This window comes from Populus alba, chromosome 8 (assembly GCF_005239225.2).
Source record: "Populus alba chromosome 8, ASM523922v2, whole genome shotgun sequence".
In the NCBI taxonomy this organism is placed as follows: Eukaryota; Viridiplantae; Streptophyta; class Magnoliopsida; order Malpighiales; family Salicaceae; genus Populus; species Populus alba.
Window position 1 is genome coordinate 15,261,192 of NC_133291.1, and position 60,649 is coordinate 15,321,840.

Below are 60,649 nucleotides of genomic sequence, written 5' to 3' on the forward strand. Positions count from 1 at the left end.
GCGGGGGTGACAGACATGCACAATGAGATTTGAACCCTGGTACAAAAAAAAAAAAAAAAAGCTCCTTTCACCACTAGACCAAGAAATCAACTGCATGAAACTTTATTTTTAGAAATGAAGGAGGATGTGAATCCCATGCCGCGCAGCGTGAATGTTGGACTGGAAAGACGGCAGCTTCAAAAGACGGCAGCCCGTACTTTTGAAGTTTCACATGCACCTCCATATTATATTAACAGCCGAATTAGCAGTTGTCATCTCCACTGGAAATACGTAAGAGCATCTTCGAGGGAAGGGGGGAGATGCTACTTTGAAAAGCTAAATTGAAGATATGGTATTTTAATCCATATAAATATGGTTTTTTTTTTTTTTTTTATATATTGTAATGTAAAAAACTTGTTTGAAAAGTTAATTGTATTAAAGTGGGAGAAATAATTTTTTTTATATATAAATTTGATGTTATTTTTTTTTTTTTTTATCATATGGCTATATTTATTTAGTTTATTTTTTTGTTGGTTTTATTTTGTTAATTTTAGCTTTTTCGAGAGAAATATATAAGTATAACATTTATAAAAGAGAAAAACATTTTGATATTTAATTTAACATTTTTTTTTAAATATATAAAACAAGCATGAAAGAGCTAAATTTTTTTTTTTTTGTTTTTAACTTTTCATTTAGCACACCCCTTAAAAATACTCCAAGAGTTAAATGTGGGGCTAAAACTAGGCCGGCAAGAGGCTCTTTACCTGCAAATATACATCTCCAAATATATATATATATATAAAATAATCTAAATATAACTTTTTTGTTTGATTCTTGAAGTGTTTGTTATGATTTTTTTTTATTGTATTATCTCACATTTGAATTAAGGAAATATTTGTGAAAAGTTGAAATATTTTTTTTTTAATTAATGTACCACTTCAAATGTAAATGAATTTGAAAATAATATAATTTTTATATGTCACTAAGAAAATTAAAGAAGAGGATAATTATCTAATTAGCTGTGAATTGCACATTTGGATTTAATTTGATAGATTTTATATGTCCAAGCTTGTGATTGTTTAATACACAACAACACAAGTATATGCTTGAATTGATAAAGATCTTGAATAGCAGTGCGATCAAATTCAACATCGAAATTAACACTTTGAAATTTTCGGAATATTACAAACATTTGTGCAATCCATATATACCAAAAATCTATGAATATAAATGAAATCACGAGCGGAAAACTTTCATTGATATTTTAAAGTGATATTTACTGACCAATTTTATTTCATTGTTAATTCTATTGGTATTTACTAACAGAAATAGTCTATCGGTAAATACTGAGAAAATCACAATAAGAATAAAATGAATTTAAAAAAACCAAAAAATACGATGATATGTATTTTTGTGTGGATGCTTTTACTGACGAAATTATAGTTGGATTCAAACAGAGAAAGCTGTAGAGTGACGTGTCACAAGTATTGATAGAATTGCTGACAGATTGACAGACAAAAACATTCTGTCGGTAAATCCATTGGTAATAGTTAATATATGAACTGGTTATTAATTTCCGCTCCCCTATTTCTCCTTCACCTTTGCAATTAAACAAAACCGCCCCCCACCCACATCACACCCCCATCCTTTCTTGACTTTTCCAGTAACATTAATAATTTTATTGCGGATTTTTCATTTTAAGTAAATCTATTATTTTTTTAATTTGAAAACAATTTTGAAATTTTAATTTTTTTATTGCATATTTTTTGTAGTAAATGTATTTTGGTTGGGTGTTTAATTGTTTTTTTCTCAAACAAACCTGTTGTATGGATACATGGTTTTATACATATTATGGCCTGTTTTAAATTTTATAAAATTATATTTGTTTGTAAATTGTTGAAACTTATATCGAATTACTGACTTAGGTGTGTTGTGATGATATAAATAATGGCTTATTTAACGGGTCCGTTTTATATTTTGTCAATTTTATTGCCGAGTTGTAATTTTTATAAATTAATGTGTACAAATTTATATGTACGTAGATAATTGATAATAAATTAAGAGAAATATGAAAATAGGTTGATTATTTACTTAACATGGTTAATTGATACATTTTGTTATCATCATTATTTGATATATATATATATATATATATATATATATATATATATATATGGTTCTATTGAAGTCATGGATGATCGTTCATGGATATATAAGGATTCACCTCAAGAATTGTGGATGATGAATTATTGTAATGGGGTTCAGGGTTTTATTAAATACGCAACATCTATTCTGAAAAATATTAGTGCAAATGGTATTACGTGTCTGTGCAGGAGGTGTCAAAATAAAACATTTATTCATCCAGATGTTGTAACGATGCATTTTTTTCATAAAGGGTTCATGAAAGAATACCTGTGTTGGTATGTACATGGAGAACTATTTGTTCCTCATGAGACCATGGTAGAAAGGATGGATGAGTCAACTTCTAGTACTAGCAACGTGCATGGAGTTAAAACTGACAACATTAATCCTTATAGGACTATGGTATATATGGTGAATATTTTGACATATATTTTTTTTTCTTCTTTTCTTCGGTTTATTAACAATGTACTTTTAATTTTTTTTTTGGTATTAAATATAGATAAACTCTGAAATTAAGCACGCCATTAAGGTGAGCATTTTCCATTCTAAAAACCTATATTTGTTTTTCTATTTTATTGTCTACATTGCAATAATGTTTTATTATGTTTGTTGAATTTTAATTGTGTTTTAGTATAAATGTTAATTGAATATATAGGATTAAATTTTATTTTTTTTTCTATTTTATTGTCTACATTGCAATAATATTTTATTGTTTTGTTTTGTTGAATTTTAATTTTTATTTTCAAATTTGTAGTATAAATATTAGTTGAATATATAGGATTAAGTTTAGTTACAAAAAATTCTTGTCAATTTAGCATTAAAAATATTATCATGTTGAAAATAAAATGAAATTGAATAATCCAAAATTGTTGGTAGAAATAAATTTAAATCAACTGGTTTGTGGCATATATTTTGTATATTTACATGATTGAAAATTTTGGGTAGTCTTTAGTATAGAGAAGGTGCTGCCGAATGTTTTTTTTTTTTTTAAATCAAAATTGTTTATGCAAATGCATGGGGGGAAATCAACTGCACATTGTGAGCACATGATCGCAACTAGTTCTTCTAGTAGTGATAATGACAACATGTCATTGGATGCCAATCAAGAAGAGGTACCTGTGTCAACTCACGACGATGCCTCTTCTAGTGTTATTGCACAACGTAGAGGTGGTGTCCTTTCATTGGGGGGTTCATTCACCCGCAAGTACTAGGTGTATTGGAATGATGACCTTTTAATGTAAGTTTGTTTTGTTTTGAGTTTGTTTGTGTTTAATAATTTATAAAGAACTAATATTTCATTAATTTTATCAATTTTCAGGTTCATGAAAATTCAGTCCCCCCAGGTAATAGCATCAGCGTTTAAATTGTCAATTGAGATTCCATTATTTCAATGGAGTCAGGTTTTCAAAGATCCTGATTGGAAACCTCTTGTCAATGCATGGTTTTCAAGATTTCAGGTTAGTGTTATTTATCATATTTTTTTATGTAAATTCCTTTACTTATTTAAATTATTGATTTATTTTTCATAAATTGTTGAATGGGATAAAGAAAATGACAATGTTGCAATGAGGGTTTGAGAGAATCACGTTGCAACTAGGTAACAACAAAAATAATACGATAATTATTTTTTATTTTAAATATTAAAATTTCTTTTGTCATTAACTTATATAGAATACAATTGTATCAAGTAGGTTGCGTGAATTTTTGGTATGAGGCGAAAAAAAAGCTAAAAAATATGTCAGAGAAAACGCTTTACCAGGCTGGAATGACGTGACGGTTTAGAAAGATTTTAGGCCGCCATACATCTTAGAGGATACATGGGCAGAATATATTCTGCATGTGACTTCTGAGCGTTTCACACGACACTCGTAGTCCAGTGGGGGGAACTAGAGCCGATAAATTCACGACTTGATTAGCACGCACACTTGCAGCTCCATTCTTTTCATTTTGCATGCAAATCGGATGATAAAATTGATTTTAATCACATCTATCTTTAACTAATTTGTTGTTATTTACAAATATATTTAACTTGCAACATTTGTTTTCTTAGAGGCTACGACTCTTGGACGTGAGTCGAGCCCAATAGAGCTTTTTGTGGAGATGCATGTGCAAAGTGAAGACTACCATAAAGGGGTGCAACAGTTCATTGACAACCGCGCTCAACACTTTGTGGTATGTTCGTTTAATCATTTTCTTTCATAAGTTATTATTTTCTTGAATTGAATTTAATGATTTTGGTTTATATTTCCATGAGACATATAACAACCGGTTGAGGGAAAGATACGAGGATGATCCTTCTATCCACTAGGATTTCGATTTGGATTTATGGATGGAGGCAATATCGTTCGATGGACCTGATAAAAATCATGTGTACAAACTCTTCAACACTACGATCAAGAACTTGTGGACGATCCGTAGCGTTTTAACCGCTGGGAGCTCATAATCTGTATCGAGTACCTAGCCTCAGAAGTTTGCGGCCTTGTAACAACATACAACCTATCTCACTAAAAAATATGAGCGACTCTCGGTGGATTATGAACAACTCTGATAAATGGTCATGGATATAAGATCATAGATGAGTGATACATGTGCGCTCCTTTTTTGGCCGTGTGGTCCTGGGAACAACCAACCTCCTCCTCCTCCTCCTCCTCCTCCTCCAATGCCATAATTATTCTTGTTTAATTTTTATTTGAACATATAAATTTGTAATGAATATTTGGATTTTATATTATTCAAGTTTAGTTTTACATATTTCAATTTTATACAATTTTATTTTTTTGTTCAAAAGATTGATTTAAAAAAAAAATTTATTTTTTAATTATTCCAGATGGATATACCAACAGACACAATCCGTCAATATATTTCAAAGGTGAGGGGAACAATTTACTCCATATGCCACTACAACATTGTTATCACTGATGAAATTATTTTCTCGGTATTTTACAAACGGTTTTAATAAATTAACAATAAATACCACTACCAATCATTGACAGAATTACCACTGGTGTATTAAAGCGAGTAATTTGTTTGATGCATATTTTCCGTCTATAAAACCATTGATGTTTTTTTTTATTGACAAAAATGACATTACTGATGAACGGTTTTCATTTGTAAATCTTTCGGTAAATTTTTTACCGATGGATTGATAGTGTAAATATCGACAAAAAATTATGTCGATAAAACTGTTAATTTTGGTAGCGTGCATTGGGACCATAGTTATTAAACTCGGACTGACCCGATGGGTTGACCCAGTGGCTAGATTGATCTGAGTAAGGTGAAAGACCGGCAAGAGTAAAAAAATGGTCAAACTCGATCGACCTGTGACCTGAGCAACCCGGTAAAACCCAATAGAGACTTTTTTTAAAAAAAAATTTCCTAGCTAGAGACCCTTTTTTTTCCATATTTTTTAGTTGGTTATTAATCATTTTCAAAGTTCATTATATAAATACTAGAATAATATTTTATTTTTTCAATGTGTGATTTGAAACCTTGTTGTATATATACTTTATATTCACAACAAAATAATTATTTGTTTAATATGGGATTTTGAAGGTCTTTAATATATATACTCTATTCACAAGAAAACAAAAATTATGTTTTTTCAATGTGGGATACAAAATCATTTTGGTTTAAATACATCAACTTAAAAGGATAACATGTATAGCCTATAGTCATATGGATTATTTTTTAATTTTTTATATAAAATATTAAAATTTCAAATATTTTTTCAGGATAAAAAACTTTTTAAAATAATCTTTTAAACTTTATTATTTACAACATGTATAGCCTATAGTCACTTAGGCCTTGTTTGCTTGGTGGAAAGTGGTTTCCTGAAAATCACTTTCCAAAATTTTCTATGTTTGTTTACCATTATAAAAATTAGTCAATGAAAAACGCTTTTTAGTCAAAGAAATATTTGGCTTGATTTCCAGAAAAATTATGAATGAGACTTATATTTATAATTAATATATTTTTTTCATAGAAAAATACAATTTCTTTAATATTGAAGATAATACATTACTATTACAATTTTTACAATACTCGAATAAAGAGAAAAAAAAAAGGTGAGAATTGAATCTAATTAAATGAAAATAAACAAGATAACTAAAATAATAATTATTAAAACTTCGGGTAGCATGTCTTCTCTATTTAGAACTTTGCAATGAGTTCATGGAGCCTCTCTCTTTTAAGTTGTTCATAAAGACTTTTTTCTATACATGTCTGTGTATCTTTGTCAAGTGAAGCCACAATCATTTCGCTAAATTTTGATTTTATTTTTTTGTAAATTAATTTTTTATATATTTTTTTATTGTTAAGATTTATTAATATCAAAAATAAATTTTAAAATATAAATACATACATACATACATATATATTATTTTAAAATATATTATATATTTTAAAAAATAATATCTATCTATACTTGAAATCTCTTGCAACCACTTAATAATGAGAGAAAATGTTGCCCAGCTAGGCCACGTGGATAGAAGAATCCAACAACCTCATCACTTGAGGCCTCTTCACAATTGCAGGTCTATTTTTTAATCTACGACAGGTCCTTGAATAAACACGCAGCCGACGTGAATAAATAAATAAATAGGAAGGGAGGGAGTAAGAGGGGTAATTTCTGTTATTTTAAAAAAGTATTATTTTAATATATTTTTGAAGTAAAAAATATTTTAAAAATTAACTGTAATTTTTTATTGTAATTTCAATAACCAGTAACTGGAAAATCGTGTGGTTTTGAAGGATTAGTTGATCAGATGAGAGCAACTAAGGTTTTAATAAAGAAGATTTCGTGACATTATATGAATCGTTCAATTAATAGAATTAGGTTATCGTTTCCGGCTAGAGGGTCACACACCTTCTCATCTCTGGCAAAAATAATAATGGGAGGATTTCTCAACGAGTGTGAAAATGGCACATATCACAAATCTTCAGAGACGTGTCAGCGGAAGACCAGCTTGTGCATCTCTGTCTATGTATCTTCTAGACACCATTAATTCACATTAAATCGCCTCCTTTCTTTGCCCTACTACTGCCTTCTAGACTTGGGCTCAATCCATCTACCCCATGCCTTCCGCTTCCTTCTTAATTCTCGCCAGCGACGCCAAGCTTTCTTGTCTCTCTCACGCTTCCCTACCTGACCATGGTTCACACTCTATTTAATGCCCCTCCTCCTCTCCTCGTGCTCGACCCTCTCTCGTTCTCTCTCTCTCTCTCTCTCTCTCTCTCAAGGCCAGGCTAGGTTGTACGGGCGTCGTCATTGTTAGCATGGAGAGCCAGAACAAGGCCAGTCTTCCAGTAATGGATGGGCTTGAGAGGAGAGTGGCGAGCCGAAGTGAAGGAGCAAGGACATGTGACTTGCTTCTACGAGTTCTAGCCTTGGTACTGACTCTGGCCGCTGCTATAGTTCTTGGGGTAGACAAGCAGACCAAGGTTGTTCCGATTAAGATTCTGGATACCCTGCCGCCGATTAGCCTTCCTGTCTCTGCAAAGTGGCATTACTTGCCTGCCTTTACGTGAGTTCTCTCTTCCAAGTTAATTATGATATATATATATATATATAGTTCATGTGTTTGTAATTACCATTACCTTGATTTATTATCTATTTTTTCTAACATGAAAGAAAAAAAATCCTCATCTTGCAGAATCTTAGGGCCGGGTATGTTGAGATGCCATATAAAGTCTAAAAAAATTCACGTAAGAATAGATAAGAGATATTAATTTTATCAACTAGATATAAAGTATAAAAATATCAATGTACCGTGGGTTGGATTTTGAACAGGTAAAACTCATGTCATTAGATTAATCGAGTTTTTGATCTAATTAATTAAATATTTTTTTATTATTATTTTTAACCTTATCTAGCTCAGATCTTGGATGAACTTACTAAATTAACTTTCTATATTAATGTGTGTGTTTGGCTTGAAGATGATGTGTTTTTTTTTTTTTTTTTTAAATATATAATTTTTTTTAAACATAAATCATTCCTTTAAAAGCTAAAAATACTTCTAAAAAAATCAATGTATCGAGGGTTGAATTGAGTTTTTTATTTTAACCAATTAAATATATCTTTTTTATTATTTTTTAAATCTTATCCAACTTAGATAGTGGATATTGGACCTACTAAATTAATGTAAATTTAACATGCTTATCAGCACCAATAACTCAAATATTGTATTAATATGTGTGTTTGGCTCGAAGGTAATATGATATGTTTTAATATATAATTTTTTAAAATATTAATCATACCTTTAGAAGTTAAAAATACTTGCTTTTTATATGTGAAAAAAAACCAAAACCAACCACTCTTGATTAATACAAGATATGAGTCATTAATGTAAATCGGAGCGGTGACGGTGACTGACGGCTAGTATGGCCTGGACTTCTAAAACAAACTCATTAATATTATGCCTTTATAAAAAGAATTTATTTGGCGCAGTGACGCCACCCATCATTTCACTAAAATTATTAAGATTTAATTTCTCGTCTCTCTAGAATAATTTCTCTAGCTTCGTCCAGCTGCTTGTAGAGCCTCAATTGTAGGGGTGTGTAAAAAAACTGGAAAACCGAATAAATCGAGAAAACAAAAAAAAAATTAACTGAAAAAACCGAACTGAAAAAAAAAACCGATTAGAATAGTTAGGAAAAATCCCGGTTCGATTCGGTTTTGTAATGCAGGAACCGGTTAACCCGGACTGAACCGAACCTGTTCAAAAAAAGCACTATAAATAGAAAAATTACCCCCCTCTCACTCTTACTCTCCAACCCTAGCCGCAACTTCCTCTCTCTTTTTTCTCTCCATCTCCTCTCCCAGCCCCCTCTTTCTCTCCCTCTCCCTCCCAGCAGCCCCCTCTCCCTCTTTCTCTCCCTCTTTGCGCGTGTGATTGTGTGTTCTCTCCAACTCTCAGCATCTCCCAACAATCAGAGAGCCCTGACATTATACAGTGTGTTGGCGAAGCAATATTGGACGATTCTAATGGCTTTGGAATAACAAAATTCCTCTCCATGGTTTATTATCTATCACCTTGATATTTATTTAGATGGCACCTCCCACAAAGGAACTCAGCTTTCCTTTTTTTGCCGTGATTTGTCGTTGGGAGGACCCAGCAGCCCCCTCCGTGATTTTTGGCATTTGGGTATTTGAAAAATATAGGAAAAACCATGTTTATTTTGCAAGAAATTTTGGATTTGATTTATAGCAGAGTTTTGGATTTGGAATGAAATCAATGCTGTTGATTTTGGCTTTTAATTCGTTTGCATATAGGTTGTCTCAGTTTTTTGAAATAAAAAACCGAACCGGACCGGACCGAAACCGGTCGGTTTGACTCGGTTTCGGTTCGGTTTTGGTTTTTTTTCAAAAAAAAGAAAAAACTGGTTTGGTTTTTTTTTTCAGTTTCAAAACGAACCGAACCAAAAATGCTCACCCCTACTCAATTGCATGATGATCGTTTGTCGAGTGAGATTTGCATAAAACAGCCAGCATCTTGAGCAATTCAAGTTGAGTTTCTTTATATATATATATAAAAGAGGCCTTTTTACTGTTTTGGAGAGTTATGCGGGGCTAGGCCTTGCCACTTGCGATCCCGGTGGTCTGCCTCTCATAAATGTTACGAGCTCGTGACCAGAAAATTTATTCTTATGTTGCGTGATGATGATGGAAACATCACAGTTTTCAAGCTCTTAATTATTTGTTTTTTTTTTTTTTTTTTTTAAACTATTTTTTTTTTCATAGAAAGAGTTCCATTTCTTGTTATGATATGAAGATATTAGATCAATTTACGTGTATTTTTGGATGTGGAGCTACATATATCATACGGGGGGGTTTTATATGAAATTTACTCTTTTTTTCTTTTCATTTCTGTTTTTTAGAATTAGGGATAGATTTTAGTCAAACTCTAATCAAGGATCGTCGTCTGCATGCATGGAGCCATTTTCTGTCTTAATTGCAAGATGTTTTACCTGACCACTTTGAGTTTGATAGGTATTCTGTTGCATCAAATGCGATAGCATGTTCATACGCTGCTCTCTCTCTAGCCCTCTCCGTGAGTGGAAAGAAGGGGATGATGTCCATCGTCGTCGTTCTTGACCTGCTGATGGTGGCACTGCTGTTTTCCAGTAACGGAGCTGCCTTGGCCATTGGTCTCATGGGTTACCAAGGGAATTCGCATGTGAGGTGGACCAAAGTGTGCAATGTTTTTGGGAGATTTTGCAATCAGGTTGCAGTTTCTATTTCCCTTTCTCTGCTCGGTTCCATCGTCTTCCTCTTCCTCGTCGGCACCACCTCTTTGCGGCTTCTCAAGAAATCCAAGTGAAGATCCTCCGGCCTTGTTTGTAATCTTATATTATAAAACCCCTTTTTAATTCATGGCCTTAATTTCTCTATGTAATGCCTCAACTCTCAATGCTTAATTTATAAAAGAATTTCCCCTCTGAGGTGAAAAGGCTCTGGATCTGTGCTTGTGTCAAGATCTGTAGCAGTCAATTAGTGAATCAACGATCATATAGGGATCTTTTTATTGAGTGTTCAAAAACAATTTTATCACAACTGCGTCTAGGAGGCTTAGAAAATTGTTGATCTAGTCCTCCCCATCCATATTGATTTGTTAACAAATCCCATCCAAATTGAGCTTCTAAGCGTGTTAGGAAATTTGTGTTAGAGAATAATATAAATTATATCTTGAAATCTTATCTAAAAGTTTAAGTTTTTAGGTTGAGATATTTCTTTAACATGGTATCAGAGCTTTAATAACCTAGCGATCACGAGTTCGAATTTCACCACCCTTATTTATTTGATAAAAATCAAGTACAAGGTAATGTGGGTCTGTATAAATTTCAAACCTAAAAGGCTTTCATTTAAAGGGAATGTGTTAGAGAATAAAATAAATCATATCTTGAAACCTTATCTAAAAATTTAAACTTTAGGGTTAAGATCGTTTTTTGATAATTTCATCACACTTTTCATTATAAAATTGTGAGATTCTCGAAAATTCTTTAGGAAGTCAATAGAGATTTTTTGTGAAAGTTTGGAATTAATTTGAGGTTTTTCCTGTTTTATATTACAAGTTCGTTTTCATTCCATGAAGCAAGATGTTCTGTTTAAGGATTTTATGTTCATCAGCACAGATTGAAGCCAAGAAGAAAAGGAACAGCACCTGTGAAAGATGATTTAAATCCATTAGTAAACTTCTTTTAATAATTTGATTCCAATCCGTGTCACTTCTTCTTCTTTTTTCTTTTTATTATTAATATGAATAGTATTATTTATATCTTGATTAATTTTATAAATTTTAAAATTAATATTAATATACATTTTTTAATTATCCTAAAAATATATAAAAATCAAACTAATAATGTTCAGAAAATAAATTCAACAGCCAACCAATTAAATTAATTAATATCACAAGATTTAGATTGGTCTAGGGGGTACGATTTTCAACTAATCAAATGGAATGGTTGGACTGTCACCTTCATTTGACAATTTTTCATACAAATCAATGTTCAAAAGTTTGAAAATTCAACTCCATTATCCAACTTGTTGCTATTTGAAAGGCTAGTTTATATCATTGTTGATATTGGTAGCAAGATTTTATTTTTTTCATGATTATAATGTAATATATATATATATATATATATATATATAGTTTTGTAATTGTATAGTTTGTTACACTAATATTGTCTTACTTGTGATATTAATATTGTCTTTGTCAATGATTGTAATGTCCCCTTACCCGCGACTTCCGATCCGAATTTCTGGGTACAACCTCAAAAATAATATGATTAGAGATTCCTTGGCAATTCCTACCCCAAGAGATTCTTTTTATTTCAATATTATACTTATTTTTTTCTATTTATTAATTGTACTGTTTTTAAATGATAATGTGACAATTAAATCCCCATTAAATAATTATTTAAAAATATATTTTCAGTTGTTTTTTGAAATATTTTTACTTATAAATATATTAAAATAATTTTTTTTTATTTTTTAAAATTTATTTTTATATCATAACATCAAACAATAACATGACAATTAAGTTTATTTTAATATTTTCTATTTTTTTAAGAGATAATTACATATAAAATACTTTGTATTTTATTGATATTTTTATCTAAAACCTGCATTCATTTTAATACTTATACTATTTTGATCAATTAAGTTAATTGTCACGTTAAGTTAGTATTTTCTATTTAAATACATTGTATTTTATTAATATTAATTTTTTAAAACCTCAAATTAATACTTACTAAAATTGTTGTATAGCAGGAACATTCTCAGCAAATGTTAAATGTTTTTTAATTAAAAATATATTAAAATGGTCATTTATTAATTTAATCGAAACCATTAAAAAAGATATTTATTTAATATTTCTAAAAACAGAAGGAATAATTTTGTAAAATACATTGAGAAAACTAGGAGAGAAGATGAACCATGTGTGGGCGCACTCTACACATGGCCTCAGCTGGCTCTACTCTGCACATGAGTGTGTGCATCTTGTCAGTCATGTCGATGTCCTTTCCATCAACCTTCTCCCACTCGAAGCATTGAATCAACGAGCCCAGTGTTGCGGCCATTATTCTCTGCGCCAGCCCCTCCCCGGGACAGGCTCTCCTCCCCATCCCGAAAGGCATGTGCGTGTATGCTTCCGATTTCCAGTTTTCAAATCTCTCAGGCTTGAAACTCGTCGGGTCATTCCACAGAGCAGGATCTCTGTGAATAGCCCACGCATTTGCAAACAGAATTGTACCGGCGGGGACATCGTATCCTCCGATGGTACAGTCTGCCGATGACATGTGCGGTGCTAGGAGCGGAACAACCGGATGCAATCGTAAGCTCTCAAGGATGACACTTTGAAGGTAGGGTAGTTTCGAGATATCTGCTTCATCTACCATGTGCTCCTGACCAATCTGAGCATCCAATTCTTCTCTTGCTTTCTTTTCCACATCAGGATGGTTCAGCAGATTGCAAACTGCCCATTCTAAAGATGTACTGAGGGTCCTTGTCCCTGCAAGCAACATTATCTGCAGAAGAAAAACAGAGTCTTAGATGCAGAGTTCATCATCCATGATCAGCTAGAGCTAGAAAATGAGATCTGAGGCTAATCAATTACCAGAATAAGCCCTTTAATTATGTCCTCTGTGTAGTATTCCGGTTGAGAATCCTGCAGAGTAAGCAAGTGGTTTATCATGGTGTTTCTATCCCTGTCACGTCGATGCTCATCAACCAGTCCTTGCAAGATCAAATCCATCCTCTTATTGAGCCCCACGCACTTCTTCACGAATCCATTATAATCAACACTCTGGAAGATTGGGAACACATCTGCTAGATTTGTCAGCCCACCGAGGTCAGCATACTCTCGCATGGTCTCCTTGAACTTGTTTGCCTCCTCAATTAAATCCACACCTTCACCGTAATACCGCTTCCCTGCGATCATTCTCATTACGATATTAAACGTCAGGTCTGTAAACACGGACCTTAAATCTACCTTAGCAAAACCGCTGTTGGAAACCTGCTGAAGTCTGCGTGCTAAGTGCTTGATTTCGTCTCTTCGGATGCCCGAAGAGGAGCTGAGGCGGGAGGACGAGAAGATCTCAATTGCGCATATGCGGCGAAGGTTGCGCCAGTGATCACCATAGTTGGCTGAAGCAACCGTGGTGAAGTTGTAATGTAAGTGCTTGCCGTTTAGAAAGGGAGGGCGGTTAGCGAAGTTGATGTCGTTCTTGGTGAAGCATTCTTCTGCCAGAGATGGGGAGGATACAAGAATCACGGAGCGGGAACCAAATCGAAGAAAGACGATTGGGCCATATTTTCTTGAGAGAATCTCAAGAGTTCGATGGATGGGTTGTTTGAGAAGATGAAGATGGCCGATGATCGGAATAGCTGGCGGGCTTGGTGGGAGATTTTTGCGCTTTTTTCCTGTTGCTAGCAAGAACTTAACGGCAAGGACAAGAAGGAAAAAACCAAAGAGCGAGTATAGATAAGTGTTAGGCATGGCTAGTTCCTGGCTGGTCGCTATGCCTCCAACCTGATGAGTTCTCCCGGTATTTAAGCTGGTTTGTCGAGCTGTATATATTGGACATTGAATTCCTTCCTCGATACTGTGTTGTTTTGTGAGTTTCTTATGCGCCTTTTTTGACCATAACTCCCCAGAGGTACCTCAAGTCAGGGGATGGCTGCTTCCTAAGCTTTTAAAAATCAATGTGTTGTTCATATCTATCATTTCGTTTGAAATTATTAAAATATTTTGTATTAATTTAAAAAATAGAATAAAACAAAATAATTTTTATTTTATTTTAAGTCTTGTCCTATTTTAGATTTTTTAGATAAATTTTGACTGGAATGTTCCAGTTTTATTTCATATGTTTCGATTTGATTTTGAAAAAACCATTTAATTAAATCTAAACTTCAACTTATTTTAACCAAAACAAATCATAAAAATACCATATAAATATTAATAACTCCATTTTCAACTATAAAACAATCTTTAATCAATCTAAAAATAAAAAATTAAATCAAATCAAATCAAATAATAATAATAATAATAAATTTATGAATCCTAATTTAATTTTTTAGCATAGTCAAAGGGCAAATTCATCTTCATTGAACTCTCCTCTCCTAACAAACCTTCATTGACACCAATATTTATACATTCCTTCCATTTCTTTGGTTGAATAAAACATGAGTGTGGCATATCTTTTTTATAAAATATTAACAGAAAAAAGAAATAACTATAGTCAATCTAATTTGATCTAGTTGATTCAATTAAAACCATTTTTTTAATTTTAAAATAATATTACTTTAATTTTTTCATAAAAAAATTAATTAATATAAATTTACTTGTTTAATTCACCACCCGAGTCTTGGTAAAGCTATGAAGAATTGTTTGAGTAAATGTGTTTTATATATCTAAATCAAAAGGTTAGTTTTAATTTACAAAAACATCAATCAAATTAATAATTTTTAAAAAATAAATTTAAAAACCGACCAATTAATTTAATTACTATCACAAGATTTAGCTCGGTCTAGGGGGTACGACTTTCAGCTAATCAAATGGAATGCTTGGACCGTCACCTCCATTTGACAATTTTTCATAGAAATAAATGTTCAAAAGTTTGAAAATTCAACTCCATTTTCCAATCAGATACAAGAACTTGTTGCTATTTGAAAGGCTAGTTTACATCATTGTTGATATTGATCGCAAGATTTTATTTTTTTCATGATTATAATGTAAGAAAAAAAATAGTTTTGTAATTGTATACTTTGTCACACTAATATTGTCTTACTTTTGATAATAATATGATAAGAGATTCCTTGGCAATTCCTACGCCAAGAGGTTTAACTCACGATTAATACTTACTAAAATTGCTATATAGCAGGAACATCCTCAGCAAATGTTAAATGTTTTTTTAATTAAAAATATATTAAAATGATTATTTATTAATTTAATCGAAATCATTAAAAAAATTATTTATTTATTATTTCTAAAAACAGAAGGAATAATTTGTAAAATACATTAAGAAATCAATGTGTTTTTCATATCTATATTGTGAATTCCATTCCATTTCATCTGAAATAATTAAAATATTTTGTATTAATGTAAAAAACATAATAAAATAAAGTAATTTTTATTTTATTTTAAGTCTCGTTCTATTCTAGATTTTCTAAAATAACTTTCAACCGGAATGTTTCGGTTTCATTTCACATGTTCGGTTTCGATTTTGAAAAACTATTAAATTAAATTCAAACTTCAACTTATTTTAACCAAAACAAATCCTAAAAATACCATATAAATATTAATAACTCCATTATCAACTACAAAACAATCTTTAATCAATCTAAAAGTAAAAAACCAAACAAAACAATAACAATAACAATAATAATAATAATAATAATAATAAATTTATATACCCTAAATTTATTTACCCTAATTTAGCATGGTCAAAGGGCAAATTCATCTTCATTGAACTCCCCTCTCCTAACAAACCTTCATTGACACCAATATTTGTTACATTCCTTTCATTTCTTTGGTTGAATAAAACATGAGTTGCACATCTTTTTTATAAAATGTTAAGAGATCAAAAAATCATTCTCTATTAATATCACAATAAAAATATATTTTGCAACACGATTATAATATAAAAGCACAAGATTATTTCTTATTATCTTCAATAAAAGCATGACTTCCATGTGATATTGAATAAGTAAACTAAAGGGAATTTAAAGGGGTGACAAACAAAACTTATAATTTAATTAATGGTTAAAAAATTACTAATTAGTTGGCGTTCGTGTGATAATTTAAATGTGACACTCAGATTCCAACTCTCTCTATCTTCGTTCAAGAATTAATTGTCATAGCGTTTTGATGTGAATGGCTTGTATGGCTTCCCTTTATCTTTTAGAAGTGAAAAGTCCGTGTTTGATTTATGTTTTTTTTTTTATGTTAAAACATTTTACTTTCATATAATATTATCATATATTGTTTAAGTTGAATTATTTTAAGTTAAAGTTCTATTTAATCTTGATTATTTAGGAATATTTTAAAATTTAAAATTATATTTGTTTTGATATTATGTTTATATTAAATAATTTATAATTAATTTATCTTGAATTTGAATTTTATATATATATATATATATATATATTCATGAACAGTAAAATCTTAAAATATCACATAAAAATAATCTAAAACTAAAAATATTTCATTTTAATTAAAAAATTAAAATATTTATCAAAACAGAATTTACAACCTTCATGTATGTTTGTAGTTTGAAGATGATAAAGGCATTAGGAATTTTAATCACTTGAGCCAAAAAGCCAACCTAAAGCATATTATCCTTAGTGAACCCCTTTTGAGCTTGTTTATCTTTTCTTTGCTTTATCCATGGATAAGCCTTAACTTTTTATATGTTTTCCTTTTCCCCTGGCCAAGAATTAGTAGAGCATATACTTGTGATATCTCATGGAATTATGGTTGGAAATTATGTGAAAAGAAAGAAGAAGTGATGTTTGATGAAAATATCGGCAAACTTTCCAAAGGTGGAAAAAAAAAAGTTAAGAAGAAGTGTTTCTTCATGTTCTTAAGATTTTATGTTGAAAGAGCTTAAAATCAAAAGAAGTTAAGCATTGGTGATTAAAGATGGAAAATTTATGTGCTTTGATGAAATATCTTGTTTGAAATATTATTTTTTAGAATGCTCTACTTTCTTTGGTTTGAACCTTCTCTTTTACCTCACATTAACATTAGCCCCATTACAGCCGGAAATAAGACCTTTTGATTCATGCATTGCTTGTAATATGTTAGTAATGGAGATGAGATTGAAGAGCAAGCTTATGGTAGAATATATTCATTGATTGAATTTGAGAGATTTAAACACATAAGCCCTAAACACGTAAGTGTTGGAGTGTATATAAATGAGAGGACCTATCACTTTGGCATGGCATAGATTTTATTTAAATCCCGACAATTACTTGAGTTTTGAAGTTTCCATGTAAATAAATTCATGAAAATTTATACTATTTATCCTTCTTGATTTTATTCTTGTTTATAATGCATATATTCTTGGATATTAATGGGAGATTAGGAGATTAGTCATAGTGATTTGATTTAATTTAACTTCAATTTGATTTTACCTATCCTTTCTCGAGGACGAGCAAGAGCTAAGTGTGGGGGTATTTGATGCAACCATATTATTCGATAGTTTCATCCACATTTAACTAGTGTTTTTCCTATGTTTTATATATATAATGCCTTGATATTCTTTTTTTTTTTATGTTTTGAAGGCACTTTTGGATGAAAGATGCAAAAAGGAGTAAATTGAAGGTAATTGGCAGATTTAATGTTCAGTTGATGTTTTATGCAGAGCATGAGCTCTAAAGCTCAAAATGAAGTGATTCCATGGCATTAAAAAGCTAACATCTATACTTTTCTGGACATCTAAAGCAAGACAATAAAATAAGGAAGAGCATGGAAATTGCAGCTTTCAAAGTCAAATCTCGCAATCTGCCAATGTTGACCTTCGGTCATTCCTACTTGAATATCTAGAGCTAAAAAGGTCCAATTGATTCAAACTCAATTTTTTTGGATTCTTGACTCAAAGGATTATAAACACTCCAAATTTCAGCCAAAAACGATGTCATATGAGGGAGATATGATTTTTCAAAGATGATAACTGAATTATGCCAGCAAACAGGTTTCGTGAAGAAACGAGTCCAAATTACGTTCCAAAGCATCTAAACCAACATCCAAGTTTTTATTTCAGCAATGTAGCTCCTCTAAGTCAAAGCTTGAAGATTTAATGCAAAGCTATTTTTCTTTTTTTTAGGAAAATAGTTATTGAACTACTTAAATATAAATTGTCTACTTAAGGGAGGACTATTTTGTAAAATAGAGATTAGGGTTTCCTAACATATAAAAAGAATGAGAGAAAAGAAGGGGGCCAGCCACCCAAGAAGAGAATTAAGGTTTATGAAGGTTTATAAAGAATTATCGGTGTTGGTATGGACATGAAGAAGTATTTGTTCATAATAAGAGCATGGAAGAAATGGTGGTTGGGTCAACTTCTAGTGCTAGAAACATGCATAAAGTTGCAAATGACAACACTAATCCTTACATGAATATGGTTATGGATGCAATGAGAATGAATCAAGGTAATGCCAGTCAATGTCCAATCATAGAAGAAGAACCTAATATAGATGCAACTAGGTTTTCTGATTTGTTGAAAGATTCTGACGAACCATTATGGGATGGCTGCACGAACCACAGTAAATTATCGGTCGTAGCACATGTGTTCACCATCAAGTAAGATCACGGGTTGAGTGAGGTTGGGTATGAAAAAATTGTTGAATGGGCGAGAAGCATTTTACCTGAAGGCAATAAGTTGAAAGAGTTTTATGCTATGAAGTCCACGATGAAACCCCTCGATTTAAGATACTAGAAAATTGACATGTGCCCTAGCTTCTGCATGTTATACTACCTTAAAAATATTGAGTTGACTAAGTGCATGACATGTAGGTATTCTTGTTACAAACTCAGAATTGGCAGGGTAAAGACTCTAGTTGCATTCCCTTTTTTGGCTTGTAATATTTAGCTCAATCTTCAACAAATTAAAAGGTATGTTCTTCGTCTTCTTCATTTGTTTTAAGATTTTATTTTTTTTATTTGTTCTTTTTTCTTTATCTATTGTTAATTTTGTTATGTATTTCCATTACTTTTAATTGTTATTGTTGAATTTAGCTTGTAATTAGTAATTGAATATATATGAATAAATATTTTGGCAATGAAATTAGAACTTTATTTGGTATGTATGTTTATATTAAAAACCTTATAACTTTTAGCAATTTTATTTGTTCTTTGTTGAATTTACAATTGTGGTGGTCAAATAAACATATAATTACTTCTTCAATGCTCCATGAAGTGGAGATATTAAAGGTTAAAGTTTTAGATATTGTCCATAGATTTGCCATCAAATATTAATTTGAATACTGTTTATGCAGTACTAAAGGACTTGGATATCCTGATAAACTCGTGACCTATATTATGAGATAAGAATAACCTAATAGAGAAAAATTAGAACTTTTAGCAAGAACCTTGTTTTCAATTGGTTGTGGCTATTGTCAATATTTACAGGTTTGAAAAGGTTGAGTAGTCTCCAGTATAGAGGAGGTGTTGCCGAATTTTTTTTTAACAATCAAATTTAATTGTATAATTATTCGTATAAAATTGTGTAGATGAGTAGAACGAAATCAACAGCTCGCCACTCACATATGGTCGTAGCTAGTTCTTCTAGCAATGAGGATGACATGTCCTTAGGTGGCAATCAAAAAGAGGCTCCTGCGCCGTCACCTGATGCTTCTTCTTCCAGCGCGGTTTCATAGTGCAGAGGCGGCATGCTTTCGCAGCGGAATGAATTCACCCGCAAATACGAGGCATAGTGGAAGGACAACCTTTCAATATAAGTTTGTTTCCGTTTTAGTTTTTTTATTTTTTTAAAAGAACATAATTTATGAACAACTAATGAACATTGAGGCCACCCGAGTAATATCATCAGCGTTTAAATCGTTGATGGAGATTCTATTATTTCAATGGAGTCAAGTATCTAGACATCTTGAATGGATACCTTAAATCGATGCATGGTTTGATATATTTGAGGTTGGTGTTAATTTCTAATTTCCAGCTTATTTCTAATAAATTATTATTATAATTGTAAATAAATTATTATTTTTATTTAAAATTAATTATTTATACACGAGACAAATTCAGCTGGGACAGTGCGCATGACATTGTTGTGAGGAGGGTGTAGGAAAACCACGCGGCAACTAGGTAACATCGAAAACAATTCAATATTTTTTTTGAAAAAAATGTATGTTTCAAAATCTAATTTCTCGCTATGGAAGTAGGTTGCGTGATTTTTGGTACGAAACAAAAAAAAAACACGAGAGATAACGGTCTCCGAGGTTGGAACGACATAGTGGTTTGAAGGGATTTCAAACCGCTATACATCCTGGAAGATATATGGCCTCAATATCTTGTGCACGTGATGTTTAAGTGGTTCACATGACGCTCACAGTCCGGTGCTAGCAACCGAAACAGACCAATTCATGGCTTGGTGACAGCGCACATCGGCAACTTTGTTCTGTTTGCTGCACATGCGAAACATATGGTAAGATTATTTTAAATGAAACATATCATTAAATAATTTGTTGTTACTTAATTAATTTTTTTCCTTGCAGCCTACGTCTATTGGACGTGAGCCGAGCCCAATGAAGTTGTTTGTTGAGACGCACGTACAGAGTCAAGACTGTCAAAAAGGGGCGCAACAATTCGTTGACAACCGCGCTCAACACTTTGTGGTATGTTTGTTCAACCATTTTATTTTGTAAGTTATTATTTTATTGAATTGAATATGATGATTTCTTTTTTCATTTTCAGGAGACCTATAATAGCCAGTTGATGGAAAGATAAGGGGACGATCCTTTGACCCGTCCGAATTTGTAAATGGAGGTAGGATCGTCCCATGGACCCAATAAAAATCTAGTGTACGGGCTCTCCAATACTACGGTCGAGAACTTGTGGGTGGCCCGTAGTGTCTCAACTGTTGGGAGCTCCCAATCAGTTTCGAGTACCCAATCTAAGGAGTTCGTGGCCTTACAACAACACACGGCTCACCTCACTGAAAAATATGAGCAACTATCGGCGACTTATGAACAACACACGGCTCATCTCACCGAGAAATATGAGCAACTCTCAGCGAATTATGAATAGCTTCGCCAAATAGTCATGAACATGGCATCACAAAGTGGTGATACATGTGCGCCCCTCTTTTGGTTGTATAACAACCAGCCTCCTCCTCCTCCTCCAGCTCCATCATTATGTTAATTTAAAAAAAAAAATTGAAACACATTCAATTTGTAATGATTATTATTTAACTTTATTTTTTTTTGTTTTTGATGTTTAATAAAATTTTATTTACATAATTGGTTTTTTTTACTATTAATTTATATTATTTTTTCTACATAAGTTTTTTTTTAAAAAATAAAAATAATCATCGAGGGATTTACAGACGGAATGTATTCGTTGACATTTGACAAAGAGTGAAAAATGCCAATATCACCAATAAATTTACAAACAGAATATGTCCGTCGGCATTTCACAGTAGCTTGGTGCAAATGCCACAATCATCGACGAATTTACAAACGGATAAATTATGTTGGCATTTCATAGAGTGGTGGAAATGCCATACTCACTAACAAATTTATAGAGGCATACCATCTATCGGCATTTAATCGAGAGCTGAAAAATATTTATTGGATAGCCACTATCACCAACGGAATAAATCCATCGGTATATTTCAAGCGGGAATTTTTTTTTTTGCATGTAATTTCCATCTGTAAAATCATTGGCAATATTTTTTTGTTACCGACAGACTTAGCGATGGAATTTGATATTACCGATGAACGGTAAGCCATTACTTATTTTAAGGATCATGTAACATGTAGACTCGTTATGCCTTCACATTACCCAGGAATTTGCACTCCTTTTTACATAAGTTTGGACTTCTACAAAACCTGATACAAAATCAAGCTTGGTCCATTCTTCATGTCCCGGACTTCATCTCTTCTTAATTAATTTTTATGTATACCATGTCAACTTCTTTGATTTCCTGGGCCAAAATAGACCTCCTCAAAGACAGAAAGGCCGCAAGAGAGATGATTGTTGGTGGAACAACTGCATCCATTAAGTCACTTGAAAAGAAAAAAAAGATTCTAGAGTTCATCGAGTTTGAGTTTTATAAATTTTAAAATTATTGAAAGTTTATATAATTATTAACTTCAGGTATGTGGGATCCCCCCTCCACACACACAGACAAAGGAGATAAGAACATTGGAGAGGCTGAAGAGGCAAAAGGATTCATCAAACAGTTGGAATTCGTCAATAAATATAATGGTCTGTAGCGAGGTCTCCATTTTCAGGATTCAGGCAATGGCTAGACAAGGTCGACTTGTGACAAGAATTCTCAGGATCTTGCAAAAGCACAGGTCTGAAATTTTGGATGCAAATGGAGTCAGCAAGCACTGAAACTGTCACAGCAACTACTTACTCATGGCAATGCAGACAGAATTATATAAGGACTGGATCATAAGAGACATATTGTATTTATAGGATGGAATTCATATTTATCTTTTAATTTAGTCCTTGTGAACAAAGGCTATTTGGAAAATTAGTTTTTTTCATTAGATGTATCAGTGGTGAGGAAAGGGTACTGAACAAAAAGAAGAGAGGATTTTCATGTTTCCAAGAATTTATGTACTTTTTGAACGTATGAGTTTCTATGCCTTGTTTCTTTTATGCATGTATGTATGTGCGAGCACGTGTTCATGAAGACTAAGTAATATAGTTTTTTTAAGATTGTTTCAGCCATGGCTAAGAGAGAAATGAGCTCAATTGTGCATAACATCATCTGTTAATAGGCCATTGCATTCACTCCGCTGGGAATCCGACTATTCTTTTTTAAAATTTTAAAAAAAATTATTAAAAATATAAAGATTTTTTTTAATAGTATCATTAAATCGATCCTTGAAATTTTATCATCTCGGTTCTTTTACTTAGCTCGAATTCTGAATTAAACCGCCTGAGAGCTAACCTAAAATAAATTATTCGATTTAATAGGTCTAAAAATAACTTGGATGGGGTAAAAACATGACATATATTTAAAAAAAAAAAACTTTAAGATAATATTTTTTTTTAATATTAAGACGATGTCAGATTGGATCGACCTCAGTCATCCTCTGACTTAGGTCATGGACTTTAATGGGTTTAAAAACTTTGTTGTTTTGTAAATTAATTTTATTTAATTTTTTATGGACCATGGACTTTCTAAAATTTAATATAATGTATTTTTTCCAAAACTATTTTTTTTAATTATATGATAAAAAAAATACACGATCACATAATCAAGTTCAATTAAAAAAAAAACCTCTCTAAACCTGTGAATCGGGGTAACTAAGGTTACCTTGTCAAACTCACAAAACCGAGTCGTTAACTCCAAAAAGTTTAATAACATAGTTTTTTTTAAAAAATTATTTTTTATTTAACTAAACTTTTTAAAAAATAGATCATATCGTGATGCTAAGATATTTTTCTAATACTGAGATATATTTTTGATGCCGTGATAACCATATAAAAAATAAATTAAAATAAATTATCAACTTTAAATCTTCGTAAACACATAGGACTAAATTTAAAACAAAAAATAACAACCAAAGAAAACAAAGGGGTCAAAATAAATAAAACAACAGTGGATTATCATTGGAATCCATAGTGATAATGGGTGCGGAAAAGAAAGTGTTTTGCTTATACCTTCTAGCTAGCTTTATACTTGATAAAAGCAATGTGAGTTTGGTTGATTTCTGAAGCCTTATAAATCAGTTATGATATTTCTTTTATCAGGATGTGGTTAGGTAAGTATAGTAGATGAGAATGAATATCTGTTGATTGTACTGCAAGAAACATTTGGAGGTCAAAGGTTTTTGTCAAATATGGGAGAATTGGCTTGATCCTCTCAATCATGCAATTGTCCTAATGCTACATGTTCTTCCTCTTGTTTATGTTCTTTTCTTCCCGACCTAAATCAAATTGGATCATCAATTTGATAAATCATTCAGTTCTTTGAAAGCCTAATTGGATCGAACAGGCAATGTATTATCCAATTTAACTGAAAACTAATTAGGCTCCAAATTCTGGGTTATCTAAATCTAAACTACTAGCCATCTGATATGCTCGTAATTCCACTGCCTTGCACTGTGCTTATTGTAAAAAAAAAAAAAATTAAGTCTAACCAGTCTCTTGAGCTTCAGTGCCTTCTTTCATCTTTTTTTCCCTTTTCGAAGAAATGAAATCCCTATTTTTCCACCTCACCTGCCGTCGAAAAACATTAAAAATAAATAAACAAACAATCACCTAAGCAGCCACAAATGCGGTTCTCCCAATAGACTGGCACAAAAAGGCCTCCAGGCTTTACTGCAACTCTTTATAACATTCTTCACTTCTGAAGAACAAGCAAATTGCTTGAATACCATGTACAAGACACCCAAGCTCATGTCATTCTCGGCAATATTGATCATACAGCATTGGCATTCAGGCAGAGGATATTGTTTACAATAGATGCAGAAAATCTAACTGGCAAGACAAGGAGGAAAAGAAGCAAAATTAGAATAGAATCTGCGACGAGGGACATCCATAAATGCTGTACCACCAGGTTCATCTGAGATATAAACTAGAAGCTACAAAATTGTCTCTTGAACATGTTGAACATGGAGATCGAATGAATATCCTACAAAACAATCTAGTCTGAAACTTTCTTTGGTTCCTCCAATCGATTCTGAATTTAGAAAATTACTGTATGAACATTGATTCTTAAGGTACTGTTATGAAAAGATAACAATTTTTTTGTTACGAGTCCGGAGATGCTAACAATTGAGCTCCAGCTTGGTCCTGCATAAAGAGGTGATTATTGAATTGCTGCTCCCAGAGTTCTGACACAGTTGTTTCTCTCTTAAGGTTCATATTTCCATGCTCAATTGTCCATGTCCTAGACATTTTAGCATGGGATTTCTTCCTTAATTGCTAGGTCTTCCAAATTTACTTTCGCCTCCACGCCCATGTTTGGTAGACCATTAACCATTGCAGGAATGCCAGATTTTAATACAGCAGCTAGCGCCTGATTGATCAGATAATAACAAGGACAAGCTGTGTAAACTAAGATCCCAATCCTCATACTACAAGAAAAATATGTGTGTGTGTGTGCACAGAGTAACTTGACCCTTTAAAATAAATGCACAAAATATCAGAAAATACTGTACCTTCCTATTTTCCTCTTTCTGGTGTTTGACAACAGCCATAGGCCATTCATTTACCAACTTCTGAAGTTCAACCACCATACCTAACTTCTTGGTGTCAGGTAATGTCTGCATCCAAGGAAACTGACTTGGATCAACAGTGGTGCCATACAAAAACAAGTTGGAAATCTATTTTTCCTTGTATTCTAGCTAAGAAAGTACAGAAAACCTCTCTTACTGCGTTAACACTTTCCAATATTATTTTCCCTGATGCAAAAGAATGCATCTAACCTTATGATGTTCAGTTGAACCAAAATTTAAACTGCTTAAATTGCTGTTAAGGTTTTTAATTGATCCATGTCAATTTAGGAATCCATGACAGCTACCAGACTTGCCAACCAAGCAGTTTTAGCTTCAACTATTGATAAACAGCCCTTCCTTTTGGTAGAAGAAAAATAAAAAATACTCCCAGCAAGGAGAAACTGAGTGGACATGGGTGTACAGATACTGATACAAACTATGAACAATGATAGGCACCTGATCAAGGACTTGAATAACAGCAGCAGCATCCAGAGGCTTGCCTTCTAGTATTAAACCCTGAAAAAAACAGCAACATTCAAGAACGTCAGAGAAAGTTCTCTCCAGAAATATCCATACATCAGTGTAATTTTGCCAAGAATGATGAATTCACATAGTGATCACATTGCACTTGACCTATCAAATAAATCTTGATACTGGACTATGCATGCGAAAAAGATACAGAAGTTTGATTACCTTAGCACATGAAAACGCACTCACAAGAGTGTGCTGCTTCATCGACTCAGATCTAACCTTCTCAGTTTTCCATAATGATTCAGTATCTCCTGTAAAATATGAACTTCAGATTCTATATAAAAATGATATTTAATTCTGGCCTTCAGAGAATGTATTATTCTCAAATCTCAACCAAAGGAAAACAGAGGTTTGAATGCATTGAGATTGTTCTTTGACAAAAACCTCTTTGTAAGAGATGATATTCAGACTCCAGACACAAACAAGAGAATGTTTCTGTAAAGAAATTCTCTCATGCTAAGAGCTGACAAAACCATACTATAGCATGAGAAAATTAAGACATGAGCATCTGTACTCTGAACATGCACCTACACATATGCACCCACCCTAGATTGATTTGTATTTTGTCCTGGCCCTTAGTAAAATAGAGGAAGAGAGACCCTAGCTTAATGTATGAGCAAATAAAACCAGAGCCTAGAGTTCATGGCTAGGGAAATATCTCAACTTTGACCTCCCATCCTCAAAGACATCCCAATAACGGCAAGGAACAAACATAAATCACAGAACAAACAAACAGAGGCAGGCCTCACAAACAGCAAGCAATATTTATTACAAAACTGGAAGACAGAACAATTAATCTATACTAGTAATAAAGGGAAGTGCATGATAAAATGCATTCTGAAAATCCATCTACTTTCTAAAAATATCAACAAAGGAGTTGGTATTTCAAGCTGGAATCCTTACCAACAATCACAGTGACCACAAAAATTGATGGCAAGTGGTTGTAAAGCATAGGCAATTATTTGAAAAAAGGAGAAGTAAGAGATGTAGAGACCTCTTTTGGCAGCAAAATCCATCCATAGGTCAAATGCATGTCTGCGCAGTTTTACCCCAGCCTTGAGAAACTTTCTTGAATACTTAGAAATCAACTCCCAGTTATCAGAATTGTAACAGATGCTGCAATTTTTAAATCCAAATAAGTTATTGAAATCATTGTTGGAGGAGCACTAGAACAACATGATACTCTTGCACAGACAAGATTCTTTAAGTAATGTCCAAAAGATTTTTGATCAAAGAATGTGTACTGGTACAGATCCAAGAACAATTGCACAGTTGTAAATTCAATAATACTGAATCATAATCTAGAAAAGTTAATATGGAAAAAGATTTTAGACTCAAGGGGTTGTTGAGGTGCTAGCCCTTCAGGTTGCAGGATGATCAAACTTGAAATGTACATTTTCTTTGGAGATTTAGTCTTTTCCTATTTGGGGTTAATGGCTCAATTTTTCCTTATATAATGAGGCCTTTCACCAATCTGTCCTTATATCCCTAATTGAGCCAATTTTATCCATGAATATACATTGAGTTTCTAATCTATCCTTCTGATGAGATTTTCAAGCCAACTCATTGGACTTTGTACAAATTACTTGAAGATCTGTTCAGAATGATAGATTAGAAACGTATATTCAAGGATAAAATTGGCTCAATTAAGGGTTTAACGACAAATTATAGAAATACCCCATTACATAAGGACAGATTGAGCCATTAACCCTTCCTATTTGAGTATAAATCAACAAAACTATTTCTATTTCGTAGCATTTGGAGTTTACATCACAAAAAAAAGAAGAAACAAACTATAACAAATCCAAAATTATGCACCTGGAAACAAGATCCGCGGTACTGGGCTGTAATGGGATGTGATTCCTTTCCAGAAGTTTCATTACTTCAGCCATGAGTTTGACATCATTATGATGCTTAGCATACAACTGCAGCCCAAAAATACCAATCATTTAACATCAAAAAAAGAAAGAAAAGAAAGAAAAAAGAAATACATGAAGAACAAGAAAATCTGATAACTTAATAGAAGAATACCAGCAAATGGTTGGCAGATGCAACACTTGGAGTCAGTCCATACATATTATGATTCCACAAGGCCTTCTTTCCTGCATCATTCCACCATGCTTAAAATCCTAGCAAGTTCACAGTTCCAAACACCAAAACAAAACACAAATTTTTGCTACATGGCTTGAAAGGTTATATGTAACTAAAAAAAGCAAATCTAATAATTCAAAAAAAATAAAAAAGCAGACTAAAGAAATTCAGCATCCACCTACCGAAGTCAACAGCCCCCAAACGAGCACATGCTTTAGTAACTTCGCGGCAAAGATTGCAATTAAAATTGTCATGAATTCGAAGATTTGACAATCTCTGCATACCAAATACACACATTAACAAAAAATTCAAAACCCATTAACCAAAAATCTCTAGTTACAACAAAAGGTGCTGCAAGATTAGCCACTAACAAATCTTCGGAGATTTTGCAAAGCATCAAAAAGAAGCTTAATATCCTCACGGGTCTTGCAATTCTCAATCAATGACCACAACCATGCATTCGGCGCCATTGTGCGTCTAACATTCACCGAGTCAATAATATCATCATAAATCTTCTTCACAGCCTCTGTCATTCAACAACACAAACCAATCATCATAAGAAAAAAATAATTAAAACTTCAAATTTAACTCAATTTTATATATACATAAAAAATAAAAATAAAAAATATTAATTCAACAAACCTGTTGCAGTGCTCTCTCCACCACTGGCAGTACAAAACGAACCCTTTGATGTCCTAGAGTACATTACATCTCGCACCGTTGCGAAACAATAATTTCCTGTAAAAATTTTATTGACACCATATGACAAATAAATAAAATAAAATAAAAAAAATACAATGCCTTAATAACATTTATTCCCCAATTTTTATTATTAATTTTCTCAGAAACCCAAAGGAATAGGAAAAAAAATCCTTCTCATAACAAGCAAAATACCAGAAAAGGGAAAAAAGAAAATAAATAAATAAGTAAATAATACGAAATCACTAAAGTGTACCTGAGGGGAGGGAGCGCGAGGAGTAAGAGTGGAGGCTTTGACATTGAGAATAGATGATTAATTTGTGATCTGAGGGTACTGAGTTGAGGAGAATTTGAGGCTTCAAAATCCTGGTGAGTCCACGCGCGTTTGATAGGACTTGCATCGTTTCTGTGGAATCGAGATTAGCTGGTGAGTGTGAGTGTTAGTGTGAGTTACGAGTTTTGAGTGAGTGGACTCGGCGGTTTGCAGAGCGAGGGAGCTGATGTCTCAGGGGTAGGGAAAAATGATCGAGAGGGTTTAGAAGGGGAGAAGAGAGGGTTTTGCTTCTGTGGTACGGCTGTGTAGTTTGGCTCCCTGCACTCGTGAGCTTGGAAAGAAAAATTAATTTGGTTAATTAGGATACGTTTGGAATGGTGTTCAGAGCTATATTTCAAAGTTTTTTTTTTATTTTGATATATATTAAAATGATAATTTTTTTTATTTTAAAATTTTATTTTTATTATTAACATATTAAAATAATTCAAAAATATATAAAAATTTTAATTTTAAAAAAATTATTAAAAAAAAAAAAAAGCAATATCACCACAAAAACAAAGAACTTTAAAAAAAATGAATATTAAGTTTACATTTATTTGAGTAAGAAAAACTAATTATTGCCTGTACAATGTTGCGGTTTGGATTTTTTTAATATAAAAAATATTTAAGTATTGTTAAAATAATTTTTAGTAAGAAAAAAAATCAAACTATACAATGATTGACCTTATCGATTTTGCAAATTCAAAGACAAATTATATGACCGATAAAAATATTGTTCGACTATAAAACAACATTCCTTTTAAAATATTAAAACAATTCAGGCTAACCTGCAAAATTTGTTATTCAGGTCATAAAATATTGATAACCTTATAGAAAAACAAATAAAAAAAATATCAAACCCAATTATCAATCAACTTAATGTTAAAAAATGAAATTGAAACTAAAAATCAACTAAACAAATAAGCCAAGTTAACCTATCAAACATAAGTCATGAGACAAGAATAACCCTATAGAAATCAAATCAAAATAAATTATGAAACTTAACTTTTAATTAAAACAATGTTTAAGGATTGAATTAAAAAAATCAATTAAAAAAATAACATAAAAAACCACTTAAGAGAACTGGCAAACATGTGGTCAGGGTCATAAGACTAGAATAATCTCGTAAAATCCAAACAAAAATAAATTATGAAACTTAATTCTCAATTAATTTGATATTGAATGATGACATTGAAAGAAATTCAACTACAGAAAAAAAAAAAAAAAAAAGTCAAATAACCTAATTGTGTCTTTGATTATAAAACTGTGATAACCTTATAGAAATTAAATGAAAAAAATAATATAAAACTTAATTTCAAATCAGTTCAATATTGAAGGATTAAATTGAATAAAATAAAATAAAATAAAGGATAAAAAAATGAATCAAGTGAACATAGTTAACTTATCAAACCCAAGTTAAAAGACCAAGATAACTCCAAAAAAATAAATAAAAATAAATATAAAGTTCAAATCTCAATCAACTTAATATTAAAAGATGAAATTAAAAAAAATATATTCAATTAAAAAAAGAACAAAAAAAAAACACTAGTCATCTTGATATTAATAATAAAAAGGACAAATATTTTTTTTGTCAATGAAAATAAAATCAAGAAACAATTTTTAACTTTTCTTTAATAAATGAATAAAGAACCTACTACTATTATTCTAACCACCTCTTGTAATGACCTTTTTTTCTAAGTTGAAATACTTTAAATTCATTGTTATTAATTATAGTTTCTCTTAATTGATACAGAACCCAACTTCCTCTTAGCTCAAAAAAATTTAAAAAAATCAATTTAAAATTAATTTTTATTTGACTTGATTAACACAGTAAAACTCATTGACTTTTTTAAAAAAAAAAACAAATTTAGAAATAAACCCCTTGTTTTTCTTTTTAAATGTATTCATATAAATTAACTTAAGCTAGTTTGTCCAATCGATGACTTGAGTCTTGGATCAAGTTGACTCCATGATGATTTTAACTCTCTTTTTTCCATATCAAGTGCAAGTATCTCACCATTGTAGAAATTGTCGGGTTGTAGTATACAACTAGATTTTTTTGCATGGAAGGTCAAATTTTTTCCTAACATCCAAATAGATATCCAGTCAATATAAGTTAATTTAACTAACACTTAATCTAAGATATGAGATTAGGATACCTCACGAAATAAAAAACATAAAAATAATCACAAACCTCAAGGTCCAATAACTTCATGTCAAATGATAAATTTAAAACAAATCAATTTAAAAAACAAGAAACATAAAAGAAAAAAATGTGAGTTCACTCTACTAACCCGTCACCCATGACATTAGATAGGGATAAAAAAAAATAACCTAGAAAAAAGGATTGAAGCATAATAAATAAAAATACATTGAAAATTACTCAAGTCAACCCGAGTTCACCTAACAAACCCGTGAGAATAACCTCGTATAAAGGAAAGCGGAAAAAATCAAAAAGTTAAAGGCCCATTAGCCTAATTTCAAATGATATTTTTTTAAAAAAGAAAAAATTATAAAAACAAACCGAGTCAACACATGTTAACTTGATTAACCTACAACTCATTATAACTCAATAGAAAGAAAAGCAAAAAAATATAATAAAAGCTTGAGGCCCAATAGCTAATTTCAAAGGATAAAATAAAGAAAAAAATTAATTAAAAAAATGAAGCTAAATGGGGCTAATTTTTAAAATTACTAACCCGGGTCATGAGACAGAGATGACTCCGTAGAAGGAAAAAACAAACAAAAAAATCATGAACAAAATTCCCAACCATAAAAAAATAAAAAAATAAAAAAATAGCAATGTAAATAATGAGGATCAAATTTGGTATAAAAAAATAATGAAATAAAAGAACAAGGGACTAAATTGAAAAATAAATTAAATAAAAAAATGATAAAAAAGAGAAAGTAAAAGAATAAGAACCAGAATTTCATAAAAAAAATTTGTTAAAGGACAAAATTTTAAAAATTAAAAATTAACAAAGGGATTAAAAAAAACAATCAAAAGAATAAGTATCATATTTCATATAAAAATCAAATCAAATTGCAAGGGATAAAATTTTTTTAAAAAAAAAACCCAAAACAAACAAAGATCAATCGAAGGAATAAAGACCACAATTGAAAAAAAAAAAATAAATGGGAGGACAACTCTGAATTTTAGTTAACCCAGCACGAATTCCAAATAGAGGAGACTGAAAAGAGGTGGGATGAGAAAAAAATCTCACTGTCATCGAACCATAGCGAGTCTAACTATATGCACTGCCCCTTCAGCTACACCACTACGAGACACTTTGGAAAACAAGGCAGTTAGGCCTTCTTCATTGTTGCAAACATCATTCATAAAGTGTGGGTTGCATCTATTTGCGGTGCGTGTATTGCACAGGCTAGCTACCTTTTCTTTTTTCTTTTTATTATTTTTATTTATTAAGACATTGATTTGCTCCTAACTCAAATAGATTATAACGAAATAGTCATGATGAAAATACCCAAACACCATTTGATGTCTTCTTTATTTTTTTATTTAAAGGGTAGTGGAGTAATTTTATTATTTAAAAAAAATGAAATGACACAAAAGCCTAACTTAACCTGGCTTTTTTTTTTTTTTTTTTAGGTATTTATATCATTTAAATATGAAGAAAAATTGATAAAACATTATATCCTCAATCAATTTTATAATAACAAATAAATCCCCTCTAAAAAAAAAACTATTTTACCCTTGAAAACAAGTCATTTGGTTTATTTCCTGAAAGGCAAAGACATCATTGCATTATAGCAATTCACGGTGCAATTATTCAATGATGAATCCCCAAAGTAAAACATTGATGTGATTTAGTGTTTTTTTTTTCAATTTTCAATTTTCATTTGTATTATTTATTTTTTACAATAGAATATTAAACAACATTGCAATATTCACTTACAAATTATAGAATACACTAAAAGGTGTGAATGCTTTACTATAGATTTTCATTGTTTATACACTTACAAAACACTATGGAATTACTGCTTATTTTGTAATAATTTATTTTTGGTCCTCAAAGTTGTTTTTTTGAGTGACTTAATCCTAATTGAAATCCAATTACTTTTGATTTTTTAGACAAGGATGGAATTGGAAGAAAAGGAACCAAAATAAAAAAGGTGTTAAACATGGGTGGCATACTCGAAAATTTCATAAAAAAACACACTTAAGTCTTCAATATTTAAAAATAACATAATTTATACAATTTAGGTTCGTTTAAATTTTCAAATTTTACTTTTGGTACAAAAGTTCATTTGTATTGTTTTTTCAACTCCTGGTTAGAGAGAGAGAGAAAGGGATGGGACGTTAAATTCTAGCGAAGAAAAAAAAATCATCGTTCATCCCATTTCTGATGGCCAAAATAATTTTTCTTGGTGTCCACAAGTTCCATGCGATAAGAGGAGCTTGAAAGTGGTTTTTTAGAACCTTAATCTTGCCAGAACAAATTGATATAAGCCGAGGAAGTCAAAACTAACCTAGTTTGATTTTGGATTTTAAGATTCTTTTTGGATATTTTGGGCTGATGAGTTGGTTTGTAGGTGTTTTAAGAGTGCTGGTGAGGTGTTTTTGGATTGAAATTGTTTAAAATTAGGTTTTTTTGGGCAAAAGAAACTTTGTTTTAATTTTTCAGGCAACACAATAATGATATGAATTTGGATTTGTAGGCAACACGTCGTTTACTTCTTTTTTTTCCCACAAAAATAGAGATGAATGACAAGTCATCTGCCTCTTAAAAAAAAAATGTCTAGGCACACCTACATAACTGGGCTTTTTATTAAAGTGACCCAAATGCACTAGGCATAGGCTTGCGAGCCTAATATTTTTTGGCCTATTTTTTTTAAATATAAATTTAAGATAAAAAAAATTATTGAATCTAGTTGAATCCATAATCCGGATCGCAAGTTTGACAAGTTAAAGCCACAACACCAGAATTATTATTTTTTTCTAATATTTTTTTAATTGATAATTGTTTTTAATAAGTCTTTTTTAAAAATAATTTTTAAATTAATACCCCCCTCTGTGATTTTCTTTTTGCTCATTTAACCTTTTTTTAATAGATTTTTTTGGTGTTATGTGTTTAATTTTTGAAAAGATTATTTTGATTCATCTATAATATTTTTTTAATCTTTTTTATAGATAAACTTTATTTTTGAAAAAACAAATCTTTATTTTTATATAATATTTTTAATATATGAAGTCTTGCATAATATTTTTTTTCTTTTATTTTATTCAATCAATTTAGGCGCCGTTTGGTAACGTGGCTGCGGGTGAGGTTCACCCGCAGCCACACATATTTTCATTTGGTAAGTAAAAATATGTGCTTTTTACTGGTAGAACCTGCTAAAATTTAAAATAAAACCGAGGTTCAGGAGAAGCAACATTTGACTGCTTCTCCTAATGGAAGAAAGCTGGAACAGGGCTCCACTGTTCACTGAACAGTCCACTGCACAGTGCAAGTGAATTAGTTTTTTTTTTTTTTTTAATTTTGAAAAACCAGAAAAAGTTTAGTTTAGTTTTTTTTTTTTTAAAAAAAAAAACCAGTGCAGTTAAGTGATTTCACTCACATTATTCATGTGAACGTGAACAATATTTTTTTAAAAAAAAAAATTAGTTTAAGGTGAATTAAATTTACTCGTATTGTAATCTCAATTTTATTTTTGATAATATTTTACATAATTTATTGCATGCACAAAAAATCATGAAAACTGTAGTTTTTGTCGAATGAATTTTTACGTAATGAAATTGTAATTTTTTTTTTAAATGATTTTTAGTTAAAAAACTAGTGTTTAATATTATTTAATAACACTATATAAATTAGAAGGATATAGCATGATGACGTAGCATTTGTGAAATTTGATCACAATTCCAATTATGTTCTTGCCGTGTCCGACCTAGTTAAAAAACATTTCAATTTTCATTTGTATTTTAATTGTGTTTTATTCAAAAAATTAGAAGGAGATCACTTGATGACGTAACAAAAAATTTAGTTTTTGTTGTTGCGTGTTTAAGAAACCATGAAAAATATAGTTATTGTTGGATAGATTTCGTATGTGATGACATTGCATATAGTTTAATAGAATAATAAAAAATATTTGATATCAATATTATTTATTTCATGATGTAATTATAGTAGTTAAATTTACAATATTTAAATTAAAACTATTTTTAATTATTTTATAACCTCAATTTGAAAAAGCATTTTTTTAACTAAATACATTAAACTATTTTTTGTTCAACCTCAATTTCAATCATAGTTTTAACCAAACATATATTTTTTCAAACCAACCTCAACTAAAAGTATTTTTTTTATAAAAAATAATTTTTTTTAAAACCACAACCACAACAACAACCGCAATATCAAACACACCCTAATATATGTGTCTATTTTTATTATCAATTGATTGAAAAAAAATTTAATAAATAAATGTAGCAAACACAACTTGATAAATATCTCATTTTATGATATTAAATATCTTAATCTATATATGACTCTTGATTTTTTTAATTTTATTTTTAGTCATCATTAACACTAAAACATGTGGTGTTTTTACTATAGACAAAACACTATGTTGCATTATTCACACACTCACATATTACTATTCACTTACTGTATGCTATCATTTTCACTAGTTCTCAAACTTTTATTCTTGATGATTTGACCCTAAATTGAAAGTCAATTGCTTATGATTTCTTAGGTAAAGGCAACATAGAAAGAACATAGAAAAAAAGAGGATCTAAATGAAAATGACAGCCAAAATAGGTGGTGCGGCCAAAGTTTTATTTTTTTTTAAATGCACTTTGGTCTAAAGCTTTACAAATAATATAATTTAGGTCTCTTTTAATGTCTAAGATTTAATTTTGCCCCACAACTTCATTTTTCTTATATTATAATATTTGGTTAGAAATGAGAGAAAGGGACTTGTTGGATTCTATCATTAGAGAATAAAATCGGTGTTTACAATGATTCTAGCTACTAAAATTGTCCATCTTTATGCCAATAGGTTGCATTCAGTGAGAAGGGTTCAACCTAGATGTTTTTAAGCCTTATAATTGCTTAAAAAAAGATATAAACTCAAGAAGTGTTTTTGTTTTAGTTTTTTTTGTGGGTTTTTAGGTTTATTTATGGATATTTGTGGGTTTATCAAAGTGTTTATGGTCTTTTATAGAAGTTCTAAGTTTAAAATGGGTTGAAAATTAGGTTTCTATGGAAAAAAAAACCAAGAACCCTAATTTTTTTGCCACTATAATAGTTGAGATTTAGGTAATTCCAACAACGCATCATTTATTTTATTTTATTTTTAAGAAAAATCGAGGCGGATGACTTCAACTTTTAAAACAAAATTAAGGGCTCGAGCACATGGGCCACCCTTGCAGGCCAATACAAAGGCTCTATTGTTATGGGCTAGGCGCCTAGCCCGACTTACCAAACCCAACAACACTTAGTTTGTTTTTTTTTTTTTAATATTTTTTTTGTTTTTAATTAATAATTTTTTGTCTTTTTTAAATTTATATTTTAATTAATGCCCCTTTATGATTTTTTTTGTTTAGCCTTTTATAAGTAGCAATTATTTTTTAATTATATAGTGTGTTTTTAAGTTTTTAAGGGGGTTAGTATGATTCATATATACCTTTTTTTTTGCATTTTATATAAATTTAATTTAATTTTTTTAAAATAAAAAATAAAAATTATTTTTAAATAATATTTCTAATATGTAAAGTTTTGCAACGGATCACGGGCCAAAGGGCTAGTACTATACAATAGCAGAAGATTCAACAAGATGACACAATCAGGAGGAGTACATAACAGGAACCAATGTTTTGGTTTGTTTGTGTATAAAAAGAAGTTTACATCAACCCAGGGAGACTCAATAACTGGGTTTCGACTCCCAATATTGGAGGAAGAATAACCTGAGAGAAGTTTCTGAGGCACCCAGATGCCACTTCTGAATCATTTTGCAAGAGAACAGAATTAGTAAACAATTAGCCAGCATTCAAAATGGTCGAATACACGTAAAAACATCCAGCATGGTTCACATGAAAGCAACCAATGCTCCTACGAGGCTGGATGCATTTTGCCAAACCTAATCATTGAGGTAGAACTGGAGGTGCAATTGTTCGGGTATTGTATGATTTGCAGTGGCTGCATTTCTGCCCGATTATGTGGAAATAAACTTCGGTGGTGTCGTTGCAGTCGTTACATAGTATCCAGACCTGCAAATTCACACACATACCAACTCCGGTGAGTTTATTACCGCAATACTGATGCGTGTTCAGTCATATGAAACGAACCTGGTTGGAATGTCTGCAAAAGTTTTTAATGCTAATGAAACTTCATGCAACTTTATCGAAACCTTTTCCTAATAATGATGACTACATGGTGAGATAAAATGCCCAAAGCCATAGCCATACTCAATCTTAGCGTCACATCATAGTTCACAAAATGAAATTGAATAATATTTAAATGCAATTGAATAAAGGGTAAAATAACAGACAAAATGAATATGCCATTTCCGACGCGCACCTTCCTGTGGCGGTAATCCTCAGGCATGACAGTTGCTTCTATCTGACAACATATGTTAATAACAAATCAGTATTGTAATACATTTGATGCAGGGCTATGATGTTGGAGAAGATTGACTAAAACTAGCAGTCTAGCATCCATGGTTTAAGCTCAAATTTATAGCAACTTACCTCCTCATCTATTCTCTTCCAGGTTTTAGACATGTCAATTATAGACTTGGAGCATATGGGGCAGCAGTATCTGGTGAATGTTATCAACTCAATCAGAAACCAATTTTTGACATGTACATCACCAGAAAAAATAAATAAGAACTGAAGGCTACTTACTTGTCACGCTTTATCATCTCATCGTAGCATTCACCATGCATAGTGTGCCCGCATTTCATTACAGTAGTTTCTTTTAGTGAATCAAATAAATACTACAGAAAAAAGGACGGAAATATCAGTTTTTTATATTAAAAAAAAAAATTACTTCTTCACACAATTAAGGCAATTATATAACAACCTCGTAACATATGGGGCAATGATGACGCATGGAGTTCTCCACACACAAATGATTATCAAGAAGAGATGTTGCATAGCAAGAACCTGCACACTTATCAAACATAATTGGTATTCAAGATTTGAAAATGGAAAACAGAAAGCTTTAAAACCATATCCATGTAATCTATAGATATCAAACATGGTAACCAATTGCATGCTGAGGTGATGAGATTCCAACTGTTGAGAACAACAAAGCCAAAGGGTAGTGAATGCATACCACACTTCTTGCAGTGAAAATAATTTTCGCGACCACCAACTCTGTTTTTGATCAAGAACAAACACAGAAGTTTAATCTTGTGACTTCCTTAAACAGTTTTCCAGAAGAAAGAAACAGGATAAACAGATCAAACAAGCTTACTCACCTACAGATCCCACAATCATCACAATGGAACTGTCCTTTTGCGGTCTGCAATGAATGTAACCAGATCAAGTTAGCATCAACTACAAATGTTAAACAAGTACCGTTCATCAAAAATCAAATAACAACCAAAGCGAATAAAGAATTTTTGTTCTGACAGTAAAGAATCAAATATTCAACAGACCAAAACTGAGAAATCAATTTCAGAAGGTAAAATTACATCATCATCAAAGAATTTGCAAATTTCGCAGAAATACCCCCCCATATTTACACCACAGTTCGTGCAAACTTGAGCAACCTGGAACACAATTGAAATCGGATAATGTATCGAATACAATCAAGATCAGAAAAGAAAAGAAAAGAAAAGAAAAACCCAACAAGATAACTTTCAATTACAAATCCAGAAATATACATACTGGCTGTTCTGTGTCACAAACTGCACATATAGCCTGAAAAATCAATACAAACCACATCTCTCACATCAATGCTAATTCATAAACCAGTAGCTTAAGAAAATCAAAAACATGCATCGCAAAACAAAATTTGCGAGCAACAAACTAAGGTTATACAGCATACTTGTTTGACATCATATCGATTGAGCTCATGACGATCGCAGAAGTTCTTCAACATATTCTGATAAATCAAAGATACCAAATAACCCCGTATCAATACGAATATTTAACAGTTTCAAGCTTAAAGGACAAGAAGAGACAAGAATATTGCTCTGGAAGAATCAAAGAAGAAATGATACAAGAGTAGCATATTAATTAAATTTCAAACTAAAGAAGGAAGAACAAGATAGAGAAAATCTTGCTACAAAAGCTCCAAGAAAGCCAATCCAGATCAAGAAAATGTATAAAGATAGAAACATTGAGCCCAACAAACAAGATGTAATATTATAATACCGTGGCCTCGTTGTGACAGTGGCGACAAGTGAAAATCTCGTTGCAACATGGAGCCCGAATCTGGCACCTTCTCCTGTAATGTTGGCATCTACAGAAAAAACAAAATTTAACATCGAGAAACGAATACCAAGCTAAGAGATGGAATTAATTAGAAGGGGAATGAAACTACAAGAACAGTATGAGGAAACATCAAGAAACCAAGAAATGAGAGGAGGGGAAGAAAGAAAAGGCACCCGTAACCCATCTTTCCAAAATCAAGACGTTCATTGCAAACAGGAGTGGATTCCATGAGTTATGGAGGAATGGATGAGAGGATAAACAAATGAAGAAGGAGAGAGAAAGAGGAAGGAAAGACCAGGGGTGCACAAAGGACTTTTCTGATTTGGGAAGGATCAAGGGTGGGATGCTCTTGTCTTTATCCTCAAAATAGCAGCAATCGAAAGAAAGCCACCCCGCCAGCAATTTGCAACGAGAAATATAATCTCTCTTTTTTTTCAAGTGATCCACTGATGCTTTTCCTTTCCTTTTCTTTTAATGGCAAAAATATTCGGACATTAGCTTCAACCAGATTATTAGAGAAGGTTAAAGACAAATAATATTCAGGGTATTCTCTTGTATTAGCTTCAACCAGATTATTAGCTTAGAAATTGTAAGTAAGATAATTTTTTTTTAATCAGACAATATTCTTTTTAAATATTACGACGACACAATGACATGTTCTATATCATACATATTAGAATAATATTATATTTTATCGATTCAAAAAGTGTGGTTATTGTTGTTTTTTTAAAATATTTTTTACTCAAAAAAATAAGAATATATTTTTTATTTTTTAAAAATTATTTTTAAAAAGAACACATTAAAATGATATAAAAACATAAAAAATATATTAATTAAAATAAAAATAAAAAAATTAAATTTTTTTTAAAGCACTTTTCAAATACAGTGTCAAACACCCTCTAAATTCATGACTCGAGTAATGAAACTATGATAAATTTATAAAAATAAATTAAAATAAATTATAAAATTCATTTGGAATTAATTTAATATTCAAATATAAAATTTTTTTAAAATATATATATTTAAAGTGAATAAACAAATATAGAAAAAGTGGATTGGATAGACGTAGTAGTAACTCATCACGAAAATCTAAATCCAACTCATTTGTTGATGGATAAATAATAATATAATAACTGGTGATTTCTGCTTCACGGAAATAAAATAAAGTGTCGACGACCACTTATAATAAATGAAGACAACCATCACCTTTGAAAATATTTCTTAGTGTGAGGCCATGTAGCCATTAGGAGGAGAGAGGAGAAGGGGATAAGGTGGGGCCGCCACCGGGTGGTGATTTATACAAAGCGACAGGCGCCGCAGCACGGACCAATTGGAAATCACTACAACTAACACAAAAAGGCAGCGGGCATTTTCACATACATATCTTCCCCCTTCCGTGGGAGAGGCGGCGGAGCGAGTCTATGTTTACCATTCGGTGCAGTTTCGTTTTTTAAATAGTTTCTTTTTTTAAAAAAAATATATAATATTTTCATTTTTTAATATTATTATTATAAAAAATACTAAAAAATCATCAATTCAATAATCTTTTCAACTCAAAAACACTTAAAAAAAAACTAAAAAAATTAAAGCAGAAACACTTCCTCCCACACCCTAAATTTATCCAAAAACATTCAGTTCTCAAAAGACAAGTTTCATTTGAAAAAATAATAAAATAGTTTTTTAGCTTTTTTATTTTTTGATATTAGTATGTTAAAATCATCAAATAATACTAAAAAATATCAATTTGATATTTTTACATATTAAAAGCTGTTTTTTTTTTAAAAAAAAAAGCATTTAAAAGCAAAAACATAAACACACCCTAAATCCATCCAAAAACATTGAGTTCTGCAAACAAAAAATTATGAAAAAATATTATTTTTTAGTATTATATTTTAACATAAAAATAAGATTCATGGGTGGTTGACATTGGAGTATAAAAAAAAAAAGATTTTTTTGTTAGAATATTTTTTTTAATTTCTACATATTAAGCTTCTGAACAAAAAAGGTTTAAGAAAAATCCCTTTACATTTAAGTTAATACATTTAGAAAAATCTTCTCTTTTAAAATCTTTTCCATGAAATAAATCAGCTTAATCTTAATATATATATATATATATATATATATATATATATATATATATGTGTGTGTGTGTGTGTGTGTGTGTGGTGTGTAAGCTAAAAGTGTGGGGAAAATATTTTTTCTACACACCCATTAGTACTGTGAATTACAATAATAATCAACTTTTTTTTTTATTTTGCATTTTGACCTTTTTTTTCTTTTGGTTATTGATTTTTTTAATTTAATATTTATATAATTGCTTTTTTAACTGTTTTTTTTTTTAATTTCATTCTTCTTCAATATTGGGTTAGATATAAAAAAAAATTCATGTTTAATTTTTTACACTTTTTATAGAGTTATTATGATCTCAAATAAAATATTTTTTTTAGGGTTGATGTTCGATTTTGCAAGTATCTAATGTTATCATAATAAATAAATAAAAAATAATTTATAAAAAAAAATAAAGTTATTAAACCTATTGAAGTCTATGACTCGGGTCACTGAATAACTAAAATTGATCCAATTTGACATCATCTTAATATTATTTTAATTTTTTTTTAAGATGAAAAATTTTAAAACTTATAAATATTTAACATGGTGGTGTAAAAATCAAGGTTTTTAACTCACTTCCAAGTTATTCATTTTTAATTATAGCACTTAATTATTGATTTTAATAATTATATAAATTTATCATGTTGTTTAAAAGTTTTACAAGTAATATCAATTTTTACATATAAAAAGTTTTTTATATCCTAGAGTGATTTATATGTGTTGGGGGTAAAATAAACACATTACAAATATATGTTATTTTAAAAAAATTCCAAGTCAATTTTTTTTATTTGTCAAGATTACAACTCCAACATCAACTAGGATTCATAATTTTTTTTTTAAAATAAAAAATAAAGTAGTTTTCTAAAATAAATTAAAATAAGGTAAAAAACTCGATGATAATCTATTAATTATATTTTTATTTTTTATTAAAATAATATTATTTTGATTTATATAAAAAAAAAAATTAACTTAAATGATCTGGTTAAATCTCAAAACACAAATTTTATATTAAGTTAATTATCAGATTGGGTGTAAAAACTCTAATAGGAAGTGAAACATATGTAATTCCCAGTACCGGCTGATTTTCCTTGGAAAATAACATCACCATGTGTGTCGGCTTCCGCAAGATTTATTCCTTTCTTGTTCGTTTCCAAGTTCCAGATAAAGGAAAAGAGTCTGCTTCGAGTTCTGTGTGCAGTTGCAGTTAAATTGGAATTGCACATGCAAGTATGCAACTAAGCTTCAAGTTGCACGCAATATATTTAACTTGTAAATGATAGTAGAGAATGCAGTTTAAAATATATTTTATTTGAAAATATAATAAAATAATAAATTTTTATATTTTATAAATTATTTTTAATATCAATATATCAAAATAATTTATAAATTTCAAAAAAAATTAATTTTTTTTTTAAAATACAATTTTAACCGTGTTTCCGAACATGAAAGAAGAGGAGCGGGCACTATCAAATTTGGCAGGGTTACTTTCACATGCTTTTATCATAGTTTGCCTTTTCATGTTTATTTTTATGTTTTAAAAATATTTTTTTAAAAAAATATTTTTTTATTATTTTAAATTAAATTTTTTGGTTGTTTTTACATTTATTTTTATGTGTTAATGTTACGGTCCCAAGATTGCGATCGAGTTACAGGGCAATTGACAGTAAAATCTACCTGTAAAGAATGGTGTTTACCCGACTTTTTTCCCTTATAACCTATTGTGAAAATATGTGAAGGGCTCGTTCAAGAGAGAACCCAACGATCTTAATGTAAATAAATTCAAATTTCTTCCTTGATTACTTCATGTCTTTGCTTACAATTTAAATAACTTGTTCAATATGTGAAGGGCTCGTTCAAGAGAGAACCCAACGATCTTAATGTAAATAAATTCAAATTTCTTCCTTGATTACTTCATGTCTTTGCTTACAATTTAAATAACTTGTTCAATAACCAACTCCTAAAAAGTTGGCACCACTACTGCACTATCTAAACCATTAACATAAAATAGAAAATAAAAATTAAATAAAATGAGATATGCATGAAGTCTGCCAACTGGAGCATAGTGCGATACTGGCCATCACTTCAACTTCCAGTATTTTTAGCAGCCACAACTCCTAAGTTTCAGCAGCCACTTCAACCACATCTTTGATACATTTTTCTTTAGCTGACTTCTTATCCACGTTGGCCAACTGCTTATCCACGTGGAAGTTGTTCATAACATTACCGCCTCCATTAAAATGGCACTTGGCCGCAAGTGCAAAAGAGGGAAAACGGCTACTGAAAGAGGACACATCTTCCCAAGAAGAATCGGTAGGAGACAAACCGTCCCAATAGACCAACACTTGGTTTGAATTGTGAACATAGCGAGAATCCAGAATAGCTTTAGGCAGAGGTTGAAGTTCGCCCTGTGTGAGAACAGGTAAGGAAGGTTCAATGGAAACCAAGGAGCCATGGAAAGGTTTGAGGCAAGACACATGAAAAACAGGGTGCAGCTTAGTGGAAGAAGGAAGTTCCAATTTGTAAGCCACAATGCCTATTTTGGCTATGATAGGAAAAGGGCCATAGAAACAGGGGGAGAGTTTAGTGTATTTGGAGGAAGAAAGGCTAAGCTAGCGGTGAGGGTGCAGTTTAAGTAAAACGAGATCACCAATTTGGAAGTGAACAGGACGATTCTTAGCATCATACCGAGCTTTTATGGAATTCTGAGCTTGAAGTAAACGGGTGCGAAGGTCTTGAAGAACCAAGTCTCGATTGAACAATTCCTGATCAACTGCTTCGAGGTTAGCTAAACCAGGACAATAAGACAGCATAGTGGGAGGGGACCGACCATAAACGACCTCAAATGGAGTGGCCTTAAGAGAAGAGTGGTAGCTAGTGTTGTAGCAGTACTCTACCCAAGGCAGCCATTGAAACCAGCGGCGAGGATGGTCACTGGTAAAGCAACGCAGATACATCTCGATAGTGCGGTTGACAGCCTCGGTCTGGCCGTCACTCTGGGGATGATAAGCAGTACTAAAAGCCAATTTGGTGCCACTCAAGCGAAATAATTCAGTCCAAAACAAATTGGTGAATGTGACGTCACGATCACTCACAATAGTTTCAGGCAAACCATGAAGTTTGAAAATATTATCAAAGAACAAGCGAGCAACACTCACAACAGTTTATGGATGAGCAAGGGGAAGGAGATGAGCATATTTGGAAAAGCGGTCGACCACCAATAATAAAACCGACTTCCCTTGGGAGGGAGGGAGGCCCTCAATGAAATCCATAGAGATGTCGGACCAGATTTGAAGTGGAACAGGTAATGGCTGGAGAAGTCCGGTAGGATGCAAATGTTTGGTTTTGTGTTTCTGGCAGACCACACATGGACGCACAAAGGTCTGAATGGAAGCTTTCATCCCTTGCTAATAGAAATCTTGAGCCACACGATGGAGTGTCTTCTGATAGCCTTCATGACCACTGTCGTGGATAGCGGCAATAATAGATGGAACCAGAGGAGATGTGTGCAGCAAATAAACCCGTCGTTTGAAGAAAATCAGACCATCCTTGTATTCCCACGGACCCACAGCTTCGCCTTTTTGAATATTACATAGCAGCAACTGCAGCTGATCTGAATTCGTAATTTCCAAGCGGATCAAATTGAACAGAGGCAGGAGCGGCATGGAAATGGAAGGAAGACTTGGGTGGTCTTCCAAGCAACGAGATAAAGCATCAGCCACTGTATTATGTTTACCTGCACGATATTCTACGGCAAAATCAAAACCCATGAGTTTACTTAACCAGTATTGCTGGGGTGAAGTGATGATGCGTTGGTTTAGTAAGAATTTGAGACTGTAATGATCTGTCCGGATGAGAAAGTGACGACCCCACAAATAAGCTCTCCAATGACGAACAACCTTTGCTAAACCAATGAGCAAGGTTGTTAAAATCGAGATTTTAGAACGAAACGGAAAGCCCTTCACAAAATCGGATCGTAAAAACGGATCGTAAAATCGTAAGGAATTTTGAAATATATTAAAAAAAATTCATGTTTCAAATAAAAATTCATACATATTTCAAGGACATTAAAAAACATGTTTCAAATAAAACTTCATACATATTTCAAGCCTTCAAATAAAAATTCATATATAATTCAAGCATCTTAAAATATAAGATTCAAATAAAAGTCATATATAATATAAAATAACTTTTCATTAACTAATAATCAACAAACTTAAAACAAACAATCTGCTGGTGTGTTTCCTCATCATTCCTTAAGCATTCATCACAATAAAAACATATATATTGATATAAAAAATAAAAAAATATAAATTCAACATTATTATAGTATATATTTTTAAATAAATATTAATTTTTAAAAGCAACATACACCACAATAATATATATACACTACATGGTACTTCATTTATAAGTCCGCAAAACAGTTAGTTACATGTTAGAAAAAGTAATTTGATATTATTATATGAAAATAAAAAAAACATTAAAAAATAATTTAAAACAAAAATAATATTTTTTTATAAAAACATTTTTCTAACCAAGAAAAAAAACCTCTTGAAAAAAATACTTTACTTGGACAAAATGTTTGTCATAATTTTAGTGAGATCCACGAAAATGAATCCCAACTATCACAAAAATCAAGGCTAATGGGGGGGGGGGGGGCTGTGCAGCAATTATATTGGGAGGAACGATTAGGGAGCAAATGAGCAATTATAATATTGGAGGGGAGGGGTCCGGGGGGAGCAATTATATTGGGGGGAGCAATTATAATATTGGGGGAGGAACGGGAGGAGCAATTATATTGGGGGGAGGAATTATATTGGGGGACGACAATTATATTGGGGGCTTTTAAATTGAAATCGTAAAATCGGTCCTGATATCGCGATTTTGCGCGATATCATCCGATTTTTGCGATTTTACCCGATTTCAACCCGATTTTACTTATTTTCGATTTTTTCAACCGATTCAACTCGTAATGCATGTTTTGACTCGTAAAATCGTACGATTTTACGAGTCAAAACGCGATTTTGACAACCTTGCCAATGAGTTCTTTTTCATAAGCAGGAAGACTTTTATAACGGATCGCCAGGGGTCTACTGAAGTATGCAATTGGCTGCCCATTTTGTTGTAACACAGCTCTCATTCCTGTATCAGAGGCATCACATTCTAAAATGAACAGGGTGGTGAAGTCTAGAAGGGCCAATACAGGAGTGCTTGTCATAGCAAGTTTCAAATGCTCAAATGCTTGAGACGCCTCATCTGTCCAGTTGAATGAATCTCTGCGTAACATAGTTGTAAGAGGACCTGCAATAGTGCCGTAATTGTGAACAAATTTCCGATAATAGCCTGTGAGGCCCAAAAAACCCCGAAAGCCTTTCACCGTGGTCGGTTTTGGCCAGTCAATCATGGCAGCAATTTTACTTTTGTCCACAGCAACCCCTTCTCCTAAGATAATATGGCCAAGGTAGGATACTTGGCGTTGAGTAATGCAGCACTTGGAACGCTTGAGAAATAATTGGTGAGTAGCTAGGATATCAAAGACAAGCCGCAAGTGTGCTAAATGATCTGTCCAGGAGTGACTATAGACAAGAATATCATAAAAAAACACCAGTATGAATTTACGTAGGTGTAGCTGGAATACCTCATTCATCAAAGCTTGGAATGTGCTAGGGGCATTGGTCAGGCCGAAAGGCATTACCAAGAACTCAAAGTGGCCATGATGAGTGCGAAATGCAGTCTTTTCTATGTCTGTCGGATACATTCTGATTTGATGATACCCTGAGCGCAAATCCAATTTTGTGAAATATTTGGCACCATGTAATTCCTCCAATAACTCATCAATCACCGGAATAGGAAATTTATCCTTGATTGTTTTAGAATTCAAGGCTCTGTAATCGACGCAGAATCGCCATGTGTTATCTGCTTTAGTGACCAAAAGGATCGGTGAGGAATAAGGAGATTGACTAGGCTTGATGATACCCCGTTCTAACATATCTTTGCACTGCCTCTCAATTTCATCTTTCTATGCATGAGGATATCTGTATGGGCGCACCACGACAAGATGTGTTCCTGGCTTCAAATTGATGCGATGATCATAGGATCTTGCAGGTGGAAGACCCCTTGGTTCTTGAAATATAGCATCAAATTCAGTCAAAAGATTGTCAAGATCTGTATTGAAAGGTGACTCCAAGTCTGCATCTTGAAGTTGTACCGTTGGAGTAGAATGTGGGCTATCAGTTCCCTGTAGTTCCATAACTCTGCCATTTTGTTTAAAAATCATGGACTTGGCTTTGAAATCCCATAGGATGGGACCAATGTTTGTAGCCAATTCACTTCCAAGACATCATCAATCCCATTTAACTTTAAAATATAGAAGTCAATATGAATTAATTGATTTCCCATCGTAATAGGAACATTTGGACACTGACCTGGACTTCTGATTTTGCTGCCATTGGCAACCACAACCTACAATCCCTCCATTGATTCACATGCCAGTCCTAGTTTTGTCACCCACCGAGAGCCCAGGAAGCTATGAGTACTTCCTGAATCAATTAAAATCATTAAGTGATGTTGTCTAATGATGCCCTGAATTCTCATTGTTTTGCCTCCCGAATTCTCTCCCATGATGGCATGCAAGGATATTTCTGGCTGAATATCTTCTTCAAAATCATGGTCCTCGTTATCTTCCTGGACGGATTCATCCACCCCATCTAGCCAGAACAAGTGCTTGCATTGATGTCCCCGATTGTAAACTTCATCACAGTTGAAGCATAAACTTTTGGCACGTCTTTCATCCATCTCAGTCCGGTTAAGTCGTTTGAACGTTTTTTGGTTGGAAGAACTGGATGATGTATTTGATGATGGTTTATAAGCGGCTGGAATGAACCGCTTGGCTCCACTTCTCCTCTCATATAAACGTGCGAGACTCATGGCACTGATTAAATCTCTAGGTCTGTGCAATTCCACCTCAATTGCAATGTATTCTTGCAACCCACTGATGAAAATCTCCACTTTTTGCTCTGTTGTGAGAGGACCTGCTCGGGTTGCCAATTGCTCAAACTTATATTGAAATTCCTCCACGGTGCCGCCTTGTCTTAACTTGGAAAGTTCTCCCAATTTATTGCTTTGAATGGATGGGCCGAAACGAAGATGGCATTGTCGTTAAATTCTTCCCAAGAGATTCCAGGACGATCCCTATCCAATTTAAGGAACCAAACTTGTGCATCCTCATCTAAGTGATACGAAGCAATTTCTACCTTTTCTTCCTCTGGAATATGTTGATGGTGGAAGAAATGATCACAACGACTCAGCCACGCAAGCGGGTCAATTTTTCCATCATAAAGAGGAAATTCCAACCGGCTGTATCGGGGTAGTTATCCATGCCCCTCCAAACGATTACCCATCTGAGGATGTGCTCGTGGTCCCCGATTCACACTTCCATCATCTCCATGTTGAGCCTCCAATCTAGTGGCCGCTAAGTCCCTAGAAAGTTCTTCAATGCGAGCAGAGAGATGCTCCCTTTCGGTTCGATCATGTTGGCGGTTCTCCTGATACATCTTCATGAAGGTCTCAAATTGAACCTGTAGATTGTTTGAAGAATCACCCATAACTTCCTGCTCTGATACCAATTTGTTACGGTCCCAAGATTGCGATCGAGTTACAGGGCAATTGACAGTAAAATCCACCTGTAAAGAATGGTGTTTACCCGACTTCCTTCCCTTATAACCTATTGTGAAAATATGTCAAGGGCTCGTTCAAGAGAGAACCCAACGATCTCAATGTGAATAAATTCAAATTTCTTCCTTGATTACTTCATGTCTTTGCTTACAATTTAAATAACTTGTTCAATAACCAACTCCTAAAAAATTGGCACCACTACTGCACTATTTAAACCATTAACATAAAATAGAAAATAACAATTAAATAAAATGAGATATGCATGAAGTCTGCCAACTGGAGCATAGTGCGATACTGGCCATCACTTCAACTTCCAGTATTTTTAGCAGCCACAACTCCTAAGTTTCAGCAGCCACTTCAACCACGTCTTTGATACATTTTCCTTTAGCTGACTTCTTATCCACGTTGGCCAACTACTTATCCACGTGGAAGTTGTTCATAACAGCTAATTTCAGAAATAATTTTTTTAAAATAAAAAATATTATTTGATATATTTTCAAATAAAAAATATTTTGAAATATAACCGTTGTGATACTCTCAAACATGTCATAGTCAAATCAGATTTTGATTTATAATTATAATAACTCAACTTTTTAAAATTTCATAAATTATAAAAACAATCTATTATTTTATTCAAATGGGTTAAATATATCAAATTGAGTTAATTCTTATATATATATCTGCATTTTGTGCATATGAATTTTTTCATTATTCAACTATACTTAAAAAAATGCATTTATAAAGGAATCTGGAAAGGTAAAACAGACTATACATCTTCTCGAATCTCATTTCTTTCTTGCTATCTTGCCCATATCCACTTCAAAATAAAAGAACACTCAAAGTGAATATACCTGAAAGTAGATTATCTAATTTAATTAAATAAAAAAAATTGATTCACAGTAGAACAGACAACACATGTTGCATTTACTGTTGTCCCACTTCATATAAAACTTCTTCTTCTTCTTTTTTCAAAAATTGTTGATGTTTAAATTTTAAACATTAATCATAAAAATTTCAATGATATTAGATGTGTATTTACAAACCTTCTTTCTGTAACTTCACTAAAAGCACATTTAATATTGTGGAAATTCTAGATAAAAAATATTTTTTATTTTTTAAAATTTATTTTTGATATTAATATATCAAAACGATTTAAAAATATCAAAGAAAAATTAAATTTAAATTAAAAAAAATAAATATTTTTCAAAAATATTTATATACTTTGTATCTTTAATACTTGAGGATATACTATACCGTGTAGTTTTACACCCCCAAATATTAAAGTCTACAGTTAAACCCTGACACTTTAAATATAAAAGTGAAAAAAATAATTGGTGAATGATTTTTGATATTTTAGCCAAACCCTGGATAATCATAAACTAGCATCTATTTTTGCATTTCAAAACATGAGAAAAATGCATTTTTTATTTTTATTTTTATAAATAGTATACTTTGAAAAATTTTAGAATTCAGCAGCATGCATGAAAACAAAAATTTTTTTTTTTGTTATTTTGAAAGAGGAAATAATTTTTTTAAAAAAATTGAGATTTGTTTTGAATTTTCAAAAATGTTTTTGAAACGTTTCGGAGAAAACCAAGTATTTTAATACTAGATTTGTATCTTATAATGTAAAATATATAGTATGATATTATGCAAAATTATTAGAAAAACATACAAGAAAATCACAAATTTTTTGAAAGGGCTTTTGAAATTTTTAGATTTTTTTTTGTTTTTTTAATATTTTTTATTTTTTAATATTATTATTATATTATTAAATACATGAGTTAAGCCCAACCAATCCAACTAGGCCAGACCAAGCTGAGTTGGGTCAATTGACGGCCCAACAAATCTAGTCTTTTTTTAGGGGGCTAGGTTGGACCCGACCTAGCCATCTAGGCTGGGCCGAAACGGGTGCAACCCAGTTTACATCTGTTGGCAGAAGCTAGTAGTTGCAGGACATGAATTATTTCACGTCCTGCAAGCAGATAAGGGAGGATGGAAGGAGAAGAAGAGGCTTACTTGGTGTAGGGGTCGCGACTGCTGTCACTGGTCTGGCTAAGGATGATGGAAGGGTTGGTGGCTCGCAGCAGTGTTGAAGTGGTGGTTGAGTTCCTGTGGTGTTGGAAGAAAAAGTCTACGATGGAATGGGAGAAGGAGAGATTGGCAGTGGTGATTCTTGTCATTAGCGACGAGATTGTGTTATAGTTGTTCACGGCTGTGCTGAGGTGGCGGCAACTAAAAACACGGTGAAGAGATGGGAGGTAAAATAAAACTTGCAAAAAAATAATGGGGGGAGGATGGTTTTTTACCCACTTTTCACACGATTTTCTTCATGTTCATCCACCCCTATTTACAAGGGATGAAATAGAGATGTTTTGACTTTAATGTTGCTAAACCTTGGCCCTTAATTCAGCTTTGAAGGATCTTAATTGTTGGCTCAAAGTTAACATCATGAATTGTCAAATACGGCAGTTGAAGGCTTCTTGAGTTGATCTCTTTGGGCCAACGCCACGATTGCTGTGGTGTTAACCAATTAGAAAGGACCATACCAAGGTGTAGTAAGATGTTAAATGATCATTTTCGTGCAAGTTTTGTCAAATTTGATGGAGAAATGAAGCATTAAATGCCCTTAAAAAGTAGCTTTCTGAGTAGTCTTTTCAGTGGAAATTTGAAGAAGAAGATGAACAATAACCAAAATGGCATCGTTTTGGTAAAGTTCAACTTAGTTCTTTGATTTGTGATTTCTCTCAATTATACTCTTGATTGGTTTCAAACTTTTAATTTTGTGTAATTTTTTCTCTAACGAACTTCAATTTCAACCCTGTATTGTAGCGCATTTCACATTAGATTTATGCAAATTGACTCTTAATTCACCATTAAAGTTTCAATTTTTCTTCAATTTCACCCTTGATGTTTATAAATTGGGCCCTCATAGTTTGACGCCTTTTGAAAAATGATAATTTGTTGTGAATTTCTTCAATTTAACCCTTAATTGACTCCAAAACTTTAATTTTCTTGCGATTTTAACCCTGATTTGAACCAATTAACTTTGTAAAAAATAAATTTGGTCTCATAAAATTTCAATCTTCTTAATTAAGCCCAAAATAGGCTTCCAAACTTAATTTTTCACCAATTAAGTCCTCAGTAAAATTAATTTGATCCATTTAAAGTATCATTAAATCCTTATACTTAATTAAAATTTTTAATTAGTCCCAAATTAATTCTTAAACATAATTAAATTTTCAATTTGGGCCATGATTAAATATAATTGGCCTATTAAAAATCTAATTATATTATTGGGCTTAATTTTTATGCAGATTCATCCAGAAATTATTTAATTTGACTTGAAATCCGCATTGTTTTTCAAGTTTTGGTAAGGGTCTAGGCTTCTAATTTGTCAAAAAAAAAAAAAAACATTCCAGCTTGATTTTTTTTTGTATATTTCAGATTTTTCTCAGTCAGTTTTTGTTAAAATACTAGTTCTATTGCTATTATTATTTATTATTTATCTTAATTTTAAAATAAAAAATGATAAATTTTTGAGGTGGGTAATGGCATCTTTTTAGTTGTATATGTTGCAATCAAAACCAACATTATGCAAGGCAGTACTTATCATAAAAATCCAGATAGGTAGGTTGATGGTCCATCTCTGATAGAGACATTAGGTCACGAGATCAATAAACAAAAAAAAATACTCATTAACTCAAAATCAAAGCTTTTATGTTAAAAGAAAAAAAAAATCACTAACACGTTGAATAAGAATTGAAGAAACTGGAAAGAGTGAGGCTGAGAGAGTGAATGATTGTTGATGGTGTGGTGTGGTTGGGCTACGGGTCATGGGAGAGAGAAGAGAACAATTAAATATACTATTTATATCAAATATTACTTTTGTGATTATACTTATTAAGATTTAAGAGTGGCTAGATTGGGCTGGACGGGTTTTAAATATTCTGATTTATTATTTAATTTATAATATCTATTTATTAAATTTTGTATCATTATTTATATAATATCCTTTGAGTCGGGTTGAATAATTTAAAAATTTTTTCGATTATGGAAACAACAACATCTTAATCCAAGTTATCATGCCAATTTCATGATTTAAACTAAATAAAAATATGAACATTAAAATAGTTATTTGATTATAATTGAAATGATATTATTCAAATACTCTTTCTAGAATAATTACTTTACTCGAATCCAATATAATTTTAAAATAAAAATATTTTGAATTCAATTTCTAAATTCTAAACCCCATTTTGAATAATAACTCAAATATATTATTAATTGATTTAAAATTTTAATTAATTAATATTATTTAAAATAAAATAATTTTAAAAAAGACTTCAAATTGAATTTTAAAAAAAAAATCAGACCAATATAGTGGCTGAAAAAATCAAAAGGATGAGATTCTTTTTCTCTAAAATTCATTTTTCAAGTCATTTTCACTCCAAAACACCTAAAACAAATACACTACTCATCTCAATAAATCAATCTATCAGCTTAAAATACCTCTAAATCAATTAAAAAAATAGAATCAAACCTTAAAATCAAAAGATTTAAAATCATCATTATGGAACTCTTCTTGTTGAATACAATCCCTTGATACTGAGTTTGATTATTTTTATTGTTGGGATAGTAAAAATCAATAACCTGTTTTCTCCTCATTATTTTCAGGTGAGTTTCTCTTTCTTGTCTGAAAATCAATGTCCAAAAAATAAACAAAATTAACTAGTGTATCAAAATAAAAATTATAGCAAATTTGGAATTAACCATACATATTCTTTGTGTTTCCCGTTTTAATCTTCTACTTTTTAATTTGCTATTTTAATTATAATTTCAAGTCTAAAAAGAGAAAAGACATGAATTGGGTGGATTATAAATATCAAGTATTGTCTTCATTAAAATAGAAGAATTAATTGTTAGGGAGTTCAATTCTTAACAAATATTAAGAATAGAACTTGTTTGTGTCCCATAATAGAGATCATCAGATTGATTCTCTGTCATAACGTATATCAAGCTACCCTGGCTTAATTCCCCTTTATAATTATATCGATAATTACCGGAACAATAGAAGGGAAAAGGAATAGATAATTAGAGAGCTTGTCCATGAGACGAGACAACCTAAAACCAGTGCATATGCCTAATAATTCCTCCTATTGCCACCTCAAAACATGCCTAAAGATAAACTCCCTTCATACATTGATCCGCCGATAGCCATTCTCAACCTCCGAATCTCTAAAGGAAAGATGGTTACAGCAGGAAAACATCTGTCTGTATACAACCATGCATGGAAAGTTCTCCAAAAAGAATGACAAACTTTTCAAAAGTTAGTTAGTTTCTCTCTCTGAATTATATATATTAAGAAGGGGAGAGAACTCTCATCATTGCCTGCATATATATCTCTTCTTTTTTAGAAATTCAAGAAAATGGGTTGTGGAAAATCAAAACATGATGTTGCCGCTGGAAACACCATCACCCGTAAGAAATCTGATGTGGGTAGCAACAAAAGCAATTATAAAGACTTAGAGCCTACAGTCAACGCAAGCATATTGGAGGAACAAAAAGAAAACCAAATTCCTAGCCAAGAGTCATCAAAAGAGGTTGTCGCTGGTGTTCGGGATGTAAATGTAATGGTTGTTGCTGGTGTTCAGGATGGAAATGTAGAGGCTGTCGCTAGTGAACAAGATGCAAATGTAGAGGCTGTTGCTGTTGTACAGGATGCAAATGTAGAGGCTGTCGAGGCTGTCGCTGTTGTACAGGATGCAAATGTAGAGGCTGTCGCTGTTGTTCAGGATGCAAATGTAGAGGCTGTCGCTGTTGTTCAGGATGCAAATGTAGAGGCTGTCGCTGTTGTGCAGGATGCAAATGTAGAGGTTGTCGCTAGTGAACAAGATGCAAATGTAGAGGCTGTCGCTGTTGTGCAGGAACAAGATGCAAATGTAGAGGCTGCCGCTGTTGTTCAGGATGCAAATGTAGAGGCTGTCGCTGTTGTGCAGGATGCAAATGTAGAGGTTGTCGCTAGTGAACAAGATGCAAATGTAGAGGCTGTCGCTGTTGTGCAGGAACAAGATGCAAATGTAGAGGCTGTCGCTGTTGTGAAGGATGCAAATGCAGAGGTTGTCTCTAGTGAACAAGATGCAAATGTAGAAGCTGTCGCTGTTGTGCAGGATGCAAATGTAGAGGTTGTTGCTGTTGTACAGGATGCAAATGAGAAAGAAGAATTGAAGGGAGGAGGCAAAGATGTGGAGATTAAAGAAGAAAGTGTTGTCGAGAAGCAGGAACCAGGAAAGTTGATTTCAGAAGAGACGTCAGATAACGTTTCTGAGGGAAAGTCCGAGAACGAGAGTTTGTCAAATGAGAGTGCTAAATTGGATGATGTTGCCAAGGAAACATTGGTCGAGAAAGAAACAAAACAAGAAGCAGAAAATGGTTTGTTATAGACTCGAGACAGCTTAACCTTGAAATAAAAAACATTAATTTGTTGTTATTATATCTTAAATTGATCTGCTTGCATATGTACAGAAGAGCCTCAAGCCATGAAGCAAGAGAATGCTGACGAGGAGCCAGAAGTTGCAAACCCTATAACTGCTGAGCTAGAAGCTGCAAACCCTACTACAAATTAAGAAGCAGGAGAATTCTCAGGTCTATATGTTACTGCATGGAAGAAATTCAAATGAACTAACAGAACACAACTTTTCTGCAAGATAAGCTGGTGCGTGGGTTTCACCAAGAGAGGATTTGAAGTCAACTTGAGAGGAAAGTCAGGATATGTGAAACTTATAGCTGCATGCCTTGTATTTATTTATCAAGTAAATTGTTTTTCTAGTTTATGTGGTAATTTGCAACATCCAATAAAAGAACTCATCAGAACTGTCAAGATTAATCATAAATTTGTTATTCTCTTCTCATTTTTCCCTTTTTTGGTACGTAAAACTTGTGGTGTACTTTTTCCATGGCCAAGCTGATCGATTTCAGAACTTAATTCACCTTTATATTTTTATCAGTCTCAAATTCTTAGATTGATTCAAGAGGGATAATAGCCCTTAACATTTCATTTAAGTAATTAATTCAAATATGCAGCAGCACAGAATACAGAAAAACTTGCTGTCAGGATCACCATGAGGAGACGAGAAAAGAAAAGAACCCATGGCTGCAACTCGATAAACCAGGATTGCATATAGTTCCAGGAACTAGGTTACAACACGGTGATACAACTCCAAGCACATTTACAACCTCGCACAAGCTCATCTAGAGTAATTCTTAACATTAACTGCTCTTACAGGATGAATATTTGTATGGCCCCAAAATGGAATTAATATCAGTTCATCAATGGGAGTCCATGAAAATCACCGATTCAACCATCCAAGTTCAAATGGAAACATATGCAAACCAATATAACGACGCTCATTCCAATAGTGTGTCTTTATATTAACAAGGTGTGGAATGTACGAATCAATATCTATATACATAAAGCCTTGTGATAATGCTCACGGCACTGGTCATCAGCTACAGCTTCGAAGAAGGCTCCAAGTATAAAAATAGAGAAAAGCTCGTTAGGGCAGAAAAGCCCACAACTGGCCTCTCATTTAAAACCTAGACATTTTTGTTTGGTATTGCGATAGCTTTTATAGCTACGACTTGAAAAAAATTATTTTATAAGAAGTATTTTTAGTTGAAATTAATTTGATATTTATATATATTTAGTTAAAATTAAGGTTGAACAAATGGTAGTTTAATGTGTTTGTTAAGAATGCTTTTTAGATTGAGGTTATAAAATAACTATAAAATATTTATTATTATTAATGGTTTTAAATTTAAATATTATAGATTTAACTACTACTATTACATCATGAAATAAATAATACTTTATATAAAATATTTTTTATTATTCCATTAAACTTACAATTCCATCACGTACAAAATTCATCCGATAAGAACTGCAATTTCCATGATTTTTTGAGCTTGCAATAAAATTAGGTGAAATATTATCAGGAATAAAATTGACATTACAATGTGAGTAAATTTAATTCACTCTAAGCTATTTTTTTTCAAAAAAAAAAAAAATTATTGCTCACGTAAACAATACGAGTGAAATCAATTCACTGCATTGGTTTTTCAAAGACAACTATTAATAGACCAACTCCTCCCCCATCACTGTCATGGTCTAATGATAGAAACCACTACCGCAACCATCGCATGTTTCCCCTCTCCTTTACAGGTTACTGCTTCTTCCTCTAACTGCCGACACCAGCAACCATTTCCTCCACTGAAGCCTCCAAAGCCACCGACCAAACCTCCTCATCATAACCACAACCCCCACGCCAGGCAACCTCCCCCCATTCTTTGTGCCCCCCCCGGCCGTATGGTTCATTGTCTGCATGTAGAACGAGAACAATTTAATTATCCTATGAGTTGGGTTGGGCTCGTGTGAGTTTAGCCTGGCCTAGAAAAAAAAAACAAAAGAAAAGGGCTAGGTTTGTTGAGTCGCCAATCGGCCCAAATGGATGGGTCAACTAAATTATTATTATTATTATTATTATATATAAACAACAAATTCTAAAAAACATTCCAAGGGTCGTTTTAAATTATGATTTTTTTCACGTGTTTTTCTACCTATTCTGTATAATATTAGGTTGTATTTTTTACACTATAAAATGACAAATTTGATATTAAAATACTTGGTTTTTTCTGAAATATTTTTAAAAAAATTTAAAAAAAATCTCAAAACTTTTAAATTAATTTCCCTTATCAAAAAACAAAAAACAAATATTTTATTTTCATGCATACAACTAAATCTTAAAGGTTTTCTAAGCATGTTTTCATAAAAAAATCGAAAAAACAAATTGCATCTTTCTCATATATATAAAGGGATATCATAACTTATTTGTTTAAATTTAATTAAAAAACCCCTCACCAATCATTTTGTTTATTTTATATTAAGATTTAGATGTAGACTTTAATAGTTAGCGATGTAAAACTACACAATAGAGTACATCATCAGATATTAAAAATATAAGGTGTAAAATAAATGTGATTCTAAAACTTGAACTTTAAAGCAGTTATAATTGAACACAATAAAGTAGAAACTCTCTCATAAAGGGAGATCTATCTTAGACTTTAGAAAAAAGACCAACAAATAAGCTTTACCTAGAAAAACAATTAAAACAATAATGTACAGTTTATCTTAGGTAGGGTGCAATGGGAATGATGTGTCTTCTCCTTGCATAACCAGTGTCACGAAAAAAAAAAAAACATATATATTTAAAGTGTTAATTTGTATTTAGTGCAAATTTTTTTTAATTAAAAATTCGGCAAAATTTCCCTTGTAATGGGACCATATATAGTAATCGACATCTTCATTCTTGATATAATTTATATCATAATTATGGTCCAATTATTTTGAAAGTCTTTCCCAATCAATACATCACAAAAATGATAGACATGTATTGTCCAATAATAAAAATGCAATCAATAAAAACAAAATACATAAATAATTCTAAGGTTTACATAACTTGTAAAATTAATTGATTATAAGAAAAACAATAAAAACTTAGATTATAAATGTAACACTCCCACTATTTTATCTGGGACAATTTCTTTGTTAAATATAAAAATTTAGGGTAAATTCTTATTTTTTTTTTTTTTTATCATTCTAACATTTCTAATCCTATCAACAACTATGATAAAAATGCAATTACTTAATATAACACAAAGATATTTTTAAGTATGACATTCACATTAATTATAAAATAACAACTTTGTTTCTATAAATAAAAAAGTTTATTCAACTTCTTTTACATCATTCATTAATTTCAAAATACATGTTGATCAATATAAATATACAAAAAGTGTCATATATTCAAACAAGATCTATTTTACTACTGCAAGGGTCCTAAAAATAAGATTAACATTTTATCAACATAATTATCAATAAATGCAATGTATCATTACACTACACTCATATAAAAAAAAATGTCCTGTATACTTTATTATGAATCATTAATATCTTATATCTTCATATTCATTCAATTAATTCCAATCATAGCCATTTCACAGGGGTACTATTCCCTCATTAAGGGCACTAATCCATTTGTCCAAATATCGAACACTAATTCATTTGCTCAATTACTAGGTATTAGTTCATCTGCCCAATTATTGGGCGCTATCAAAATATAAATTATAGAATTTCTAATTAAATTTAACACATGTTTTTTAATTAATCTCTCTACAAAAATTCAACATGTTAGACAAATACTTATTGGTGATGCTCGACTAGTAGCTCTATGTTGTTGTTTGGAGCCTTCAACCTCATGTTTCATTTAAAAGATTACATGATTTCAATACTTCATCATCCAACAATTTACTTAAAACTTCTCTACATAGTAAATTCTCAATCAATACAGTTTTAACACTCAAAATTGTTATCATTATTTTTTTCATGTTCTTTAATAATTCCACAAATAATTCTTACAATGTTACATCCACCTAAACTTTTAATTCACCACAGTTATAAGGGAATCTTATATTTTTATAAAAACTTTCCTAATAACTATAGGAAATTTAATTCCTTTACACATGATTCAACACATCATTTCATTATTATTATTATTTTCACTATTTAAATGCAATTCATTAATTTTTCAAGCTTGAAGTTTTATTTCTTATATTTTCCATGGCCAAATTCACCTTTCTAAGAGGAGGATAAATTCTCTTCTACTCTAAATTTTAATCCATCATTCAAACTCAATTCATCCATTTAAGTAATGAAAAATCTCCAATTACATCAATTCAACCACCCCTCAAAATTCTTTACCCTTGCCGAAAATTCAAGTAAAAATGGTAACATGATAATTCTTCAACTTTTCATTTAATTAGCTTTAACCCATTTATTTTATTTTATTTTATTTTTTTCATGCCAACATACAATACTCTAACACAACTTCACAAATTACATCCACCATTTCTATTTATCTAAGAGTTTCATAATCACACATAATAATAAATAAGCATCAATGTATAAAATTTTACTAATCAACATAATAAAATCATATTTACTCGTAACATAATAAATGATCAATAGCAAATCCAAGGTGGAAACCTGCTAAATTATAATCTGAGTAAAATAAATAAAATACTGAATAGATTAAATAAAAGGATTTTAAGTATTGTAATTGGATACAATAGAATAAAATATAAGATGATATGGTGTGAATTAAGTGAAAAGAAGAGTTGAGTGATAAAAAATAGAAATGAGAAGAAATGGGGGTCAATGTGTAAATAGGTAAAAGTT

The 60,649-nt window shown here is 31.6% G+C and overlaps 4 protein-coding genes across 4 annotated transcripts; 1 reads left to right on the top strand and 3 right to left on the bottom strand.

Annotated features, from left to right (window-relative positions):
* Positions 1-6,980: 6,980 nt before the first annotated feature.
* Positions 6,981-10,575, top strand: LOC118061036 (CASP-like protein 1E1). Its single transcript, XM_035074387.2, has 2 exons — positions 6,981-7,643; positions 10,109-10,575. Exons 1-2 carry the CDS (start codon positions 7,396-7,398, stop codon positions 10,437-10,439), a joined length of 579 nt encoding a protein of 192 aa, XP_034930278.1. The 5' UTR covers positions 6,981-7,395; the 3' UTR covers positions 10,440-10,575.
* Positions 10,576-12,430: 1,855 nt separating this feature from the next.
* On the bottom strand, positions 12,431-14,310 carry LOC118061035 (cytochrome P450 81E8). The gene is made up of 2 exons (XM_035074386.2): positions 13,233-14,310; positions 12,431-13,143 (listed from the first exon to the last, which is right to left on the bottom strand). The coding sequence occupies exons 1-2, from the start codon at positions 14,112-14,114 to the stop codon at positions 12,535-12,537; spliced, it is 1,491 nt and encodes a 496-aa protein (XP_034930277.1). The 5' UTR covers positions 14,115-14,310; the 3' UTR covers positions 12,431-12,534.
* A 10,502-nt stretch (positions 14,311-24,812) lies between these two features.
* Positions 24,813-29,480, bottom strand: LOC118061034 (uncharacterized). The gene is made up of 11 exons (XM_035074385.2): positions 29,115-29,480; positions 28,802-28,897; positions 28,531-28,685; positions 28,342-28,435; positions 28,100-28,170; positions 27,887-27,993; positions 27,063-27,184; positions 26,231-26,319; positions 25,994-26,053; positions 25,481-25,585; positions 24,813-25,338 (listed from the first exon to the last, which is right to left on the bottom strand). The coding sequence occupies exons 1-11, from the start codon at positions 29,257-29,259 to the stop codon at positions 25,219-25,221; spliced, it is 1,164 nt and encodes a 387-aa protein (XP_034930276.1). The 5' UTR covers positions 29,260-29,480; the 3' UTR covers positions 24,813-25,218.
* A 7,453-nt stretch (positions 29,481-36,933) lies between these two features.
* On the bottom strand, positions 36,934-40,094 carry LOC118061032 (E3 ubiquitin-protein ligase MIEL1). Its single transcript, XM_035074384.2, has 12 exons — positions 39,747-40,094; positions 39,514-39,601; positions 39,185-39,241; positions 39,025-39,057; positions 38,829-38,906; positions 38,613-38,656; positions 38,468-38,508; positions 38,213-38,295; positions 38,035-38,126; positions 37,879-37,948; positions 37,709-37,750; positions 36,934-37,398 (listed from the first exon to the last, which is right to left on the bottom strand). The coding sequence occupies exons 1-12, from the start codon at positions 39,800-39,802 to the stop codon at positions 37,273-37,275; spliced, it is 810 nt and encodes a 269-aa protein (XP_034930275.1). The 5' UTR covers positions 39,803-40,094; the 3' UTR covers positions 36,934-37,272.
* Positions 40,095-60,649: the final 20,555 nt, after the last annotated feature.

What these genes read in the sequence shown, in the direction of transcription:
- LOC118061036 (XM_035074387.2), top strand. Translation starts at nt 7,396, where the DNA reads ATGGAGAGCCAGAACAAGGCCAGTCTTCCAGTAATGGATGGGCTTGAG. An exon ending in CATTACTTGCCTGCCTTTAC is followed by an intron (nt 7,644 to 10,108) that starts GTGAGTTCTCTC and finishes TGAGTTTGATAG; the next exon opens with GTATTCTGTTGCATCAAATG.
- LOC118061035 (XM_035074386.2), bottom strand. Translation starts at nt 14,114, where the DNA reads ATGCCTAACACTTATCTATACTCGCTCTTTGGTTTTTTCCTTCTTGTC. An exon ending in TAATTAAAGGGCTTATTCTG is followed by an intron (nt 13,144 to 13,232) that starts GTAATTGATTAG and finishes TTTCTTCTGCAG; the next exon opens with ATAATGTTGCTTGCAGGGAC.
- LOC118061034 (XM_035074385.2), bottom strand. Translation starts at nt 29,259, where the DNA reads ATGCAAGTCCTATCAAACGCGCGTGGACTCACCAGGATTTTGAAGCCT. An exon ending in ACCGCGGATCTTGTTTCCAG is followed by an intron (nt 27,185 to 27,886) that starts GTGCATAATTTT and finishes TAAAAATTGCAG; the next exon opens with CATCTGTTACAATTCTGATA. An exon ending in GGATTTTGCTGCCAAAAGAG is followed by an intron (nt 26,320 to 27,062) that starts GTCTCTACATCT and finishes CATATTTTACAG; the next exon opens with GAGATACTGAATCATTATGG.
- LOC118061032 (XM_035074384.2), bottom strand. Translation starts at nt 39,802, where the DNA reads ATGGAATCCACTCCTGTTTGCAATGAACGTCTTGATTTTGGAAAGATG. An exon ending in GATGATTGTGGGATCTGTAG is followed by an intron (nt 38,509 to 38,612) that starts GTGAGTAAGCTT and finishes GATCAAAAACAG; the next exon opens with AGTTGGTGGTCGCGAAAATT. An exon ending in GGAAGAGAATAGATGAGGAG is followed by an intron (nt 37,751 to 37,878) that starts GTAAGTTGCTAT and finishes ATATGTTGTCAG; the next exon opens with ATAGAAGCAACTGTCATGCC.